Source organism: Taudactylus pleione, unplaced genomic scaffold, assembly GCF_031769625.1.
Source record: "Taudactylus pleione unplaced genomic scaffold, aTauple2 ptg000859l, whole genome shotgun sequence".
NCBI classification, from domain to species: Eukaryota; Metazoa; Chordata; class Amphibia; order Anura; family Myobatrachidae; genus Taudactylus; species Taudactylus pleione.
This window is the reverse complement of record NW_028285261.1, coordinates 645,694-717,782: the sequence shown is the minus strand read 5'-3', so window position 1 is coordinate 717,782 and position 72,089 is coordinate 645,694. Positions and strand designations below refer to the sequence as shown.

General features: G+C 43.8%; 1 protein-coding gene and 1 long non-coding RNA gene across 2 annotated transcripts; both read right to left on the bottom strand.

Annotated features, from left to right (window-relative positions):
- Nucleotides 1-16,376: 16,376 nt before the first annotated feature.
- On the bottom strand, nt 16,377-41,427 carry LOC148474273 (uncharacterized). Its single transcript, XM_088458845.1, has 2 exons — nt 40,726-41,427; nt 16,377-22,119 (listed from the first exon to the last, which is right to left on the bottom strand). The coding sequence occupies exons 1-2, from the start codon at nt 41,381-41,383 to the stop codon at nt 16,469-16,471; spliced, it is 6,309 nt and encodes a 2,102-aa protein (XP_088314971.1). The 5' UTR covers nt 41,384-41,427; the 3' UTR covers nt 16,377-16,468.
- Nucleotides 41,428-42,225: 798 nt separating this feature from the next.
- Nucleotides 42,226-66,487, bottom strand: LOC148474272 (uncharacterized). Its single transcript, XR_015872908.1, has 3 exons — nt 66,429-66,487; nt 43,660-43,746; nt 42,226-42,301 (listed from the first exon to the last, which is right to left on the bottom strand). It is a non-coding gene; the product is annotated as an uncharacterized LOC148474272 (long non-coding RNA).
- Between the last annotated feature and the right edge of the window lie 5,602 nt (nt 66,488-72,089).

The window sequence follows — 72,089 nt, the reverse complement described above, 5'->3', positions numbered from 1 at the left end:
TAAAAACGCCCCCTGGCCGCTCGCACCATACGTCATGTCCGCTATTTATTAGATTAATCGAGTACATCGAACAGGATATGAACTGCTCGCTATTCTTGTGGTTGGTTTTTTCAACCGCTATTTTGCGAGCAGTTCTGAGTTAAAAAAAAACAAGTGACGTGGTCAATGACGCTGCTATATTAATTATGCACACCTATAAAACGCCTGGTTTGACCTTTAAGCACGCCTGCGTTCTGATCTCCACTCCCCGTTTTCAAGCACCTTCCCCCGTTACCACCCACATACGCCTCATTCTGTCACTCAAAATAGCAGGCACTCGCTATATTGCGTACAAACGATTTTCGCCCACACTGACTGGTTCGCGCATGCGTACTAAAAACCGTACGCATGCGCAGATGTGTGAACATCGCTCGGAAGGAGCGTACTGCCGCTAGCGAGTGGCTCTGAATGAGGGCCTTAGCTTTTAATATGTTTGCTATTAAAATAATGAAATAATGTGACAAACATCTATACGTGAACACTGAAAAAACAAAACAAACACAACATGTAATCTGGGCCACAGTAGGTCCAGTTATGACTGATAAGAGATAGGGAAGAAAAGTTTTATATATATCCGATCTCTAAATCCCAATATGGGTCAGACACAAAAATTATGACTTCGTGGTCAAAAAGGCAAAAATATGTATATATTGAAGATTATTTATATAAGGAAATATAAAGTATATCTGCCCTTCAGTGTAATAGTCGGTGACTACCTAGCTAACGCCATGTAAATAGGGGTAGTTCCAAAATTGCTGTCTATACTGATAAATTTCATACATGAAGCATCATCATATGGGAACAAGTGTATAATACCACAATAAATTAAATATAATGTGCGAGCAGAATAATTAAAAAATTTACCACATGAATTGTAGTTATTCTACTGGGCACAGTGTATATACATATAAAAAACTACACACACACACATACATATACATATGTGTATATAGATAGTACTTTCTGATTTATAATATCCATGATCTTATGGGGGGTATCCACTTAGCGATATACAAATTAGAGCACGATTGCGACATTGCAATCATACTGTCGTTTGTATAGCTAGTGATGTGCCTAGACTGAACGTTCACTCGTTCAGTCCCGGCACATCCCTCATCCCCACACATGCTGAACCTGAGGTGATCGTCAGGTTGACCTGCATATATGGGCGATGTCGGATGTCGGAAGTGACCCGCGGACACGCGCATCTCGGGTCGCTTCCGTCCAAAACATGCATGCGCGATTTGCAAGCGATTGCACGATAACGACATCGTTATCATACAATCGCTTGTTTAAATCACTAAGTGGAAATTGGATAAGGACAATTTCATTCTAAGTGTGATAGAAAGCAGGATAGTGTAAAGGAGGAAAGGCTCTCCACTATTGTATGGGAAAAATGGCTGCTGCAGAGTGTCTTGTATAAGTATAGGACATTGGGCCTCATTCAGAGGCTGTCACAAGAAGCGATCGCCCTCTCTTAATGAGGGTGGCTGCTTAATTTTTTAAAGTGTGGCCTCCTGGTTGTTAGCTAAGCTGTGGGTTACCACCCACAGCTTAACGACCGACCAGGTTGATGGTCATGATGGTGATCACCATCGCGACCATCGGGGCTTGCGATGAGAACCTAAGGTTGGGTCTCGGCAACCGCAAGCCCCAGGGATGTCAGTGCGGCCACCCACAAAATGGTAGGCGTTCCTTAAGGAACGCATCCGCTTTGGAAACCACCCTCCTGGTCCACCTACAAAATGGGGCAAGCTGTTGATCAACATCGACAGCCACCCCTTTTATAGTGAGCTCCAGAGCGAGAGAGTTTCTCTTTCACTCCGGCGCTTGCACACGCGCAGTGCAGCCGCTGCACATGTGCAGGGCTGCCCATCGACCCGGTTGCGAGCACATTGGTGCTTGTGACCAGGTCTGAATGAGATCCACTGTGTGAGCGGATTCCACCCTATACATGGGGATAAAAATAATAGGACACAGGCATCTGCTGTTGGACAGGGCGTTCAGAGGGCGAATCTGATGACAATGCAGTGTAGACTTACTGTCCTGCGCCCCGCACAATGAGAGTACCTATAGCAGATAACAGTGTGAGGAATAGGACACAATGGTGTAAAAGAAATAAAAAGAAAAAATGTGGGAAGGGTTAATATTCCTCAGAATGCTGCTTCCTATGGTATGTGTGTGATACACAGTGAACCATAGGTGAGCGGTTCTGGGGATTCCCTAGTCATCAAGAAGATTACAGGAGAGAGGGACATCCATGCAGAAAGCTAGCCCTGCTGTGCCCTGATGTAATGAACAGTGCAGATCAGGAGACAGGGTGCGCTCTGCACTCTGTTCCCAGAAGGAGATACCTGTTGTGGTTGCTGTTCGTAGTAGTCTGCTGACAGGGAGTGCCCCTGGTGGTTGTAAGGGGTTCCCTGAAGTGCCCAAACACGTGTTTCACCAGAGGGGGCTTTCTCAATGGATGGCCTGCAAAGGATAAGGCTGGATCCAGTTTTGAGCCAGCAGCAGCCAATGAAAATGCGGCTGTGATGACTGACATATTAAGAAGCCATACAGGAAGGGTCCTAGACCTATCCAATCGAAAGGATGTGGATTGATTGACATTTTATGTGAGCCAATCAGTATAATATCAGGTTGAGTCATCAGAATAGCTCTATAGGTAATTAGCATATGTAAACAAAAACGGACTAGGGCTTTTTTATCTAAGTAGTAACTTAAAGTATGAGTTTTTATTATGATTCCCTATAATAGGGAGCAACTAATATTATGTAAAGGGATAGTTCTGTATTTGTATACATATTTGTCACATCCACATGTGCATGTGTGTACAAATTGTTTTTGGGGAGGAGGTAGTCAGTAAAAACAATAGGTTTTTGGTGCATGAATTTAAAAGTAATGATTAATAATAATAGCAGTTAAGGATAATAAAATTTACATTGGAAAATTATATAAAATTATTATGAATTAAGATAATTATATGAAGAAACATCATAATCTCTCTATATATATTTTTATATGTATGCATGTGTATACACACATACATCTACATATGCATGTACAATCACATATTATGTGTCTTTGCGCCCACATATGCATACGTGTATGAGTGACTCTTTACTCTTTAATAGTTTCCCACACGTACCAGTTTTACACATTCATTCTCTCAAGTTATATTCATCTATTCTTTAGGTTTTTTTTTTAGTTTTTATATGTACCTTGAACCATTCTGTCCTTTTCCCCTGTTCTAATCAAGGCAAAATTATATTTTTATTTCACGTATATTAACATATTGGGATACATATGTGTGAGTATATATTCACACATGGATGCATGCATCTGCCCTCAATATTTTATTCACCTCTTTATGTAATATTTTATCCTTCCTCACGTACATTACACACGCCTATGCACACATAGATTGACACATGTATATAAGCATATATACAATATTTTTATGTATATATTTTTTAACCCCCATCTTTATTATCACACACAACTAATAGGAAGCACATTACAAAACACTATTTAAGTCACTATCAGCCCCTTCTTTTTATCACTTAACTTTATTCTATCCTTTATTTATTAATGAGTCACTCATACATGTATGCATGTGTGCGCAGAGACACATAACATGTGATTGTACATGCGTATGTAGATGTATGTTTGTATACACATACATACATATATAAATATATACAGGTTGAGTCTCCCATATCCAAAATGCTTGGGACCATGGGTATTTTGGATAACGGAATATTCCGTACTTTGGAATACATACATACCATAATGAAATATTTTGGGAATGGGACCCCAATATACACACAGAATGCATTTATGTATTATATACACCATATATACACAGCCTGCAGGTCATTTTATATAATATTTTTTATAATTTTGTGGCTCAAGAAAGTTTGTGTTCAGAAATGAAATTAATTTATGTTTCAATTCATATACACCTTATACACACAGCCTGAAGGTAATTTTATACAATATTTTTAATAAATTGTGCCTTAGACAAAGTTTGTGTACATTGAACCATCAAAAATCAAAGGTTTCATTATCCGTGTCATGCCAAAATTATTCCGTATTTCAGAATATTTGGATATGGGAGACTCAACCTGTATAGAGATTATGATGTTTCTTCATATAATTATCTTATTTCATAATAATTTTATATAATTTTCCAATGTAAATTTTATTATCCTTAACTGCTATTATTTTTAATCATTACTTTAAATTCATGCACCAAAAACCTATTGTTTTTACTGACTACCTCCTCCCCCCAAAAAATTTGAATGCACATGTGGATGTGACAAATACAGAACTATCCCTTTACATAATATAAGTTGCTCCCTATTATAGGGAATCATAATAAAAACTCATACTTTAAGTTACTACTTAGATAAAAAAGCCCTAGTCCGTTTTTTGTTTACATATGCTAATTACCTATAGAGCTACTCTGATGACTCAACCTGATATTATACTGATTGGCTCACGTAAAATGTCAATCAATCCACATCCTTTCGATTGGATAGGTCTAGGACCCTTCCTGTATGGCTTCTTAATATGTCAGCCATCAGAGCCACATTCTCATTGGCCGCTGGTGGCTCAAAACTGGATCCAGCCTTATCCTCTGCAGGCCACCCATTGAGAAAGCCCCCTCTGGCGAAACACATGTTTGGGCACTTCAGGGAACCCCTTACAACCACCAGGGGCACTCCCTGTTGGCAGACTACCATGAGCAGCAACCACAAAAGGTATCTCCTTCTGGGAACAGAGTGCAGAGTGCACCCTGTCTCCTGATCTGCACTGTTCATTACATCAGGGCACAGCAGGGCTAGCTCTCTGCATGGATGTCCCTTTCTCCTGTACTCTTCCTGATGACTAGAGAATCCCCAGAACCGCTCACCTATGGTTCACAATTATCTGATAAAGGTAGTGGGCGTATAAGGGGCGTATAATCTGAATATTGTAATAATGTATAAGTACTGTGTGACAATGTCAATCATTGTTATTCCTGCATTATAACCCTGGGAGAATATGTCCCAGTTAAGGGCTTGATCTAATTATTTAATTAATTAATAAAATGACAAATTCTTAAGTATACTGGTTTGGAGAATATTACTTATTATGGAACAACACCTGTTAAAGGTAACATAAACAGTTGGAGGCACTGCTGAGATTCGAACTCAGGATCTCCTGTTTATCATACAGGAGATCCTGAGTTCGAATCTCAGCAGTGCCTCCAACTGTTTATGTTACCTTTAACAGGTGTTGTTCCATAATAAGTAATATTCTCCAAACCAGTATACTTAAGAATGTCATTTTATTAATTAATTAAATAATTAGACAGTTGGAGGCACTTGCTGTTCCTTTACGACATCCATCATCTACCTGTGCACCTGTCAGGTTTCCTCACTACCTCAACAATGAGAGAGGAGTGGCTGTACCTGCTGTCTGGCCAGCAGCTGGGACATCCAATCTCCAAAATCTTCGTGAGTATCAAAATTAATTATATATATACATTATGTGTATATATATGTATGTTTCTGTGCTCTGAGATGTTATGTAATGAGAGGAAATGGTGTACCACGTGATGAAGGTGGTTTAGCTAAAGTTGAACTCAGACATGACTTTATATTGTGTGTTGTTGCATTTAAGTAATATTGCTAAAAATAGAGATAACTGTATTAAGATGCTTTAATAATTTAGGCTGTGAACTGATCACTCACAGTCAAAGGTTTATTTAATATTTGTGTAGTGAAGAATGTATGAATTATGAGTGTATGAAATGTGGAGATGTACCTGTTTTTCGACAGACAGATGTGTCGCAAGAGGTAATACAAATGTGTTTGTATTTGCTTGGAGAAAAACAGGTGATCATAGAAAGCTTGTTCTGACTATGTGCGTTTCTATGGTGAGTGTTAAAAATGATAAGAGATGATAAAATGTGTATTCCAGTGGATGGAAATAAAAAAAAAGTGCAGCGTAAAGTGTTAATTTGTAATGTTTGCATTTAATTTAGAATTACTTATACTAATTATGGAGAGATCAGTCCGCGCGCGTGCGTAAAGTATGTCTTTAAATCTCTACACTGTTTTAAACAAATGTATGTTGTTGGGAACACAATGGCAGACTGCAGCTGCTATTGCTATTTCTATAATTGTGTCAGTAATGTTTAAAAATATTCTTGAAAACAATCTTTAAAATAGTGTTTAGTATCTGGGAAACAAAAAGCTCTCATTGAATCTGAAGAAAAGTACAGGCAGAGTTTACGTTATTGTTTGCCAAGAAAAGTGCTTATAAGTTCAGAATGTCCCAGACAAAAGACAGAGTTTACAAAAGCAAGAGAACTACAAAGGCTTATATATTTAAGACATTATCATTGTTACATAAACCAATAGAGAAAGTTTGGAAACAGCTAATTTTTACAGAAATGTGATTTTGGAGATAAATAGTGTTGATGTTATTACTGACCATAAGCCAAATGTTTAATGCTACGTTATACCAGACTAAATAAGAATAAGACAGTTGCAGCTAATCATAAAGGATTCCACATGATTACATGCTTAAGGGACTTTTTAAGGCTATATTGAATGATGCATAATGTAATAGGGCAGCATTTTAATATCTAGAGTGGGAAGAACGATACTTTAACATAATTGCCAACTTAACAAGGAGAGGACAGACGCAGATCTTGTGCAGAACAGAGATGTTGGGTTGCAAAATATTTGGATATAAGTGAAGAGATGTATGTTGGGTTTGGTTTGGTTAATAGCGTCCTTCGTGAGTGTAAGTATTTTAAATTGAATATGGTAGAAGACCGGCAGCCAATAGAGAGACTGACAGAGTAGATTAGCAGACACTGAACATTTGGTGAGAAAGTTCAACTTTGCAGCTATATTCAAAATGCCGTATAGTGCGGAAAACCAATAATGAGACTATTACAATTGTCTATGAGGAAATAATGACTCCATGTGTTAGATATGTTGCAGTGTCTTGTGCAAGATATGGTTGAATTTTGGCTTTGTTTTTTGGATGTATGTAACAGGATTTAGAGACAGTTGAATGTGAGAAACATTAGACAGTTTGTAGTCAAGGATGACACCAAGGCAGCGAGCTTGTGAAGTGGGGGTGATTGTCGAGTTATCAGTTGTCAATAGTTAAAGAAATATCAATATGGTGACTATTATTGGCTGGTAGATATATAATTAATTCTGCTGTGGATATATTAATTTTGAGGTGGCAAGATGACATTCCAAGATGTAATGGTGGAGAGATATACAGTGACACAGATGAGCGCAGTTAGTGACAAATCTGGGGAGAATAGGAAAATTTGAGTATTGTCTGCATACAGATGATATTAAAAATCAAAGGAGCAGATTAGTTTGCAAAGAATGAAGGTAAAATCGGAAATGTGCACAGTAAAAGAATGATTATATAAGTAGGATGTCAATCAAGAAGGGATGTGTCTTGAAAACCTAAGGATTATAGTGTTTGCATAAGAAGAGAATGCTGTTTCTGTGGAGTATTAGGAATGAGATGAGAAGACTGTAGATACTTCATCTATATTAGAGGGGTCTAATAAACATGATCCTTTATACTTCCTATGTTCAGAGCAGGATTGTAAACCTTTGTAATGACAAACTGTTTAACTCGTTCTTTCAATATTTTCAGAGTGAGAAACTGTCTGTCTGTGTAACTTTGTGCATCAGTGTGAATTTAACTCTCTCTCTGTGTATGTACCCCTCCCAAATCGAGAAGCTGCACGGAGGAGAAGAAAAAAAATATAAATAAGCTTTGTTTCAGACAAATACTTTAACTATCTCAGAGCATGAAACTGCATCTGTATTCTTGCATCATAGGTTTCTTTTGTACCTCAGCTAGGGTACTAATAAAAGAAGGTTATGAAACATACTTTTTAGTATATACGCAGTATCTACATAATGTTTTAATAAAGCAAAAGGATATATTCTGAAAAAGTTTACAAACATTTTACAATATTTTCAAAATAATCTGAAATTTTTTATGATCTTACAGATGACGCAGTCCTTATCCAACAGTGATCTATGGTTATATTCAAAGTTATTTTAAACTTCATTAAGAGCTGCTAACAAACAATTATGTTTCTTTTGCAGAAGCAAGTTAAAAGTTTATTGGGACAAAATCCAACTGTATAGTGATAATTTTAAATATACACAACGTTGTTTTCCACCATCTCGAAGACATTTATATCCTTAAAGGGTGGCAGTTATTGTAAAGTGTTGAATTGCATCTATTTGTGTTACATACTTTTATGCAGATATTTAATAATGCTCAACTTACACATGTTCCTATAGTCAGATTTTCTCAATGGGAGATAATATCTTAGACTCATATCAATCTTACATATGTCATAATTTCAATTGTGCTACATTGATCTTCTTTATCCTCAACATGGGGGAATATGGTGGATTATGGTTAATGGTGAGGAAAAAGGAAGACAATGAACATGTTTGCAATAATGAAATATAAAAATATTTTTCAGTAATGGGAAGTTTCATTAGATAATCCTGACTTAGTTCTCTTTACTGATGATAACTGTTACAGACGGATACATAATGTTTTTTTGGTTACAGGGAATGCATTAAAGCAACTACCACATTCAACGTAGTTAGCTGAATGTAATGTACAGTATTGATTATAGCATTTGGAAGCATAGGGGTAACAGCATAGCTTCTGGGAACTACAATGTTACATGTCCAAACAGTTAAGGAACTGAAAGAAGCGATATGTTTACTAATAATAACTTGTAGTAATTAAGTGTTGGGTACAAACTAAAGAGATTGATATTATTGTCATGGGTAACATATTAGCTTACAGGGTAGTATGAAAGGTAATTTTAAGTACATATGATGAATCCGTTATAGAAACTCAGTTGATGTTGTTTAAGAATATCACATTTGATCAATTAAGACAATATCAGAAAAATACTTCTCACAATGAAGTCAATGTCTGGAAATTAGAGCATTGGGCCTGATTCAGACCCACTCGCAAGCGGCTGTCCGCTCGCAAGTTGGTCGATGTTGTGCACTGTGCATGCGCACGACGGCGGGAGCTCCGTCGTGCGCATGCGCCAGACGCGACGAGCGAAGGAAAGTCCTTCACTTGTTGTGTCTGATCAAAGGGGGCGTGCTGTCGATGTTGATTGACAGCACGCCCCCTTTGATGGGCGTGCTGGGGGCGTGCCTCCCTGATGGGGGTGTTCCCAAGGGAACGCTTACCATCAGAAGCCGGCCCACTGACATCACTAGTGATGTCAGTGGGAGTGATTTTGGCTCTGATAGAGCCAAAATCACTCCGGGCCTTGCGGTTGAAAACCTCAATCGCAGGCTCCGGCTCGCAGTTCGATGGTCGCGATGGTCACGACCATCGCGGCCATCAAACTGCACGCTCGTATAGGCTGTGGGTGGTGACCCACAGCTATACGAGAGTCCAGGAGGACGCTCCAGAATTATGGAGGGCGGCCCTCATTCAGAGCGTGCACTCTGCTCAGAGCGTACGGCTCTGAATGAGGGCCATTGTTACAAGAGAAGATGATAATGGGTATTTTAGTAGAATTTAAATTATTACAAGCCTTATAGAGGTTGTTCATGGGTTAGTACATTTAAGAGCAGATAATATGAATCACATTGTACAATCTTACTGGTATGCTCGAGCCAGAGATAAAGTGAAAATGTGAATGTTTATGTAATTCAGATGATAAATAATGAAGAGAAAATGATACCTACTAAAACATTTTCAAAGTACTATTGATAATTGATTTTATTCAGTTACCAATTAAGAAAAAAATGGATTGAAGTATGTCGATGAGAATGATTTGGAGTATGTCGATTAGAAAGGAATGGGGCATGTCATTTTAGAGGATTAAAGTATGTTCTTATTAAGGTTTCAGGATGTTGTAAAATATAGTGTTAGCATGTTCTTGGAGTTTTCTGGATTTATAGCTCCATAATGCTAAGAGAAGAGATTTTGGAGGAATTTGTATGTAAGGTATAGTTTGCTTACTGTAAGTGTTATTGAAAGTTACAAGGATAGTTTTTCAAATAAGTGAAAAGATGGTAATAAAATGAAAGTTACACACAATGGTGTTATAAAAAACAAATGAGTTAAACTTACAAAAGAGACAGGAATGGCATTGTCTGAAGGCCTACATTTGGTGCTTCATAGTAATAGAATCACACCTGAGCCTTATCTCACTCTCTCCTTATTATTAATTTTTTTGAACTACAATCAAGATGTGTTACTAAACCAAAGACTGATTTGAGATTACAACATGATTTGACTGTTCAATATTTTATACAATTGTCTAAGCAGCTACAACAAGAAGATTTTTGGGGAAGCTCAACGGGATATTCAACTAACATCAGCATTTGGTCCAGCAGATGAAATACAGTCTGGAGACTATGATGGTATGATGAGAAGTTTGTTACATTCTGGTTCCCTTACAGATCAATGGGATGGTCCTTGGCATGGCAAAGTGATGCTGACAACAGATACAGCTATAAAGATTGCTGAAAAGGACACCTGGATCCATGGCTCACATTTAAAAAAGGTCAGAGAGAGATCAGAGCTTAAAGGGGACTTATTCTCAGACTCAAGTGCTGATATAGAGACTTAGCTATAAAGACTGTGATATAAGACTATGAGAACTCTTCAATCAAGATGGAGATTATTGCTCACAATAGACTATGATATAGACTGATGACAACGGAAGCATAATTTTTCTTAGCTGCGTGATGGAAACAATCGTGTTTATTGCAACATTGAGACTTATTTTTATTTTGGAGAGAGGGCGAGCAAGGGTTCATGGTCTGGTATGACTACACATCCAGTAGTGTGGATGATGGGGTTATTCTAATAAATCCTTTCCTTCCTCTTTTCTAAGCAGGGAAAATGATCGGTATCAGAAGTCTGATTTATCATCTATTGAAAAGTGCATTTGCATTTACTGTACTAAACCAGAAGAAAGGTGTATACTATGGTGTATGGCTATTATTCAAAAGAGTATCCAATTCTACAAAAATATTCATTGATGAGTAAAGTATTAAATGGAACCATTCTTGAGTTGAAATATACTGAAAATACTAAGATAATTAACATAAAAACATGTGAGAATTGTGAAATAAGTTGTAAACAGGAAAAGGGGTTACTGATAACTATAACTTAACAAATCCACTAATAATTATGTTATTCTCATATGTAAGTGAACGTATTCCATTTTGTTTTAATAAGAAAGTATATGAAATGAAACAGACTACACCTCAGATCTGAATAACTACAGGAATATTTACTAATCCAACACAAGTAGAAAATGATGAGTCATAATATTATAATAAAATCTTTACTGTGTACAAACCTTAAATTCCTTGCTATAATGAACAATGTAAGGAAGATTTTAAAAGGACTAAATGCTTATTATGTACAATGTATTTTTACAATGAGGCATTTGATTATACACTGCTAGGGATTAGTTCCAATATTGAGTGTTCCAAATGGTGATACAGATCATATAGTTCAGACATGTTAGTAATGCTAATTACTACCATATTTGGGTTTGATGTTATTTTCTTGTTACCAGATAATCTTTATTACCTATGAGGAAAGTATGCTTGCAAATTATTGCCAATTAATTCAAAAGATATTTCATTTTTAGGCAAACTGATACTACAATTTTATGTTATAACTCATAATAATTTGTTCTTCTTTTGCAGGATGCCAGACGTTTTACAAGAGATATTGATCCAGTGAATAAAAAATAAATTTCTCTGATTGATACTTCAGTGAGACATCATGTTGGAAACAACTTTGCTAACATCCTTACGTGTGATAATTGGGGATATTTATATAATCAACATAAAATTATTGAACTGGACAAATTTATTGACAATGATACTGGACTTTATATGATAAGACATTCATATATGTTGGACATTTATTAAAATATTCCAGAATGAACTGTTACTACAACACCGTCATAATTGATTGCTTAATTGTACAGACTGGAGGATATTATCGAACTTTTATACAAATCTTGAAATTCAATGTTGAAGTTATTTGACTAATAATACTACAGATGAAGAAACCATTATTATCAATTACATAAATGAGACTTATACTATAAAAGAAGAATTTCTATGTATACATTGTGATAGAGACTCTAAAGTGATTTATGATGATCATGATTAGATACTAATTGTTGATTTTCAGGTTTACAAATGTTTTTTTAACATATTTTATGTACAGACAAAGTTTATTCTTGAAATCTTAATCCGGATTTTCTTTGTAGTTGGCCTATGTTGTATTCAGATGGCTACTTAAAAAAATGAAAACATACAAGAGATGGAGATGAGATATAGCACATGTAATTAATGTGCTTATCGAAGGGTGGAGCTGTCGAAGACTAAGTTACATAATTCCATATTTACATATGCTTTATGCTGTATAATGAAGCAGTACATGAGATTTAATAGGGCATTGGTACTTCCATTTTGTTTCTCTCTCCAAACTCAGATTTAAATGGAAACTAGTGTATGTCTTTAAGGCCACTCCCTAGGGAAACTGTTTATCTAACAAAGTGAACAAAATCATGCCCATATATGTTTGCTTGTGCTGGGGAAACTATTTTGACTAAATATGGGATGCAACACTCCATGAGTATCACTCAAAAGGAATTCAGTTTCGATTCTGATTGTCAAGGAGGAGTTAGCAAGAGCAGGCTTTGTCTATTATCTGATAATGGTAGTGGGCATATAAGGGGCGTATAATCTGAATATTGTAATAATGTATAAGTACTGTGTGACAATGTCAATCATTGTTATTCCTGCATTATAACCCTGGGAGAATATGTCCCAGTTAAGGGCTTGATCTAATTATTTAATTAATTAATAAAATGAAAAATTCTTAAGTATACTGGTTTGGAGAATATTACTTATTATGGAACAACACCTGTTAAAGGTAACATAAACACCTAAGATCACAGATATTATATATCAGGAAGTACTATCTATATACACATGTGTATATGTGTGTGTGTGTGTGTGTATAGTTTTTTATGTGTATATACATACACTGTGCCCAGGAGAATAACTACAATTCATGTGGTCAATTTTTTTATTTTTCTACTCGCACATTATATTTCATTTATTGTGGTATTATACATTTGTTCCCATATGATGATGCTCCATGTATGAAATTTATCAATTTAGATAGCAATTTGGAGAACAACTGTAATTTATGTGGTCTATGTATTTTTTTGCTCGCATGTTATTTTGAAAAATCATTTATTGTGGTATTATACATTTGTTCCAATATGATGATGCTTCATGTGTGAAATTTATCAGTATAGACAGCAATTTTGGAACTACCTGTATTTACAGGGAGTTAGCTAGGTAGCCATTGACTTTTACATTGAAGGGCAGATATCCTTTATATTTCCTTATATAAATCCCCTTTAATATATACATACAATTATATATAATCATGTTTTATTCATTTTACTGTACTCCAGTTTTTAGAACATGGCCAGTCAGGGCTATTTATTACCACAGCAGCCAATCAGATGATGCCTCTCATTGTCTATCTTAGTACACACAGGTAAAAGCTGATTGGTTGTTTTAGTTTAACTGTAGATTTGCAACATGGGCAAATAAATAAAACATTTTTATTCTGTTAGCAATTGTAGAATAATGGTCATATCATTCATACTATTATGGATAGAGCAAAACTTTATTGTATGATAATTAACAATCAATAAATTTACATTATCATTTATCTTATATGCACAAGGTATAATAAAACACATACTATGTCACACTTGTGTCATTAGGGGAGAATGTTAGATATAGAATTAAATAGATAACATTCCTTTTTGGCATCAAAGAATGGTTATATAGCTGTAATGATGGCATTTGTGAGATACAGTATGTAATTGTATTTGTTATAAATCCAGAGATAAGACAGAGAGACTTGTGGGGTTCGGGCTCATGATGTCAGTTCTCATGTGGTAGGTTCTTGTGGGGTTGCTACTTTTGGGGCTGGGGCTCATGGGGTTGCCTTTGTACGGTTGGTCCTTATGTGGTTGGAGCTCATTGTGTTGGTCCTTGTGGGGTGGTTCTTTTGGATTTGGTTCTCATGGGGTTGGTTCTTGAGGAGTTGGTCCTTGTGATGTTGGTTCTAATGGGGTTTGTTCATGTGGCAATTGTCATTGCGAGTTTGGTCCTTGTGGGGTTGGTGCTTTTGGTGTTGGTTGTTGTGGGGTTGGTTCTCGGTGGTTTGGGGCTCATGGTGTCAATCCTCATGGGGATGGTCCTTGTGAGGTTAGTCCTTGTGGGGTTGGTCCTTGTGGGGTTGGTCCTTTTAAGGTTGGCGCTCATGGTGTTGTTTCATGTGTAGTTGGTCCTTGTGGGGTTGTGGCTTGTGGTGTTGGTTCTTGTGGAGTTAGTCCTTGTGGGGTTGGGCCTTGTGGGGATGGGGCTCATGGTGTTTGTTCTTGTGGAATTGGTCCTTGTGGGGTTGGTTCTTGTGGTGTTGGTCCTTGTGGGGTAGGATCTCATGGAGTTGGTCCTTGTGGGGTAGGATCTCATGGAGTTGGTCCTTGTGGGTTTGGTTCTCATGGAGTTGGTCCTTGTGGGGTTGGTCCATTTGGGGTTGGGGCTCATGGGGTTGGTCCTTGTGAGGGTGGGGATTCTGGTGTTGGCCTTTGTGGAGTTGTAGCTCATGTTGCTGATTCTTGTGGGGTTGGGGCCCAAGCTGAGGTTCTTGGGTTAGGACTCATGGTGTTGGTCTTGTGGGGTTAGTCCTTGGGCAGTTGGGGCTTGTACTGTTGGTTCTTATGGGGTTGGTTCTTGTGGGGTGGGTTCATGTGGGGTAGGGACTTATGTGGTTAATTCTTGTAGGGTTGGGGCTCATGGGGTTGGTCCTTGTAAGGTTGGGGCTCATGGTGTTAGTTCTTATAGTGTAGGTTCTTGTGGGGTTGCTCCTTTTGGGGTTGGGGCTCATGGTGTTGATCCTTGTAGGGTTGGTCCTTGTGTGGTTGGGGCTTGCGGTGTTGGTCCTTGTGGGTTTTGGTCTTGTGGGGTTGATCATTTTGGAGTTGGGGCTAGTGGTTTTAGTTCTTGTGGAGTAGTTTCTTATGGGGTTTCTACTTTTAGGGTTGGGGTTCATGGTATTGGTCCTTGTGGTGTTGGATCTGGTCCTTGTGGTGTTTGGGCCGACCACACCTGTTAGTTCTTGTGGGGTTGGTTCTTGTGGAGCTGGTTCCCATGTGGTTTGTTCATGTGGGGTTGGTCCTTGTGGGGTTGGTGCTTAAGGGGTTCGTGCTTGAGGGATAGGATCTCATGTAGTTGGTCCTTGTGGGGTAGTTCTGACAGAATTGGTCCTTGTGGGTTTGGTTGATGTGGGGTTGGGGCTTGTGGTGTTGGTTCTTGAGATGTTTGTTAATGTGGGGATTGTTCTTGTGCAGTTCGGGATCATGGGGTTGTTTCCTGTGGTGTAAGTTCTTGTGAGGTTAGGGATTGTGAGATTTGTTCTTGTGGGATTGATCCTTGTGTTGGTTCTCGTGGGGCTTGTCCTTTTGGGTGTGGTCCTTGTGGGGTTAGTTCTTGTGGGGAAGGGGCTTGTGGATTTGATCCTTTTGGTGTTGTTTCTTTTGGGGTTGGTTTATCTGGGGTTGTGGCTCATGGTGTTGGTTCTTGTGAGGTTATTACTTGTGGTGTTGGGGTTCGTGGGGTTGGTCCTTGTGGAGTTGGTCTTTGTGAGGTTGGGGATTATGGTGTTGGCTCTCATGGGGATGGTTCCTGTGGGGTAGGTTCTTGTGATGTAGGAGATTGTGGGGGTTGGTTCTTGTGGGGGTTGGTCTTTGTGGGGGAAGAAGCTCATGGGGTTGATCCTTGTGAATTAGGGGCATGCGGAGTAGGTCCAAATGGGGTTGGTTCTCATAAGGTTGGCTCCTGTGGGGCTGGGGCTCATGGTGTTGGTTCTTGTGGTGTTGGTTCTTGTGGTGTTGATCTTTGTGGAGTTGGGCCTTGTGTGGTTGGGCCTTGTGTGGTTGGGCCTTGTGTGGTTGGGCCTCGTGTGGTTGGGCCTCGTGTGGTTGGGCCTCGTGTGATTGGGCCTCGTGTGGTTGGGCCTCGTGTGGTTGGGCCTCCTGTAGTCAGGCCTTCTTTGATTGGACCTTTTGTGATTGGTGCTTCTGTGGTTGGGCCTCGTGTAGTTGGGCTTTCTGTGTTTAGACCTTGTGTGGTTCGGTCTTGTATGGTTAGGCTTTGTGTTGTTGGGCCTTGTGTGGTTGGACCACCTGTAGTTGGGCCTTCTTTGATTGGACCTTCTGTGTGGTTGGGCCTCCTGTAGTCGGACCTTCTGTGGTTGGACCTTGTGTGGTTCAATACTGTGTGGTTGGGCCTTGTGTGGTTGGGCCTCGTGTGGTTGGGCCACGTGTGGTTGGGCCTTGTGTGGTTTGACCTCCTGTAGTTGGGCCTTCTGTGGTTGGGCCTGGTGTGGTTGGGGCTTCTGTGGTTGGCCCTTCTGTGGTTGGCCCTTCTGTGGTTGGCCCTTCTGTGGTTTGGCCTCCTGTGGTTGGACCTTCTGTGTTTGGGGCTTCTGTGGTTGGGGCTTCTGTGGTTGGGGCTTCTGTGGTTGGGCCAGGTGTGGTTGGGCCAGGTGTGGTTGGGCCTGGTGTGGTCGGGCCTGGTGTGGTTGGGCCTGGTGTGGTTGGGCCTGGGGTCGTTGGGCCTTCTGTGGTTGGCCCTTCTGTGGTTGGCCCTTCTGTGGTTGGGCCTCCTGTGGTTGGGCCTCCTGTGGTTGGACCTTCTGTGGTTGGGGCTTCTGTGGTTGGGGCTTCTGTGGTTGGGGCTTCTGTGGTTGGGGCTTCTGTGGTTGGGGCTTCTGAGGTTGGGGCTTCTGTGGTTGGGGCTTCTGTGGTTGGGCCTGGTGTGGTCGGGCCTGGTGTGGTCGGGCCTGGTGTGGTTGGGCCTGGTGTGGTCGGGCCTGGTGTGGTCGGGCCAGGTGTGGTCGGGCCTGGTGTGGTTAGGCCTGGTGTGGTTGGGCCTGGTGTGGTTGGGCCAGGTGTGGTTGGGCCAGGTGTGGTTGGGCCAGGTGTGGTTGGGCCTTGTGTGGTTGGGCCTTGTGTGGTTGGGCCTTGTGTGGTTGGACCTTCTGTGGTTGGGGCTTCTGTGGTTGGGCCAGGTGTGGTCGGGCCTGGTGTGGTCGGCCCTGGTGTGGTCGGCCCTGGTGTGGTCGGCCCTGGTGTGGTCGGCCCTGGTGTGGTCGGCCCTGGTGTGGTTGGACCAGGTGTGGTTGGACCAGGTGTGGTTGGGCCTCGTGTGGTTGGGCCTCGTGTGGTTGGGCCAGGTGTGGTTGGGCCAGGTGTGGTCGGCCCTGGTGTGGTCGGCCCTGGTGTGATCGGCCCTGGTGTGGTCGGCCCTTCTGTGGTCGGCCCTTCTGTGGTCGGCCCAGGTGTGGTCGGGCCAGGTGTGGTCGGGCCAGGTGTGGTTGGGCCTCGTGTGGTTGGGCCAGGTGTGGTTGGGCCAGGTGTGGTTGGGCCTGGTGTGGTTGGGCCTTGTGTGGTTGGGCCTTGTGTGGTTGGGCCTTGTGTGGTTGGGCCTTGTGTGGTTGGGCCAGGTGTGGTTGGGCCAGGTGTGGTCGGTCCTGGTGTGGTCGGCCCTTCTGTGGTCGGCCCAGGTGTGGTTGGGCCAGGTGTGGTTGGGCCTCGTGTGGTTGGGCCAGGTGTGGTTGGGCCAGGTGTGGTCGGCCCTTCTGTGGTCAGCCCAGGTGTGGTTGGGCCTTGGGTGGTTGGGGCTTCTGTGCTTGGCCCTTCTGTGGTTGGGCCTCCTGTGGTTGGACCTTCTGTGGTTGGGGCTTCTGTGGTTGGGGCTTCTGTGGTTGGGGCTTCTGTGGTTGGGCCTGGTGTGGTTGGGCCTGGTGTGGTTGGGCCTGGTGTGGTTGGGCCTGGTGTGGTTGGGCCTGGTGTGGTTGGGCCTTGTGTGGTTGGGCCAGGTGTGGTTGGGCCAGGTGTGGTCGGCCCTTCTGTGGTCGGCCCTTCTGTGGTCGGCCCAGGTGTGGTCGGGCCAGGTGTGGTCGGGCCAGGTGTGGTTGGGCCTCGTGTGGTTGGGCCAGGTGTGGTTGGGCCAGGTGTGGTTGGGCCTGGTGTGGTTGGGCCTTGTGTGGTTGGGCCTTGTGTGGTTGGGCCTTGTGTGGTTGGGCCAGGTGTGGTTGGGCCAGGTGTGGTCGGTCCTGGTGTGGTCGGCCCTTCTGTGGTCGGCCCAGGTGTGGTTGGGCCAGGTGTGGTTGGGCCTCGTGTGGTTGGGCCAGGTGTGGTTGGGCCAGGTGTGGTCGGCCCTTCTGTGGTCAGCCCAGGTGTGGTTGGGCCTTGGGTGGTTGGGGCTTCTGTGCTTGGCCCTTCTGTGGTTGGGCCTCCTGTGGTTGGACCTTCTGTGGTTGGGGCTTCTGTGGTTGGGGCTTCTGTGGTTGGGGCTTCTGTGGTTGGGCCTGGTGTGGTTGGGCCTGGTGTGGTTGGGCCTGGTGTGGTTGGGCCTGGTGTGGTTGGGCCTGGTGTGGTTGGGCCTTGTGTGGTTGGGCCAGGTGTGGTTGGGCCAGGTGTGGTCGGCCCTTCTGTGGTCGGCCCAGGTGTGGTTGGGCCTTCTGTGGTTGGGCCTGGGGTGGTTGGGGCTTCTGTGGTTGGCCCTTCTGTGGTTGGTCCTTCTGTGGTTGGGCCTCCTGTGGTTGGACCTTCTGTGGTTGGGGCTTCTGTGGTTTGGGCTTCTGTGGTTGGGGCTTCTGTGGTTGGGGCTTCTGTGGTTGGGCCTGGTGTGGTTGGGCCTGGTGTGGTTGGGCCTGGTGTGGTTGGGCCTGGTGTGGTCGGGCCAGGTGTGGTCGGGCCAGGTGTGGTCGGGCCAGGTGTGGTCGGGCCAGGTGTGGTTGGGCCTTGTGTGGTTGGGCCTTCTGTGGTTGGGCCTTCTGTGGTTGGACCTTCTGTGGTTGGGGCTTCTGTGGTTGGGCCAGGTGTGGTTGGGCCTGGTGTGGTCGGGCCTGGTGTGGTCGGCCCTGGTGTGGTCGGCCCTGGTGTGGTCGGCCCTGGTGTGGTTGGACCAGGTGTGGTTGGGCCAGGTGTGGTTGGGCCTCGTGTGGTTGGGCCTCGTGTGGTTGGGCCAGGTGTGGTTGGGCCAGGTGTGGTCGGCCCTGGTGTGGTCGGCCCTGGTGTGGTCGGCCCTTCTGTGGTCGGCCCTTCTGTGGTCAGCCCAGGTGTGGTTGGGCCAGGTGTGGTTGGGCCTCGTGTGGTTGGGCCAGGTGTGGTTGGGCCAGGTGTGGTTGGGCCAGGTGTGGTCGGCCCTTCTGTGGTCGGCCCAGGTGTGGTTGGGCCTTCTGTGGTTGGGCCTGGGGTGGTTGGGGCTTCTGTGGTTGGCCCTTCTGTGGTTGGTCCTTCTGTGGTTGGGCCTCCTGTGGTTGGACCTTCTGTGGTTGGGGCTTCTGTGGTTGGGGCTTCTGTGGTTGGGGCTTCTGTGGTTGGGGCTTCTGTGGTTGGGCCTGGTGTGGTTGGGCCTGGTGTGGTTGGGCCTGGTGTGGTTGGGCCTGGTGTGGTTGGGCCTTGTGTGGTTGGGCCTTGTGTGGTTGGGCCAGGTGTGGTTGGGCCAGGTGTGGTCGGCCCTTCTGTGGTCGGCCCAGGTGTGGTTGGGCCTTCTGTGGTTGGGCCTGGGGTGGTTGGGGCTTCTGTGGTTGGCCCTTCTGTGGTTGGTCCTTCTGTGGTTGGGCCTCCTGTGGTTGGACCTTCTGTGGTTGGGGCTTCTGTGGTTGGGGCTTCTGTGGTTGGGGCTTCTGTGGTTGGGGCTTCTGTGGTTGGGGCTTCTGTGGTTGGGCCTGGTGTGGTTGGGCCTGGTGTGGTTGGGCCTGGTGTGGTCGGGCCTGGTGTGGTCGGGCCAGGTGTGGTTGGGCCAGGTGTGGTTGGGCCAGGTGTGGTTGGGCCTTGTGTGGTTGGGCCTTGTGTGGTTGGGCCTTGTGTGGTTGGGCCTTGTGTGGTTGGGCCTTGTGTGGTTGGGCCTTGTGTGGTTGGGCCTTGTGTGGTTGGTCCTTGTGTGGTCTGGCCTTCTGTGGTTGGGCCTTCTGTGGTCGGGCCTCGTGTGGTCGGGCCTTCTGTGGTTGGGCCTGGGGTGGTTGTGGCTTCCTTGGTTGGGCCTTCTGTGGTTGGGCCTTCTGTGGTTGGGCCTTTTGTGGTCGGGCCTACTGTGGTTGGGCCTACTGTGGTTGGGCCTACTGTGGTTGGGCCTACTGTGGTTGGGCCTTCTGTGGGTGGGCCTTCTGTGGATGGGCCTGGGGTGGTTGTGGCTTCTTTGGTTGGGCCTTCTTTGGTTGGGCCTTCTGTGGTTGGGCCTTCTGTGGTTGGGCCTTTTGTGGTCGGGCCTTCTATGGTTGGACCTTCTGTGGTTGGACCTTCTGTGGTTGGGCCTCGTGTGGTCCGGCCTTCTGTGGTCGGGCCTTCTGTGGTCGGGCCTTCTGTGGTTGGGCCTTCTGTGGTTGGGCCTTCTGTGGTTGGGCCTGGGGTGGTTGGGCCTGGGGTGGTTGGGCCTGGGGTGGTTGTGGCTTCTTTGGTTGGGCTTTCTGTGGTTCGGCCTTTTGTGGTCGGGCCTTCTGTGGTCGGGCCTTGTGTGGTTGGACCTTGTGTGGTTGGGCCTTCTGTGGTTGGGCCTGGGGTGGTTGTGGCTTCTTTGGTTGGGCCTTCTGTGGTTGGTCCTTCTGTGGTCGGGCCTTCTGTGGTCGGGCCTCGTGTGGTTGGGCCTTCTGTGGTTGGGCCTTCTGTGGTTGGGACTTCTGTGGTTGGGCCTCGTGTGGTTGGGCCTCGTGTGGTCGGGCCTTCTGTGGTCAGGCCTTGTGTGGTCGGACCTTGTGTGGTCGGGCCTCGTGTGGTCGGGCCTCGTGTGGTCGGACCTTGTGTGGTCGGGCCTCGTGTGGTCGGGCCTCTTGTGGTCGGGCCTCGTGTGGTTGGGCCTACTGTGGTTGGACCTCGTGTGGTTGGGCCTTCTGTGGTTGGGCCTCGTGTGGTTGGGCCTCGGGTGGTCGGGCCTGGGGTGGTTGTGGCTTCTTTGGTCGGGCCTTCTGTGGTTGGGCCTCGTGTGGTTGGGCCTTGTGTGGTCGGGCCTGGGGTGGTTGTGGCTTCTTTGGTCGGGCCTTCTGTGGTCGGGCCTTCTGTGGTTGGGCCTCGTGTGGTCGGGCCTCGTGTGGACGGGCCTCGTGTGGTCGGGCCTCGTGTGGTTGGGGCTTTTGTGGTTGGGGCTTTTGTGGTTGGGGCTTCTGTGGTTGGGCCTGGTGTGGTTGGAGCTTTTGTGGTTGGGCCTCGTGTGATTGGGTCTTGTGTGGTTGGGCCTTGTGGTGTTGTTGGGGCTTTTGTAGTTGGGCCTTGTGTGGTTGGTGCTTTTGTGGTTGGGCCTCGTGTGGTTGATGCTTTTGTGGTTGGGCCTTGTGTGGTTGGTGCTTTTGTGGTTGGGCCTTGTGTGGTTGGTGCTTTTGTGGTTGGGCCTCGTGTGGTTGGTGCTTTTGTGGTTGGGCCTCGTGTGGTTGGTGCTTTTGTGGTTGGGCCTCGTGTGGTTGGTGCTTTTGTGGTTGGGCCTTGTGTGGTTGGTGCTTTTGTGGTTGGGCCTCGTGTGGTTGGGCCTCGTGTGGTTGGGACTGTTGGGGTTGTGGTTGTTGGGGTTGTTGTGGTTGGGGCTTCTGTAGTTGGGGTTGTTGTGGTTGTGGATTGAGTGGTTGGGGTTGTTGTGGTTGGGGTTGTTGTGGTGGTAGTGGTTGTTGTGGTTGGGGTGGTTGTGGTTGGGGTGGTAGTGGTTGGGGTGGTTGTTGTCGGGGTGGTTGTGGTCGGGGTGGTTGTGGTCGGTGTGGTTGTGGTCGGTGTGGTTGTGGTCGGTGTGGTTGTGGTCGGTGTTGTTGTGGTTGGGGTTGTTGTGGTTGGGGTTGTTGTGGTTGTTGTGGTTGGGGTGGTTGTGGTTGGGGTTGTTGTGGTTGGGGTTGTTGTGGTTGGTGCTGCAGTTGGGATATTGATTACAGGATCTGAAATAATAAAGAGAAATATCAGTTATTACCCCTCATGCTAAATATTTATCATTGTTTCTGCAGCACAGTATAGGCAATATACATGTAACATTAAAACTAGAAGTTGATTATCTATGACATTAGTTTGATGCTTTCATTATCAATAGAATAATTAATTTTATTCTATTTACTCCCAGGGTCACCTCTTATTGCAATGTGCAGTTCACAACATTAGTGAGTAAAAAGACTGTGACCTAGTTGGGGAGGTAGGATGTGAGACTGCCAGCCTTGACAAAGCTGTTGTTGACAGTAAAAGCATGCATGGTAGTGGGTCCACGATGCCCTACATTAAGATCACTTGTAATCTGTATTGAAATACTATCTGTGCATAAAATGTAATGGCTCTGACTGAAGTATACCACAGAGCTGGGATAATATAAATGACAAATTCCTGAATAGCTACTGGTATATCATTTAGCAGCCAGAACCGTCTGAATCACAGCACAAATTACAGCACCAATTACAGTATTAAACTGTGTCAATAGATTTATGAAACAGTCAGAAGCTCACAAGCTTATAAAATCTATCATATAAGCCTCATAGCAAGTGAGAAATTTACTCACTCTGGGGCTCGCTACAAACGGAGAGGCTGTCGATGTTGATCGACAGCTCGCACCGTTTTGTAGGTTGGTAGGGGGGGTGACTGGACAAATGGAGGCGTTCCTGAAGGAACGCCTTCCGTTTGTGGGTGGCCCTACTGACATTACTAGTGATGTCAGTAGTGAGATTCCTGCTCTATTAGAGCATGAAGCTCACTGGGGCTTGCGGCAGTGAGACCCTACCACAAGGGTCTTGTTGCAAGCCTGATGGTCGCGACCATCATGACCATCACCTGGCCACTTGCAAAAGTGACCACCCACAGCTCAGCGAGTAGCCAGGAGGCCGGCATAAAAAAAAGCGTCCGCCCTCATTGCGAGCGAGCGCTCGCTTTTTTGCGAGTGGCTCTGAATGAGGTCCCACGCTTTTTAATTATGTGTAGTTCACATTATCATATTTTTTTCTTTATTTTATGTTTTCACTAACACGTGTATTGAATATTAAGTCTCACCCAGACATATTTCACGGTTTTATCCCTCTTGTTTTGGGATAATTTTATATAATATTTAATAAAAGTTATATTTTATTGAACTCATTCTTTCTGTGTGCCTTATAATGCAACCCCTTTCCTTCTTTAAATTCCAGGGTGTGAGACTGGACAGATCCATTACACACTTAGCTCTCCCTAATGCAGAGTACGGTATTGTCTACCCGCAGTGCTCGACCTATGCCCATCTAGACCACTTTCCAGGGTCTAAACATCCATTCCAGTGCTGGAGATTTATTACATTTTCCCATGCAGATGATGGGACAGAATTTGAAGAAACTTGACACCATGACGAATCCTGCCTTGTGTCAGTGGCTCAGGCTTGTGGTGATGATGTATTGGTGTGGGGTATTTTTCTTGGCACACAGTATCCTACCGCCCCTGAACCCCCAAAAACTGTTTTCCCAGCAATATACATAAACCACACTTACATACTTTTGACTAAGTCTTCAGAACAATATTCCCTGTTACCCTGGTTGGCCACTCTGCCGCTGACTGCTGGTATTTAGTGACCCTGACACAAATCTGAAGGCATCTAGTAAGCAGTAGAATTAGTAGAAAGGGGCAAGTTACCATGAATACTGGGCTGCAGGCTGGGCCGGATTAAAGGGGGTCAACAGGGACGGTTGCCTTGGGGCTCCCACACACAGAAGGGCCCCCACATGGGTCTGTGTCAACCTGCTGAGAACAGGTGTCCAGTGGTACCTGTTCCCAATAGGCGATCAGCTGCTGCAGCTCTAAATTCTAATGCATGCAGCAGCACAGCCAGTGCAGCTCTCGTCCTGAGTCCCCTCATTGACTGACTACTCACCTGACCTGAGTGAGCCCAATAGAGCTGCTCCCTCCCTAGTCCCCTTATCAGCGTTATGGACATGATGTGTAGCTTATGAAGTGACTAGGAAAGGAACAGCTCTACCGGGCTCACTCAGGTCAGGTGAGTAATCAGCTGCAGGAATGGAGAAGTAGGCTCCATGTTGCTTGAAGTATGAAGGGGTTAGGCTCCATATGGCTTGGGAATGGAAGGAAGAGGAGGAAGGTATCCTCTGTGTGACTTGTGGGGGCCCTTAACTTGGCTGCAGGGGTTTTATAATGGGTGCAAAGTGGGAAGGGAATTTGTATGAAATCCCAACAAGTATGCTAACCCTACCATAACCATAACTTTTTGGTGCTTAACCATAACCTCCCACCCTAGTTCCTGATGCTAACAACCTCCCCCACATTCTAAGCCTAACCCTCCCTCCTTAGTGCCTGACCCTAACCATCGTCCTAGTGCTTAACCCTAACTCCTAAAACTAACCCTCCTCAAACTCACATCATTCTACTGACACTATTTCCCAAAGTCCCACTAATGCCAACTCACATCATTCTACTGACACTATTTCCCAAAGTCCCACTAATGCCAAGTCACATCATTCTACTAACACTAATTCCCAATGTCCCACTAACACCAACTCACATCATTCTACTGACACTAATTCCCAATGTCCCACTAACACCAACTCACATCATTCTACTGACACTAATTCCCAATGTCCCACTAACACCAACTCACATCATTCTACTGACACTAATTCCCAATGTCCCACTAACACCAACTCACATCATTCTACTGACACTAATTCCCAATGTCCCACTAACACCAACTCACATCATTCTACTGACACTAATTCCCAATGTCCCACTAACACCAACTCACATCATTCTACTGACACTATTTCCCAAAGTCCCACTAATGCCAACTCACATCATTCTACTGACACTATTTCCCAAAGTCCCACTAATGCCAAGTCACATCATTCTACTAACACTAATTCCCAATGTCCAACTAACACCAACTCACATCATTCTACTGACACTAATTCCCAATGTCCCACTAACATCAACTCACATCATTCTACTGACACTAATTCCCAATGTTCCACTAACACCAACTCACATCATTCTACTGACACTACAGATGTGTAATCATATAGCTTTCATTTTTTCTTCATTTGGCACAAGATGCCATCATGGCTACAATGCACCACGACTAGTTGCAATTAGATAGTTCCCAATAATTCCACTGATTCCAATTCCCAATGTCCCACTAACTTCAGCTCACAAGATTCCACTGATGCCAATTCCCAATGTCCCACAAACTCCAACTCACATCTTTTTATTGACGCCAATTCCCAATGTCCCACTAACAACTTACACAGTTCCACTGATGCCAATTCCCAATGTCCCACTAACGTCTGCTCACATAATTTTTCTGACACCAATTCACAATGTGCCACTAACACTACCTCACATAATCCACTGATGCCAATTCCCAATGTCCCACTGCATAGTCCCACTAATGCCAATCACCAATGTCTCACTAACAATAACTCACATAATTCCATGATGCCAATTCACCAACTCAAATAGTTCTACTGACACTAATTCCCAATGTCCCACTAATGCCAACTCACATAATTCCACTGATGCCAATTCCCAATGTCCCATTAACACTAACTCACATCATTCTACTAACATTAATTCCCAATATCACACTAACACCAACTCACATCATTCTAGTGACACTAATTACCAATGTCCCACTAACACCAACTCACATCATTCTACTGACACTAATTCCCAATGTCCTACTAACGTGAACTCATATCATTCTACTGATACTAATTCCCAATGCCCCACTACCACCAACTCACATAATTTCACTAATGCCAATTCCCAATGTCCCACTAATGCCAACTCACATCATTCTACTGACACTAATTCCCAATTACACCAATTAACATAGTTCTACTGACGCTAATTCCCAATGTCCCACTAACGTCAACTCACATAATTCAAAAGGATGCCAATTCGCAATGTCCACTAACTCCAACTCACATAGTTTCACTGAAGCCAATTCCCAATATCCCACTAACTAAAACTCACAAAATTCCATTGATGCCAATTTCCAATGTTCCAGTAACATCAACTCACAAAATTTCTCTGAAGCCAATTTACAATGTCCCACTAACACCAACTCATATAAATCACTGATGCCAATTCCCAATGTCCCACTAACAACTCACATAATTCCACTGATGCCAATTCCCAATGTCCCATCAACACTAACTCACATCATTCTACTGACAATAGTTCCCAATGTCACACTAACACCAATTCACATCATTCTACCTACACTAATTCCCAATGTCACACTAACACCAACTCACATCATTCTACTGACACTACTTCACAATATCCCACTAACATCACATAATTCTGACACTTATTCCTGATGTCCCACTAACACCAACTAACATAGTTCTACTGACGGTAATTCCCAATGTCCCACTAACACCAACTCGCATAATTCCAATGAAGCCACATTCCATTGTCCACTAACTCCAAATCACATAATTTCACTGATGCCAATTCCCAATGTCCACTAACTCCAACTCACATCATTATGCTGACACTAATTCCCAATGTCCCACTAACGCCAACTCACATAATTCCACTGAAACTAATTCCCAATGTCTCACTAAAACTAACTCACATAAATCCACTGATGCCAATTACTAATATCCCACTAACACCAACTCACATAATTCCACTGATGCCAATTCCCAATGTCCCACTTACACCAACTCACATAATTCCACTGATGCCAATTCCCAATGTCCCACTAACACCAACTCACATAATTCCACTGATGCCAATTAACAATGTCCCACTAACAAAAATTAACCTAGTTCTACTGACTCTAATTCCCAATGTCCCAAAAACACCAACTCACATAATTCCACTGATGCCAATTCCTAATGTTCACTACCTCCAATTCACATAATTTGACTGATGCCAATTCCCAATATACCACTAACTAAAACTCACAAAATTCCACTGATGCCAATTTCTAATATTCCAGTAACGCCAACTCACAAAATTCCTCTGACGCCAATTTACAATGTCCCAGTACCGCCAATTCCCAATGTCCCACTAACAACTCACATAATTCCACTGATGCCCATTCCCAGTGTCCCACTAACAACTCACATAGTTCCACTGATGCCAATTCCCAATGTCTCACTAACACCAACTCACAAAATTACACTTATGACAATTCCCCATGTACCACTAATGCCAACTCACATAATTCCACTGATGCCAATTCCCAATGTCTCATTAACACTATCTCACATAATTCTACTGACACTAATTCCCAATGTCCCACTAACTCCAACTCACATCATTCTACTGACACTATTTTCCAATGTCCCACTAACACCAACTCTCATAATTTCAGTAATGCCAATTCCCAGTGTCCCACTAACACCAACTAACATAGTTCTACTGATGGTAATTCCCAATGTCCCACAATCTCAAACTCACATAATTCCACTGATGCCAATTCCTAATGTCGGACTAACTCCAACTCACATTTTTCCACTGATGCCAATTTCAATGTCCCACTAACACCAACTCTTATAATTCCAATAACACTAATTCACAATGTCCCACTAATTCCAACTCACATAGTTCCACTGATGTCAATTCCCAATTTCTCACTAAAACCAACTCACAAAATTCAATTAAAGACAATTCATAATGTCCCACTAATGCCAGCACACATAATTCCTCTGATGCCAATTCCCAGTGTCCCATTAACACTAATTCATATCATTCTACTGACTCTAATTCCCAATGTCCCACTAACACCAACTCACATCATTTTACTAACACTAATTCCCAATGTCCCACTAACACCAACTCAAATCATTTTACTAACACTAATTCCCAATATCACACTTACACCAACTTACATCATTCCACTGACACTAATTCTCAATGTCGCACTAACACCAGCTCACATCATTCTACTGACACTAATTCCCAATGTCCCACTAACACCAACACACATCATTCTACTGACACTAATTCCCAATGTCCCACTAACGCCAACTCATACCATTCTACTGACAGTATTTCCCAATGTTACACTAGCACCAACTCACATCATTCTACTGACACTAATTCCCAATGTGGCACTAGCACCAACTCACATCATTCTACTGACACTATTTCCCAATGTCCCACTAACACTAACTCACATCATTCTACATACACTAATTCCCAATGTCCAACTAACACCAACTCAAATAATTCTGACACTTATTCCCGATGTCCCACTAACACCAACTCACATAATTTCATTGATGCCAATTCCCAATGTCCCACTAACACCAACTAACATAGTTCCACTGACGGTAATGCCCAATGTCCCACTAACTCCAACTCACATAATTCCACTGACGCCAATTCCCAATATCCCATTAATACCAACTCACATAATTCTACTTACACTAATTCCCAATGTCCCACTAATGCCAACTCACATAATTCCACTGATGCCAATTCCCAATGTCTCATTAACACTATCTCACATAATTCTACTGACACTAATTCCCAATGTCCCACTAACTCCAACTCACATCATTCTACTGACACTATTTTCCAATGTCCCACTAACACCAACTCTCATAAATTCAGTAATGCCAATTCCCAGTGTCCCACTAACACCAACTAACATTGTTCTACTGATGGTAATTCCCAATGTCCCACAATCTCAAACTCACATAATTCCACTGATGCCAATTCCTAATGTCCCACTAACACCAACTCACATAATTTCACTAACACCAACTCTTATAATTCCAATAACACTAATTCACAATGTCCCACTAATTCCAACTCACATAGTTCCACTGATGTCAATTCCCAATTTCTCACTAAAACCAACTCACAAAATTCCATTAAAGCCAATTCATAATGTCCCACTAATGCCAGCTCACATAATTCCTCTCACACCAATTCACAAAGTGCCACTAACGCCAACTCACATAATCCACTGATGCCAATTCCCATTGTCCCACTAACAACTCACATAACTCCACTGATGCCAATTCCCAATGTCTCAGTAACACCAACTCACATAATTCTACTGACAATAATTCACAATGTCCCACTAATGCCAACTCACATAATTCCACTGATGCCAAATCCCAGTGTCCCACTAATACCAACTCACATCATTCTACTGACGCCAATTCCCAATGTTCCACTAACTACAACTCACATAATTCCACTGACGCCAATTCCCAATGTCCCACTAAATCCAACTCACATCATTCTACTGATGCAATTCTCAATGACCCACTAACGCCAACTCACATAATTCCACTGATGCCAATTCCCAATGTCTCATTAACACTATCACATAATTCTACTGACACTAATTCCCAATGTCCCACTAACTCCAACTCAAATCATTCTACTGACGCCAATTCCGAATGTTCCACTAACTACAACTACAACTCACATAATTCCACTGATGCCAATTCGCAATGTCCCACTAATACCTACTCACATAATTCCTCTGACACCAATTCACAATGTGCCACTAACACCAACTCACATAATCCACTGACGCCAATTTCCAATGTCTCACTAACCACAACTCACATAATTCCACTGATGCCAATGTATCACTAACACTAACTCACATAGTTCCACTGACCCCAATTTACAATGTTCTATTACCAACAGCTCACATAATTCCACTGATGCCAATTCCCAATGTCACACTGATGCCAATTTACATAATTCCACTAATTCAACATTTCTGTTGTTGGGACATCCCATCCTAGGGGATAATGGGTCATGTGTGGGGTGATGAGTAAAAGTGGGGGATCTGTTAGAATGCAGTGGCTGTGGATGATTAGACCCACAGCAGCCACCAGCACCATCTAAATAAAAGAAAGAGACATCCTTTGTTATTTAGTTTGTTGGACTCCGCGGCACCCTTCAGAGGTCGGCGTCCTAGTCATCTGCCTAATGGTATCGCTCGCTGGCCCTGACAGCACATTTGGGAGATTTGCTGCATGAATGTGTAGCCAGCACTTCTGCATTATCTGTGTGAGACCATCATGTCACCATGGCCTAGAGTCTCTGAGGAACATCTCCACACCTATATGCAGGCTACAAAGCATTCAGGATATCCTGGGGGGCAAATAGAGATCCTACCCGGTACTAGAAAGTTCCACCTAATAAAGTGTCCACTGAGTATAAAGACATGGACGCTAAGCCGCGGATGCACACTATAGGCGATTGTCACCCATCTGCGCATGCATCGCAGTGTACGTACCAGTCACTGCGATCGGGAAACGTGCGCTAGACACAGACTTAGTGCTACTTTGAGTGGCAGATAGTGCAGTTTGTGGGTGGTAACAGGGGAAGCTGCTTGTGAATAGGGGATCGGTGGTGTGAATGCAGGCTTGTCTGGGAGCCAAAATGTCATTTAATGGGTGACTATAACTAGCATGGAGGCGTCATTGTACACGTCACTTGGTTGTATTTCAGCCTGCAGTGATCGCAGCGCTAGCAGAGGGGTATGGTCTACCCATGCTTGCCTACCCTCCCGATTTCTGCGGGAGCCTCCCGAATTAAGATGGGAGCTCCCGCTACCCCGCTTTCCCCACTGCCCTGCTGGAAATCCTACCTGCGCATGCGCGATGGGGCTCAGGCTTGTATACAGGAGGACACAGGGGCAGGGAGTCTGTCTGCTATGGAGCCCGGAGATGCCTCCCAGGTCCGCCCCCTGCGCAGCTGACAGTCACATGGGCCACACACTGACTGCTGGGAGAGACTGATACTCTCAGCATTCCCTGGCCAGCCCAGACTTCCCAGCCATAATGGAGGACAGACAGCTGGGGAAGGAGCCTACGCTGAGCTGACTGAGGGGCTGTGTGACTGAGGGGCTGTGTGACTGAGGGGCCGTGTGACTGAGGGGCCGTGTGACTGAGGAGCTGTGTGACTGAGCAGAGCTCACTGTAGCTCCAGCAAGAACCATGAATGTCAGTGGTGCTGCAGGAGAGGACAGGTGAGGGGATGAGAGAGAGAGTGAGTGTGTGGTGTGGGGGTCTATTAATGTGTGTGTGTGTCAGTGGGGGGACCATTAATGTGAGTCTGTGGGGGGTTCTAGTGTGTGTGTGGTGGTGGGGGTCCTATTACTGTGTGTGTGTATGTGTGGTGGTGGGGGTTCTATTACTGTGTGTGTGTGCGTGTGTGGTGGTGGGGGTTCTATTACTGTGTGTGTGTGTGTGTGGTGGTGGGGGTCCTATTACTGTGTGTGTGTGTGGTGGGGGTCCTATTACTGTGTGTGTGGTGGTGGGGGTCCTATTACTGTGTGTGGGGGTGGGGGTCCTATTACTGTGTGTGTGTGTGGTGGTGGGGGTTCTATTACTGTGTGTGTGTGGTGGTGGGAGTCCTATTACTGTGTGTGTGTGGTGGTGAGGATCCTATTACTGTGTGTGTGTGTGGTGGTGGGAGTCCTATTACTGTGTGTGTGTGTGGTGGTGGGGGTCCTATTACTGTGTGTGTGTGTGTGGTGGTGGGGGTCCTATTACTGTGTGTGTGTGTGGTGGTGGGGGTCCTATTACTGTGTGTGTGTGTGGTGGTGGGGGTCCTATTACTGTGTGTGGGGGTGGGGGTCCTATTACTGTATGTGTGTGGTGGTGGGGGTCCCATTACTGTGTGTGTGTGGTGGTGGGGGTCCTATTACTGTGTGTGTGTTGTGGTGGTGGGGGTCCTATTACTGTGTGTGTGTGTGGTGGGGTGGGGGTCCTATTACTGTGTGTGTGTGGTGGTGGTGGGAGTCCTATTACTGTGTGTGTGTGGTGGTGGTGGGGGTCCTATTACTGTGTGTGTGTGTGGTGGGGGTGGGGGTCCTATTACTGTGTGTGTGTGGTGGTGGCGGGAGTCCTATTACTGTGTGTGTGTGTGTGGTGGTGGGGGTCCTATTACTGTGTGTGTGTGTGTGTGTGTGGTGGGGGTCCTATTACTGTGTGTGTGTGTGGGGGGGTCCTATTACTGTGTGTGTGTGGTGGTGGGGGTCCTATTACTGTGTGTGTGTGTGGTGCTGGGGGTCCTATTACTGTGTGTGTGGTGCTGGGGGTCCTATTACTGTGTGTGTGTGTGTGTGGTGGCGGGGTCCTATTACTGTGTGTGTGTGTGGTGGTGGGGGTCCTATTACTGTGTGTGTGGTGGTGGGGGTCCTATTACTGTGTGTGTGTGTGATGGTGGGGGTCCTATTACCATGTGTGTGTGTGCGCATGGTAATAAATACGCCAATAGATGGATCTAGACATGCCTTTTGGGCGGTACTGGCCACGCCCTCCAACGCCACGCGTGTCGCTTGCTACTTCCGTAAATGATCTCCCTCAAACTACTTTTCAAAAGTAGGCAAGTATGGGTCTACCTCAAGCGCTGCGTGCAGCTCCGATGGCGCTCGATGTTACTGATTAATCATACACTTCCTGGAGATGACGTCTGCTAAGTAAGGAAAGTGGGCGTCTTTACAGCGGTGTGCGCTCACTCTGTAGTCGCTCTCTAAGACATAGAGGGCATCCTTACACCAGACAGTGTGATCGGGGAATTTGCATACCCCGCCCCTTTGGCAACGAGAGTGCGCAGCTTAGCGTCCAGGTCTGACTCGACCCCAGAGTCAAAACAATTCATAAGACCATACAGTATGTATATATTAGAGATGTATACTGGACCATTTTTGCAGGTTTTGGTTATAATTCATCAGCAGGTTTTGGTTTTGCCAGAACACTGTGACTGGTTTTGGTTTGGAATTTTTTTTTCCAAAAATTGACAAAAAAAACATAAAATCACGTAATTTTAGCCTTTTTTTTGTTCCTAGAGTATTATTAACCTCAATAATATTAATTTCCAATTGTTTACAGTTCATTTTGATCACATCACAGCTCACAATATAGTTTTCATCCATTTTAGGCCAAAAGGATCCATGTGTAATATATATGGCATTTGCACTATTACCTCACACACATGTGTACTATATATGGTGCTTTCTCTATTACCCCACACACCTGTGTACTATATATGGTGCTTTCTCTATTACCCCACACACCTGTGTACTATATATGGTGCTTTCTCTATTACCCCACACACCTGTGTACTATGTATGGTGCTTTCTCTATTACCCCACACACCTGTGTACTATGTATGGTGCTTTCTCTATTACCCCACACACCTGTGTACTATATATGGTGCTTTCTCTATTACCCCACATACCAGTGTACTATATATGGTGCTTTCTCTATTACCCCACACACCTGTGTACTATATATGGTGCTTTCTCTATTACCCCACACACCTCTGTACTATAAATGATGCTTTCCCTATTACCCCACACATCTGTGTACTATATATGGTGCTTTCTCTATTACCCCACACACCTCTGTACTATATATGGTGCTTTCTCTATTACCCCACACACCTGTGTACTATGTATGGTGCTTTCTCTATTACCCCGCACACCTGTGTACTATATATGGTGCTTTCTCTATTACCCCACATACCTGTGTACTATGTATGGTGCTTTCTCTATTACCTCACACACCTGTGTACTGTAAATGGCATTTTCACTATTATCCCACACACCTGTGTACTATATATGGCATTTGCACTATTATCCCACACACCTGTGTACTACATATGGTGCTTTCTCTTTTACCCAACATACCTGTGTACTATATATGGTGCTTTCTCTATTACCCCATACACCTGTATACTATATATGGTGCTTTCTCTTTTACCTCACACACCTGTGTACTATATTTTTTTACTTTCTCTATTACCCCACATACCTGTGTACTATATATAGTGCTTTCTCTATTACCCCACATTCCTGTGTACTATATATAGTGCTTTCTCTATTACCCCACACACCTGTGTACTATATATGGTGCTACCTCTATTACCCCACATAGCTGTGTACTATATATGGTGCTTTGTATATTACCCCACACAGCTGTGTACTATATATGGTGCTATCTCTATTACCCCACACACCTGTGTACTATATATGGTGCTTTCTCTATTACCCCATATACCTGTGTACTATATATGGTGCTTTCTCTATTACCTCACATACCTATGTACTATATATGGTGCTATCTCTATTACCCCACAAACCTGTGTACTATATATGGTGCTTTCTCTATTACCCCACATACCTGTGTACTATATATGGTGCTATCTCTATTACCTCACACACCTGTGTACTATATATGGTGCTTTGTCTATTACCTCACATACCTGTGTACTATATATGGTGCTCTCTCTATTACCCCACACACCTGTGTACTATATATGATGCTTTCTCTATAACCCCACATACCTGTGTACTATATATGGTGCTATCTCTATTACCTCACACACCTGTGTACTATATATGGTGCTTTCTCTATTACCCCACCTACATGTGTACTATATATGGTGCTTTCTCTATTACCCCACACACCTGTGTACTATATATAGTGCTTTCTCTATTACCCCACCTACCTGTGTAATATATATGGTGCTTTCTCTATTACCCCACACACCTGTGTACTATATAGAGTGCTTTCTCTATTACCCCACCTACCTGTGTACTATATATAGTGCTTTCTCTATTACCCCACCTACCTGTGTACTATATATGGTGCTTTCTCTATTACACCACATACCTGTGTACTATATATGATGCTTTCTCTATTACCCCACATACCTGTGTACTATATATAGTGCTTTCTCTATTACCCCACCTACCTGTGTACTATATATGGTGCTTTCTCTATTACACCACACACCTGTGTACTATATATAGTGCTTTCTCTATTACCCCACACACCTGTGTACTATATATGGTGCTACCTCTATTACCCAACATAGCTGTGTACTATATATGGTGCTTTGTATATTACCCCACACAGCTGTGTACTATATATGGTGCTATCTCTATTACCCCACACACCTGTGTACTATATATGGTGCTTTCTCTATTACCCCATATACCTGTGTACTATATATGGTGCTTTCTCTATTACCTCACATACCTATGTACTATATATGGTGCTATCTCTATTACCCCACAAACCTGTGTACTATATATGGTGCTTTCTCTATTACCCCACATACCTGTGTACTATATATGGTGCTATCTCTATTACCTCACACACCTGTGTACTATATATGGTGCTTTGTCTATTACCTCACATACCTGTGTACTATATATGGTGCTCTCTCTATTACCCCACACACCTGTGTACTATATATGATGCTTTCTCTATAACCCCACATACCTGTGTACTATATATGGTGCTATCTCTATTACCTCACACACCTGTGTACTATATATGGTGCTTTCTCTATTACCCCACCTACATGTGTACTATATATGGTGCTTTCTCTATTACCCCACACACCTGTGTACTATATATAGTGCTTTCTCTATTACCCCACCTACCTGTGTACTATATATGGTGCTTTCTCTATTACCCCACACACCTGTGTACTATATAGAGTGCTTTCTCTATTACCCCACCTACCTGTGTACTATATATAGTGCTTTCTCTATTACCCCACCTACCTGTGTACTATATATGGTGCTTTCTCTATTACACCACACACCTGTGTACTATATATGGTGCTTTCTCTATTACCCCACACACCTGTGTACTATATATGATGCTTTCTCTATTACCCCACACACCTGTGTACTATATATGGTGCTATCTCTATTACCCTACACACCTGTGTATATTATATGGTGCTTTCTCTATTACCCCACACACCTGTGTACTATATGTGGTGCTTTCTCTATTACCCCACATACCTGTGTACTATATATGGTGCTTTCTCTATTACCTCACATACCTGTGTACTATATATGGTGCTTTCTCTATTACCACACATACCTGTGTACTATATATGGTGCTTTCTCTATTACCACACATACCTGTGTACTATATTCCTATTACTTGCCCATACTTCCCAGCTGCCTTCACCGGTAGAAAATAAGGAGGTAGTAAATAATTAAGTTTGAATCAAAAATCTGCAAGATTTATTTCTATCTGTTGTTTAGATTCTATACTATATTTTATTTATATAATTTGCTATATTAAAATAGCGTTGTACCTTTTCCCCGGTGTGGTTACTGTGGCTGCTAAAAGGGGTTACTATATACTACTTGCCTCTCTGTCATGGTGTGTCCTTGCTACGGATGAGAAGACACTGGTACATGTATAACTTACCTGTGTACTGTATAACACCCCCTGTGCTCTCACCTGTGTACTGTATAACACCCACTTTGCTCTCACCTGTGTACTGTATAACACCCCAGTTCTCTCACCTTTTTACTGTATTACACCCCAGTTCTCTCACCTTTGTACTGTATAACACCCCAGTTCTCTCACCTGTGTACTGTATAACACCCCAGTTCTCTCACCGGTGTAATTTATATTGTGACCTTACATGCCCTTATATATGTGCCCTTACATGTGTACTGTATAAAAACTAGGGATGAGCGGGTTCGGTTCCCTGAGAACCGAACCCACCCGAACTTCGGGGATCCGGGGCGATCCGAGCCCAAGCTCGGATCTCCCTGTCTGCCCCGGATCCCTCTCCCGAGGCAAAACCTCGAGATCTGCTGTCGGATCTCGAGGTTTTGCCTCGAGCGGCCATTTAAAAAAAAATGCCTTTGCCTTTAATGGGCAAAGTGCTGATTGGCTGACAGAGCCGTCTGTCACGGCTCTCAGCCAATCAGCATTATGGTGCTCATTTGCATGTAGCACGGACTCGTGAGATCCGTGCTACATGCATCTGTGTGATTGACAGTGACACAGAGCACAGATGGGTCAGTGAGACCCGTCTGTGCTGCTGTGGTAAATAAAAAAAAAAAAACCTGTGTAAAAAGAGAAAAAAATGGCGTGCCCCCCCCCCAAAAAAAGAGCAACCAGCCCCGGGCATTAGTGACCCAGTGCTGGGTGTGCTTAAATACAGGGGACAAACGACATAGGGGTCCCCTGTACTTAAACACAACCAGCACCGGGCTAGTCAGAACCAGAGCTGGTTGCCAAAATACGGGGGACAAACGACGTAGGGGTCCCCCGTATTCTGCGCAACCAGCTCTGGGCTCTGATCCGGTCCTGGTTCTGGAAATACAGGGGAAAAAAATGAGTAGGGTTCCCCTGTATGTTCCAGAACCAGCACTGGACTTTTTCTAGCGGGGGGCTGATGCCACAGCCAGGGGAGCCCTTTCACCGGGCCCCCCAGCCGCAGCATCAGCCCTGACCGCTAGTCAGCCCAGGCCGGGGATCCCTGGAGAGCTGGGGACCCCCCCAATAAAGGGGTCACCCTCTCCAGGGCACCCCAGGCCCAGGCTGATAGCCCGGGGCTATCCCCGCCACCCCTGGTGGCGGTGGGTGGCGGGTTGATTGTGTGGTGTGGTGTAAATAAAGAATATCAAACATTGTCTTTACAAGTAGAACTGCAAGTCCCAGCAAGCCTGCCCCGCATGCTGGTACTTGGAGAACCACAAGTACCAGCATGCAGGGCATTAAGGGCCCACTAGTACCTGTAGTTCACCTGTAAAAAAATGTTTAAAAAAAACACAGGACACACACACCGTGACAGTATAAGTTTATTAAACATACATACACACACACACACACACACACACATGTACACATACTCACCTATGTAACCCTGTAGCATCGGTCCACTTGTCCGGTAAAGTATCCATAGGGGACCTGTGAAAAAAAACATACTCACCATCTCCTATGCGAGGTTCTGTCCTCTTCGTTCCAAAGTAGGCATCCCCGGACTTGGCAAAAAAAAAAAAAACGAAAACGCGATCCACGAACTTAGTACCGTTCTATAGAACGGTACTTCCCGAATGAGAGCTTAGCGGCGGGGTATCACCATGGAAACCCCGCTGCTAAGCGTTCATTGGCTGAGAGAGGCCATCTCCCGTCTCTCAGCCAATGAACGGCTCCCTCCATTGTAGTCAATGCTGGGAGCCGCAAGGTTATTAAAGTTTACCCTGCGGTTCCCACCATTGACTACAATGGAGGGAGCCGTTCATTGGCTGAGAGACGGGAGATGGCCTCTCTCAGCCAATGAACGCTTAGCAGCGGGGTTTCCATGGTGATACCCCGCCGCTAAGCTCTCATTCGGGAAGTACCGTTCTATAGAACGGTACTAAGTTCGTGGATCGCGTTTTCGTTTTTTTTTTTTTGCCAAGTCCGGGGATGCCTACTTTGGAACGAAGAGGACAGAACCTCGCATAGGAGATGGTGAGTATGTTTTTTTTCACAGGTCCCCTATGGATACTTTACCGGACAAGTGGACCGATGCTACAGGGTTACATAGGTGAGTATGTGTACATGTGTGTGTGTGTGTGTGTATGTATGTTTAATAAACTTATACTGTCACGGTGTGTGTGTCCTGTGTTTTTTTAAACATTTTTTTTACAGGTGAACTACAGGTACTAGTGGGCCCTTAATGCCCTGCATGCTGGTACTTGTGGTTCTCCAAGTACCAGCATGCGGGGCAGGCTAGCTGGGACTTGCAGTTCTACTTGTAAAGACAATGTTTGATATTCTTTATTTACACCACACCACACAATCAACCCGCCACCCACCGCCACCAGGGGTGGCGGGGATAGCCCCGGGCTATCAGCCTGGGCCTGGGGTGCCCTGGAGAGGGTGACCCCTTTATTGGGGGGGTCCCCAGCTCTCCAGGGATCCCCGGCCTGGGCTGACTAGCGGTCAGGGTTGATGCTGCGGCTGGGGGGCCCGGTGAAAGGGCTCCCCTGGCTGTGGCATCAGCCCCCCGCTAGAAAAAGTCCAGTGCTGGTTCTGGAACATACAGGGGAACCCTACTCATTTTTTGTCCCCTATATTTCCAGAACCAGGACCGGATCAGAGCCCAGAGCTGGTTGCGCAGAATACAGGGGACCCCTACGTCGTTTGTCCCCCGTATTTTGGCAACCAGCGCTGGTTCTGACTAGCCCGGTGCTGGTTGTGCTTAAGTACAGGGGACCCCTACGTCGTTTGTCCCCTGTATTTAAGCACACCCAGCACTGGGTTACTAATGCCCGGGGCTGGTTGCTCTTTTTTGGGGGGGTGCACGCCATTTTTTTCTTTTTTTACACAGGTTTTTTTTTTTTTTTTTACCACAGCAGCACAGACGGGTCTCACGGACCTGTCATTGCTCTGTGCCAATCACACAGATGCATGTAGCACGGATCTCCCGGGTTCGTGCTACATGCAAATGGGCACCATAACGCTGATTGGCTTCCTGTCTGCCACTGCAGTGCCACTCCTAGATGGGCCACGTGTTTGTGCCGCCCCCTTGTGTCGCTTAGCATAGTCATCCAGCTTCCTCGGTACAACCTTTTGGCCTAAAAACAATATTGTGAGGTGTGAGGTGTTCAGAATAGAGTGGAAATGAGTGGAAATTAATGTTATTGGGGTTATTAATAGCGTAGGAACAAAAAAAGGCCCATTTATGTGATTTTAGCGTTTTTTTTTTATTTTTTAAGAAAAAATCCAGATCCAAAACACAAAACCCAGAACCCAAAACACGGAAGGGTGGTTTTGGCAAAACCAATCCAGATCCAAAACACGAAGAAAGATCCAGATCCAAAACCAAAACACAAAACACGAAAAGTGTCCGGTGCACACCCCTAATAAAAACCCCTGTGCTCTAACTTGTTTACTGTATAACACCACAGTTCTCTCACCTATGTACTGTACAACACCCCTTGTGCTCTCACCTGTGTACTGTATAACACCTCAGTGCTCTCACCTGTGTAGTGTATAACACCCCACCCCTGTGCTCTCACCTGTGTACTGTATAACACCCCTTGTGCTCTCACCTGTGTACTGTATAACACCCCCAGTGCTCTCACCCGTGTACTGTATAACACCCCCAGTGCTCTCACCCGTGTACTGTATAACACCCCCAGTGCTCTCACCCGTGTACTGTATAACACCCCCAGTGCTCTCACCCGTGTACTGTATAACACCCCCAGTGCTCTCACCCGTGTACTGTATAACACCCCCAGTGCTCTCACCTGTGTACTGTATAACACCCCACCCCTGTGCTCTTACCTGTGTACTGTATAACTCTCTCACCTGTGTACTGTATAACACTCCTTGCGCTATGACCTATGTAATGTTTAACACCCCAGTTCTCTCACCTGTGTACTGTATAACCCCACAGTTCTCTCAGCTGTGTACTGTATAACGCCCCCTGTGCTCTCACCTGTGTACTGTATAACACCCCCTGTGCTCTCACCTGTGTACTGTATAACACCCCCAGTGCTCTCACATGTGTAATGTATAACACCCCCTGTGCTCTCACCTGTGTACTGTATAACACCCCCTGTGCTCTCACCTGTGTACTGTATAACGCCCCCTGTGCTCTCACATGTGTAATGTATAACACCCTCACTGCTCTCACCTGTGTACTGTATAACACCCCCTGTGCTCTCACCTGTGTACTGTATAACACCCCCTGTGCTCTCACCTGTGTACTGTATAACACCCCCTGTGCTATCACCTGTGTACTGTATAACACCCCTTTTCTCTCACCTGTGCAGAAGACGTCATACTTGATCATCCCTGAGAACTTGTAGACATAGAATCCTCCTGGACAGGCTTTTACCGCAATGCTCCCTGCAGTGACACTCCCATACTGTGAGTTGCTGATTAGAGGAACCACCTTTATCCCATCTCCGATATACGGGTGTTTTTCTGCCAGAGAAAATGGTTCCACGGACCCACATTTCAGAGGCCCAACTGGTCCTTCTTTAATGCTGACTGTTTTTCCAACATATCGGTACCAGCCGACTTTATATCGGTCTGTGAGGAAGCTGCCACTGGATGCGATGGTGGACAGTTGGTTGGCTCCATTTAGTACCTGGGGGCTTACACAGGGGTCAGCACACTTAGCAGCACCATTGATATTCAGGCAGTCCTGGTCATTGGGACAGTCACGGCCAGAGCACAGGGCCTCACTGTTACTGAAACACAAGTAAACCCCATTCTTATTCACACAGGCATCTGTTGCGGAGCATTTGTTCAGCACTGGATCAGCACATTCATTAATGTCCACGCAGAGCTTCTTCTGTATGTCCCACGTATATCCGGGGGGGCAGCACTGGGTCTTGGCGCAGAACATCATTCCTGTGCAGCTTTGTCCATTTCCAACATAGCCAGTCTTGCAGGAGCAGATGGCGTAGCCGGTCATCACATCACATACAGAGTTATACTGATAACAGTTACTGCAGGTTTTCACATCTATTTAAAACAGAAAAGAAGCCGTGAATGGATCTGTAACTCACACAGACTGGGGTCAGCCCGACTTAAGGTCCCGAGAATACAGCTTATTCATCTAGTGGGGGCTAATGGCACCATTTCACCAGGGCAGATTGAGGGATAAAATGAGGGATATTTACTAACATTGCAGAAATCACAGCAAGTGAGTTATTATTTCAAATGATAAAACCAATGATTATTTGGTATTGAACTAAAATTGTCCCATTGTTTTTCATCACAACAGATGGGACGGTGTAATTATGTCATAGGCGGCATCAGCTGTAGCATCGCCTCAGAAAGATGAGCGCAAAAATGCAACTAAACAAAGGGGAAATGATTTTCTCAGTAGACTAGAAGGAGACAGGGTTACACGGTGACACACAGCGTTATTAGCACACGGCCCATAGTCTGCACTAAGAGGAGATATCTGCAGGTAACAGGACCAGATACTTACATGACTTGAAAGCTGAAAAATAGAAAAGAGAAAATGAGGATTAATTGTACTGTAACAAAATAAAGTTTATCATGCGCAGCACTTTGTAAGATCATCATCATCTGAGATTGCTTTAGATTGCAAGCTCTTGTGCGCAGGTTTTTTATTTCTTTATTGTTTATATTCAATGTTTTTTAAAAAGGTTATTACTATTTCCCTTATAACCCCTTATATACAGTGCACCTGATACTATTTATACTCACTCTGTGCCTGACACAGGTTAGAGCTATTTCCCTTATTACCCCCTTATGTACAGTGCACCTGATACTATTTATACTCACTCTGTGCCTGACACAGGTTATAGCAAAGCATTAGACAGAGGCCTCCCAGCAAGGTCTGTATTATCCCCATGGTGCCCTATAGAGAAATGAGAGAACAGGTGACATTTATATAGACATATCCTGTTGTACAAAGGAGTAAATGTGGCTGTTGTGGTAGGAGGAAAGTACTATATAGAAATACTCTACTTCCGAGGGCACTTGGCAGTACCTACCTTGAAAGATCTAGCAGGTTACATGGGCTGGATTTAGTACAATGTATGATGGGCCTGTTTCTAGGGTCATCAGAGTCAGAAAAAGACAGCATGGGTCTGGATCTAGTATAAAGTATGATGAGTTTATATCTAGGATCATCAGAGTCACAAGTCGACCCTATGAGGCAGAATTTGGTACAATGTATGATGGGTCTACGTCTTGGGTCATCAGCATCTGGAGAAGACCTCATGGGCTTGATCTAGTATAATGTATGATGGGCTTGTGTCTAGGGTCATCTGCATCTGGAGAAGACCTCATGGGGCTTGATCTAGTATAATGTATGATGTGCTTGTGTCTAGGGTCATCAGTGTCTGAAGAAGAAACTATGGGGCTTGATCTAATATCATGTATGATGGGCTTGTGTCTAGGGTCATCAGCGTCTGGAGAAGACCCCATAGGGATGGATTTAGCACAATGTATGATCGGCCTGTATCTAGGGTCATCAGGGTCAGAAGAAGACCCCATGGAGCTGGGACTAGTATAATGTATGATGGGCCTGTGTTTGTGGTCATCAGAGTTGGGAGACGACCCCATTGGGCTGTATTTTGTACAATATATGATGGGCCTGTGTCTAGGGTCATCATAGTTGCGAGAAGACCCCATGGGTCTGAATTTAGTACAATGTATGATGGGCCTGTGTCTAGGGTCATCAGAGTCAAAAGACCCCATGGGGCTGGATTTTGTACAATGTATGATGGGCCTGTGTCTAGAGTCATTAGAGTTGGAAGATTATCCATGGGGCTTTATTTAGTACAATGTATGATGGGCCTGTGTCTAGGGTCATTAGAGTTGGAAGATTATCCATGGGGCTTTATTTAGTACAATGTATGATGGGCCTGTGTCTAGGGTCATTAGAGTTGGAAGATTATCCATGGGGATTTATTTAGTACAATGTATGATGGGACTGTGTCTAGGGTTATCAGAGTCTGGAGAAGACCTTTTGGGCTCTATACAGCAAACTGGTTTGGGACATTTCCCACCTCTATTTGCAAAAAAACAATATAAAAATGGGGTATATAATCTGGGCCCTCAGTGTCCACAGGCCCTAGGCAGCAGCCCAGGTTACATCATGGATGTGAGGCATTAGTAATGGGATTTCTGTCATGTTATTGGGATATACTCTATAAAAGAGAGGACAATAGTGGTTGGGGCAAGGTTTGGGGCATTGTAGAGTGTACCTACCTATTCCAAGTATGTACGCCTGGTCCTCGATAATCCTAACTGGGACTATGATAGGGAATTGACAGAAGCACTCAGAGATTGGGGAATCTGCCAGACAGGAACATAAAGAACATTAACCATTTGCATCACTGAATCCCTCCTGTACATTGTACATTTATTGTATAGCCTGAGACACTTCAGAGAAGTAATTAGTGTGTTATGTGAAGTATACAGTGAGTATAATGTGTAGGGAAGTTCCTGGGCTGTAGAGTCCCCATTCAAAGGCCCCACTGTTAGCAGTTTGATTTAAAAATGCAATGTGGTCCGTATTTTATTGTTGCCACGGTGCTGCTCTCTGCATTATTAGGCGGTCACTGTGATCAGGGCCGTAGTTAGGGTAGTGCAGCCAATGCCATCGCACAGGGCACCACAGGTCAGGCGGTGCTGTTTGGGCCTGTCAAATTTCTGTTTATTATCATTCTTGCTTGTAGCTTCCTCTTATTTCATCCCCAGCATCTCCTGGCCTCCCCTATCTCTTCCCTGGCCCTTCTCCCTGAGGCCATGGCCCTCTCTCAGGTGCACTATATTATGTCCTTATTTATCCCCAGCATCTCCTGGCCTCCCCTATCTCTTCCCTGGCCCTTCCCCATGAGGCCATGGCCCTCTCTCAGGTGCACTATATTATGTCTTATTTATCCCCAGCATCTCCTGGCCTCCCCTATCTCTTCCCTGGCCCTTCCCCATGAGGCCATGGCCCTCTCTCAGGTGCACTATATTATGTCCCTATTTATCCCCAGCATCTCCTGGCCTCCCCTATCTCTTCCCTGGCTCTTCCCCATGAGGCCATGGCCCTCTCTCAGGTGCACTATATTATGTCCCTATTTATCCCCAGCTTCTCCTGGCCTCTCCTATCTCTTCCCTGGCCCTTCCCCATGAGGCCATGGCCCTCTCTCAGGTGCACTATATTATGTCTTATTTATCCCCAGCATCTCCTGGCCTCCCCTATCTCTTCCCTGGCCCTTCCCCATGAGGCCATGGCCCTCTCTCAGGTGCACTATATTATGTCCCTATTTATCCCCAGCATCTCCTGGCCTCCCTTATCTCTTCCCTGGCCCTTCCCCATGAGGCCATGGCCCTCTCTCAGGTGCACTATATTATGTCCCTATTTATCCCCAGCATCTCCTGGCCTCTCCTATCTCTTCCCTGGCCCTTCCCCATGAGGCCATGGCCCTCTCTCAGGTGCACTATGTTATGTCCCTATTTATTCCCAGCATCTCCTGGCCTCCCCTATCTCTTCCCTGGCCCTTCCCCATGAGGCCATGGCCCTTTTTTGGGTGCATTATGTCACTTTGAAATATGAGGGGCGCCAATGCTGTTTCTGACACAGGGCACCAAAAAGTCTAGTTACGGCTCTGACTGTGATATTGCCTGAATTCGCAATTTTTTTGTGGCAACTAAAGATAACGAGAGATGTGCAATATCATCATATGATTACCATCTTTATTGATCAGTAATATTCTTGGTAATTTCTGTTCCTTATTGTTGCTAAAAGGGGGATGTGCAGTATTGCGGTTGCTTTACACATGTAATATCATCATAGACAATCTGATTACGCATACTGTTTGTTCTGTCACTTGTTGCGGCAGCTATAACAGGGAGACGTGCTATATTGTTATTTGATCACCACTTTTTATAAGCTTTACTTCAATATTTTCTCTCCTCTGCTGCTACTACTAGAAATGTGCAATATTAGTTCTCGTTGAGACCTAATTAAATCTCTCTCACTACCTCATTAAAGGGACATGTGTAATGCCAGATGACCACTGTTAATACACAATTCCCGACCAATACAGGTCAATTTATATACATACTGAATACACCGCTAGGATCTATGCAATGTTAGATTATTATATTATAATCTTATGTAATATGTCTTCTGATTAGCATATTATCACCTGCTAATTTTATGCATTTGTTTTTTGTGGTAATCATGTATACTATTATTATTTGAATACCATCTTCACCAATCAGTATTATTTTGGTCAATTCTGCTCCTTATTGCTGCTACTATCAGGGAAACATGAAATTCTGGGCCTGATTCAGAGCCGGACGCTCTTTGAGAGCGCTCGCTCTGAATGAGGGCGTCCCTGTTTTTTTTTTTAAAGATGGCCTCCTGGCCACTCGCTAAGCTGTGGGTGACCACCCACAGCTTTAACGAATGGCCAGGTGATGGTCGCGATGGTCACAACCATTGCGACCATCAGGGTTTGCGTCGAGACCATTGTGGTTGGGTCTCGTTCCCGCAAGCCCCAGTGAGCTTTCGGCAGGTGTTCCTTCGGGAACGCATCTGTTTGGCCAGCCTACCCCCTACCCGCCCCCAAAATGGGGCAAGCTGTCAATCACAATCGACAGCTGCCCCGCTTTGGTGCGAGACCCACTGCGATGGAGCACCCTGGTCCTCAGCATCAGCACACCATCTACTGCCACACAGGGAGCTGGCTAGTCTGGTCCCCCTGTGTACCAGCTACTCTGGACAGCCCAGCTTCCTTGCTGCACTGGGGGCTGGCTACCCCGGTTTCCCAATGTGTGGCCACTCCATACAGCTGCCGTTTAAGGCTGGGCACTGGGACCCCCAGCGGTTACCCCACACAGCCTTCTTATGCAGAGGGGTATTGGGAGCTAGTGCTCCTCACCCCCAGTGTGCAGCTACCCTGCCCTACAGTATCGCACAGGGGCCCAGCTTGCCCGGTCTCCCTCCGTGCGGTGCTCAGCCCTGCAATCTGGGACACTTCTTTACATAATGTTTCCAAATCTTTTTTAACTAAAACTAGCAAATGTCTCTATACAACTTCCCTTTGATTCTACAGGGTAAAAGTTTGATTTCTTTCTCAAATTCTTATGGCCATTAAAATGTACTTTGGTTTGCTCATCTATATTTGTTTCGGAGTACACACTGGAGGGGGGGCAACTCAGGTAAAATAGAGCCAGTTTGTACAGGGACCTCCAAATTGCTTCTTTTTCCTGCCAGTACAGGTACGGACTGTCTGACATGCCTACTTGGATTCTGTCACTGATGTAATCCTTTAACAGACAGACGCACGCTTGTCGCTGCTGCTTTGAGGATTCAAGTGCGGCTACAGCCCACACAATTCACAAAGACAGAAAAAAAAAAAAATATTTTTATTGTTTGTGTAGCACACTTTGAGGGTTACACCACCCTTTAACAGACAGACGCACGCTTGTCGCTGCTGCTTTGAGGATGCAAGTGCGGCTACATCGCACACAAGTCACAAACACATTAAAAAATAGTTTTTTATTTTTTGGAGCACTTTGAGAGTTACACCACCCTTTAACAGACAGACGCACGCTTGTCGCTGCTGCTTTAAGGATGCAGGTGCGGCTACAGCCCACACATTTCACAAAGACCGAAAAAAAAAGAACAATATTTTAATTGTTTCTGTAGAACACTTTGAGGTGTCACCACCCTTTAACAGACAGACGCACGCTTGTCGCTGCTGCTTTAAGGATGCAGGTGCGGCTACATCCCACACAAGTCACAAACACATTAAAAAATAGTTTTTTATTTTTTGGAGCACTTTGAGAGTTACACCACCCTTTAACAGACAGACGCACGCTTGTCGCTGCTGCTTTAAGGATGCAGGTGCGGCTACAGCCCACACATTTCACAAAGACCGAAAAAAAAAGAACAATATTTTAATTGTTTCTGTAGAACACTTTGAGGTGTCACCACCCTTTAACAGACAGACGCACGCTTGTCGCTGCTGCTTTAAGGATGCAGGTGCGGCTACAGCCCACACAATTCACAAAGACAGAAAAAAGAAGAATATTTTTATTGTTTGTGTAGCACACTTTGAGGGTGTCACCACCCTTTAACAGACAGACGCACGCTTGTCGCTGCTGCTTTGAGGATGCAAGTGCGGCTACATCGCACACAAGTCACAAACACATTAAAAAATAGTTTTTTATTTTTTGGAGCACTTTGAGAGTTACACCACCCTTTAACAGACAGACGCACGCTTGTCGCTGCTGCTTTAAGGATGCAGGTGCGGCTACAGCCCACACAATTCACAAAGACAGAAAAAAAAAGAACAATATTTTAATTGTTTGTGTAGCACACTTTGAGGGTGTCACCACCCTTTAACAGACAGATGCACGCTTGTCGCTGCTGCTTTGAGGATGCAGGTGGAATCTAGACGGGATTTGGATGACTGCTGTCGTACTTCATCCTCATCGCTAGGGACTGTTGGAGGGTCAATTGTTTAGTAAAAGTAGTGATGTTCCTACTTCCTCTCTGGGATGATGAACAACTCCCAGCAGCAGCAACAGCACTAGGAGGAAGTGGTTCTTGATCTTTCCCTATTTTATTTTTATCGGAGAAAGTTTGGTCCTCCATTTATGTTATATTGATATATATACGTGCGGCTAAAGCGCACACAAACACAGAAAATATTTTTTTATTTTTGCTGGAGAGTAGTGCACTTTGTGGGTTACACCACCCTTTAAGAAATGAGCCAGCCGGCTCTTTACTTATGGGACACAGGCGCACGCTTGGCGCTGCTCCTTTGTTGATGCACGTGCAGCCACAGTGCACACAAGTCGCAAATACAGAAAATATATATTTTTTTGGTTTGGAGTGTACTTTGGGGGTTACAGAACCCTTTAACGGTCAAGCCAGCCGGCCCTTTACTTATGACACCGGCGCACGCTTGGCACTACTTTGTTGATGCACGTGCGGCTACTGCACACACAAGTCACAAACACAGAAAATATATATTTTTTTGGTTTGGAGTGTACTTTGGGGGTTACAGAACCCTTTAACGGTCAAGCCAGCCGGCCCTTTACTTATGACACAGGCGCACGCTTGGCACTACTTTGTTGATGCACGTGCGGCTACTGCGCACACAATTCACAAACACAGAAAATAATTTTTTTTTTGGTTTGGACTGGAGTGTACTTTCGGGGGATACAGCACCCTTTAACGGTCTAGCCAGCCGGCCCTTTACTTATGACACAGGCGCACGCTTGGCACTACTTTGTTGATGCACGTGCGGCTACTGCGCACACAATTCACAAACACAGAAAATAATTTTTTTTTTGGTTTGGACTGGAGTGTACTTTCGGGGGTTACAGCACCCTTAACGGTCAAGCCAGCCGGCCCTTTACTTATGACACAGGCGCACGCTTGGCACTACTTTGTTGATGAACGTGCGGCTACTGCGCACACAATTCACAAACACAGAAAATATTTTTTTTTTTGGTTTGGACTGGAGTGTACTTTGGGGGTTACAGCACCCTTTAATGGTCAAGCCAGCCGGCCCTTTACTTATGACACAGGCGCACGCTTGGCACTACTTTGTTGATGCATATGCGGCTACTGCGCACACAATTCACAAACACAGAAAATAATTTTTTTTTTGGTTTGGACTGGAGTGTACTTTCGGGGGTTACAGCACCCTTAACGGTCAAGCCAGCCAGCCCTTTACTTATGACACAGGCGCACGCTTGGCACTACTTTGTTGATGCACGTGCGGCTACTGCGCACACAATTCACAAACACAGAAAATCATTTTTTTTTTGGTTTGGACTGGAGTGTACTTTCGGGGGTTACAGCACCCTTAACGGTCAAGCCAGCCGGCCCTTTACTTATGACACAGGCGCACGCTTGGCACTACTTTGTTGATGCACGTGCGGCTACTGCGCACACAATTCACAAACACAGAAAATAATTTTTTTTTTGGTTTGGACTGGAGTGTACTTTCGGGGGTTACAGCACCCTTAACGGTCAAGCCAGCCGGCCCTTTACTTATGACACAGGCGCACGCTTGGCACTACTTTGTTGATGCACGTGCGGCTACTGCGCACACAATTCACAAACACAGAAAATATATTATTTTTTTAGCACTTGGGGGGAGCACCCCTGATGGACAGAGCACCCCCTGGACAACACTTCAGCACCCCTTTAGGACTGGGACACTGCACAGGACTTTGGAGTGGACACAGCCCCTATGGAGAACTGACTGCACAACACAGTCCAGCCAGCCCTTATGGACTTTGAAGTAGTGGACACAGCCCCTATTAACAACAGCAGCACAGCACAACACAGCCAGCCCCTATGGACTTTGAAGTAGTGGACAACAGCAGCACTACACTACACTACACTACACAGCCCTAACTCCCACCCTCCCTCTTCACTGTCCACAGCCGAGTGAGAAAATGGCACCGACGTGTGTACCTTATATAGGATCCAAAACCCGCGAGACTCGGAAGGCGGGAAGATGACGTTTTGCCTCGATTTCAGATCCGAGTCAGGCGGGAAAAGTCGAGCCTGACTCGGATCGGACTCGGATCGGGGGGGCTCGGGGGGGTTCAGATTTCAGAAATCCGAACCCGCTCACCCCTAATTTATATATATTATTATGTGCACCTGAGATTTGTCTGTTTCTGTGCCTGCAATTAGTCTCATCAGGTAGCACCTCCCATTATATATATATTCAGGGTGTGTAGTCCAGAAATCTTTCCGATATGTAACAAATTTATGAACATCTATAAAAGGGTTTCGGTTCCACATTGGGTGCAAACGATAATCCTTGTTACAGTAATTTAATCTCATTTGTGGTAAGCTCATGGTCTGATAAATTAAATACACCTGTAACGGGAGTTAATTCTTTTTTTAAATTTTTGTTCTTTTTTTCTCCCTCTCTTTCCTCGCTGTCCACCAAATGGTTCTCCTGTAAATCTCTCCTGTCTCTCCAATTTTCCTTCCTCTGCCACGTTTAATTCACATTGCAACTCCAGCTCTTTGGTATCTGTGACGGTCTTGTGCCCCCACCCCTAGCATCTTACAACCTCACTACTCAGCCCGTCTCAAAATTGTGTACTTTTTACAGCCTGTTCCTGCTTTCCAGTGTATAATGGCAGGAAGGACATGTACTGTAAGCAGGAGAGGGCCCAGATAAGGCAGCTCACTCTGTGTATAAGGGCAGGAAGGACATGTACTGTAAGCAGGAGAGGGCCCAGATAAGGCAGATCACTCTGTGTATAAGGGCAGGAAGGACATGTACTGTAAGCAGGAGAGGGCCCAGATAAGGCAGATCACTCTGTGTATAAGGGCAGGAAGGACATGTACTGTAAGCAGGAGAGGGCCCAGATAAGGCAGATCACTCTGTGTATAAGGGCAGGAAGGACATGTACTGTAAGCAGGAGAGGGCCCAGATAAGGCAGATCACTCTGTGTATAAGGGCAGGAAGGACATGTACTGTAAGCAGGAGAGGGCCCAGATAAGGCAGATCACTCTGTGTATAAGGGCAGGAAGGACATATACTGTAAGCAGGAGAGGGCCCAGATAAGGCAGATCACTCTGTGTATAAGGGCAGGAAGGACATGTACTGTAAGCAGGAGAGGGCCCAGATAAGGCAGATCACTCTGTGTATAAGGGCAGGAAGGACATATACTGTAAGCAGGAGACAGCCCAGATAAGGCAGCTCACTCTGTGTATAAGGGCAGGAAGGACATATACTGTAAGCCGGAGAGGGCCTAGATAAGGCAGCTCACTCTGTGTATAAGGGCAGGAAGGACAGATAATCAGGAGAGGGCCCAGATGAGGCAGCTCACTCTGTGTATAAGGGCAGGAAGGACAGATACTGTAAGCAGGAGACGGCCCAGATAAGGCAGCTCACTCTGTGTATAAGGGCATTAAGGACAGATACTGTAAGCAGGAGACGGCCCAGATAAGGCAGCTCACTCTGTGTATAAGGGCAGGAAGGACAGATACTGTAAGCAGGAGACGGCCCAGATAAGGCAGCTCACTCTGTGTATAAGGGCAGGAAGGACAGATAATCAGGAGAGGGCCCAGATGAGATAGATCACTCTGTGTATAAGGGCAGGAAGGACAGATAATCAGGAGAGGGCCCAGATGAGGCAGCTCACTCTGTGTATAAGGGCAGGAAGGACAGATACTGTAAGCAGGAGACGGCCCAGATAAGGCAGCTCACTCTGTGTATAAGGGCATTAAGGACAGATACTGTAAGCAGGAGACGGCCCAGATAAGGCAGCTCACTCTGTGTATAAGGGCAGGAAGGACAGATACTGTAAGCAGGAGAGGGCACAGATAAGGCAGCTCACTCTGTGTATAAGGGCAGGAAGGACATATACTGTAAGCCGGGGAGGGTCCAGATAAGGCAGCTCACTCAGTGTATAAGGGCAGGAAGGACATATACTGTAAGCCGGGGAGGGTCCAGATAAGGCAGCTCACTCTGGGCCTGATTCAGAGCCGCTCATAAGTGGCTGCTCGTTCGCTCCGAGCGATGTTTGCCCAACTGCGCATGCGTACGGATCGTAATACGCATGCGCGAACCAGTCAGTGCGGCCGAAATTCGTTTGTTCGCTAAATAGCTAATGCCTGCTAATTTGAGTGACAGGAGGAGGCGTATGTGAGTGGTAACAGGGGAAGGTGCTTGAAAACGGGGAGTGGAGATCCGAACACAGGCGTATCCACAAGGGGAGAGCAGGGAATGATATGATTACTAACTGTACAGAGGATTTAAATCACCCAATAGCAGGGCTCAGGGGTGTCACCTAATCGTGGGAAAATGAGAGTTTTCATAATGGCAAGTAAAAGGGGTTTTTGAAGCAGTTCTGACCTGAAACCTGGGTGGAGTGGAGGTCCTAGCCTGAGTGGTGGAACACATGCTGGGCATAGTCAGGAGTCAGGAGATCCTACCAGCCTGCCATCCAGGGAGCCAACGCATACACTCCAACCGGAGTGGTCATGTGGTGTGCGACTGGTGTGCTAGCTGGAGCTAGGTGACTGGTTGGCACACCCTGCTTTGGCAAGCAGAGGACCATCAGGCTGGGAACCTCAAGTCAGGGATGAAGAAGCCGTTTCCAGGAGAAGCGTGGAGTCACACAGCAGCAATGGCGGGCTGGGCCGGGGAGCAGGGTGCCATGTGCCCCCCGGGCTGCAGCGTCATGCGGGCCGTGGGCAGTCTGTTTCACTGTGACACAGACTGCACCGCGTGTGTTGCGCTGACCGGACGGAGTTCGGTCAGTGCTACACAGCACAAACACACAGCCGCCAGAGCCGGCAGCTGTGTGTTTGCTTTAGCAGCTGATGAGAGTCAGACAGACTCTCATCGGCTGCTGCTCCCACTGCCAGAGCCGGACATCTTCCGGCTCCCGCAGTGGGTAATGGGAGTGCATGACGCGTCACTCCCATAATGCAAAGCGGCGGACGGAGGAGCTAATCTTGGCGGCGGGACTAGGAGCATGAGTGGGTGTCAGGTAAGTGTTTTTTTTTTTAATATTATGTGTATCTACTGCGGGGGGTCTGGCACTATAAGGAGGAGACCACTATTGGGGGCACTACAAAGGGGGGGACTACTACTACTGGGGGCACTACAAGGGGGGACTACTACTACTGGGGGCACTACAAGGGGGGACTACTACTACTGGGGGCACTACAAGTGGGGGGACTACTCCTACTGGGGGCACTACAAGGGGGGGACTACTACTAATGGGGGCACTACAAGGGGGGGACTACTACTACTGGGGGCACTACAAGGGGGGGACTACTACTACTGGGGGCACTACAAGGGGGGGACTACTACTAATGGGGGCACTACAAGTGGGGTGACTACTACTACTGGGGCACTACAAGGGGGGGACTACTACTACTGGGGCACTACAAGGGTGGGACTACTACTACTGGGGGCACTACAAGGGGGGACTACTACTGGGGGCACTACAAGGGGCGTACTACTACTGGGGGGGACTACTACTGGGGGGCACTATGAGGGGACTACTACTAAGGGCATTGCATAGGGGGGAGGGGATTACTACTACGGGCACTACATAGGGGGGAGGGGACTACCACTGGGGGCACTGCATTGAGGGACCACTGCTGGGGGCTCTATATAAAAGGCAATAGTGGGGGTACTGCATAGGGGAAAGACTTCAACTGGGGCCACTATTTAAGGGGCACTGCATAAGGGTTACCACTACTGGGGGCACTATATAAGGGGCTTACTACTGGGGGCACATAGGGGGATCACTACTGGGGGCACTACTCGAGGCCTGAATAAGGGTGTCCTCTCCTGTGGCACAGGGTGGCACTGCATATGGGCACTACGACAGGGGGCTGCCCCTAATCTTTATTTTTACCTTACATTAATCCCATATGGACCCGCCTCCTCCCTAGAACACTTGAGGGGGGGCGCCGTAGCACGCACGTTCTTTTGGGCACCCTGGCTACACGCTACTCTGCCAGGGCCGCCTGCATGCATTTGCTCCCCAGGCTAAAAGTTGCCAGCCAGCCCCTGCACAGCAGCCTCGCACAAGCCTGGTTTCCTTAGCCCAGTTGGGTAAGCCAGACAGAGTAACTGTCCACCTTTCTAACACTAAAGGGGCCTCTGCTATAGGGACATGTCTGGGTTCCCCAAAGTTTAGCTAATACTACTGGCATTTCTGTATATATTTGTATAATATTGTGTAGTTGCTGATGTTACATGTAGAAGTAGTGTATGTGTAAAATAAAGGGGTACTGTGCGAGAGAGAGCTATAACCTTTCTGCCTTTCTCAAGTCGGTAAACGGAGAGAGGGCGATAATAGCGCACACATAAACCTGGGATATTCACATTTGGTGGAAAGCGGTGGGATCGCACAGCCCGAAGGCGGGAGAGCTAGGGTTTCATATTGTGGTACGACCAGGCTCTGAATACACCATAGCCAGTAAATGGCCAGTATTAGCTCACTTTGGAGTGAACCAGAAACCATAATTCCTAGCAGAGGGTGCCCTGAGGTAGTGAAAGAGGAGCATGTGTGAGTACACAAAGCGGGGGAAAAGTTCCTTTTGAGTGTCAGCTTGTCCAGAGGGGACATACCCTGCAAGCGAGGGAACGGAGGAGTGTTCCAGGTCCCAGAAACAGAAGAGGGAGTCCCGCAAGTGACGCAGACCGAAGCCTTACTGCCGTGTGAGTGTCGGCTTCTCTGGAGGGGACATACCCAGCAAGCGAGGGAACGGAGGAGTGTGCCATGTCCCAGAAAATGGAGGATGCAGTAAGCGGTTGGTCCAGTAAAGTGAAGCAGACTGAAACCCTACTGTCACATCCCGTTTGGAAACATGGGCCCAAGGAGGAGAAATAAGTGTGCAAAGAGAAGCCAGAAGTGCCTTCAACCCTCCCAGGACAGTAAAACTTGTGGATGAGGAATCTTTGTGGTGTCAGCTGGCTGAGGAATGGGACCTGAGAAGTCCATCCACAAAGGTGCAGCCCTTTAGGGAGTATTGGGATGAAGTGTGTCAGTGGACTCGCTCATGGGCAGGAACCACTACAGAGGAGAAAATGGAAAACCTGATAGATGAGTTCATGCAGTGTAAAAGTGATGCTGCCAGGGCACTGAGACCCGAGCATTAGCTAGAATGGTTCCTGGGAAGGAACCAGTGAAGAGAACCCAGAGGGAAGAGGAGATGATTTTGCCACCTGGGTGGATGACCGATGGGTCCACTGCAGGGTTACAAGGTGGAGAGGCTGAAGAAATGCTGGTGGCCAAATCCAGCACATCTGGTGACGTTTCTCCCTTTTTTCCGAACATTCACGGAGCTTTTTAGGCAGAGAATTTCTCTATAACTCACATTCAGCAAGTCTTGTTTTTGTAGAGACCACTTAAAGTATTTTTCTTTGAACACCAGAGACATATATCTGCCACTTTCCTTGTGAGCGAGATGCATCATTCTGGTGTCCCTTGACACATTCTTTTAATTCTTCCATTTCTTGCTGAAGTACCACATACTTTTGATGCAATTCAACAATGTCTTGCTCTAATACTTCATTCTTTACAAGCAGTCCATCCTTCTCATACTTTGTAATACATTTGAATGTTTCAGCCTCCACAAGGTATACAGACACAGCTGCCAATTTCAGGTCTCTCTCTTTAACCACTTAACTGACATTTTTTTCTCTCCAAAAAACGCTCAGAAATTTTCTTTCATGATTGAATTAGGTTCAAGAACATCTTTTTAAAACTTATCCAACATGATTTTATTAATGTTTTTTAACATAGTATACCATAAAAATAAAAAATGTTTTGGTATACTGTAATGATGGTTATTGACAGGTGTAACACCAATGGTCAATGGCAATCATCGATTAAAAAAAATAATTTATTATTTAAGACCACAGCCACCAATGTTTCCTTAACATCAGTTTGGGGCTGCCATCGATGTGCAGCATCGGTGCTTGTCAGCGATGGCAAAACCACTTGGTTTTTATTGGTCATAAACCATCAATGGTCAGTTGCCATCCCAAATGTGCTTGTGTGTATGTGTGTGTGTATATATTAGGGGTGAGCGGGTTCGGATTTCTGAAATCCGAAAACCCCCGAGCCCCAACGATCCGAGTCAGATCTGAGTCAGGCTCGACTTTTCCCGCCTGACAGATCTGAAATCGAGGCAAAACATCATCATCCCGCCTTCCGGGTCTCACGGGTTTTGGATCCTATATAAGGTACCCGCGTCGGCGCCATTTTCTCACTCAGCTGTGGACAGTGAAGAGGGAGGGTGGGAGTTAGGGCTGGCTGGGCTGTGTAGTGTAGTGTAGTGCAGTGTAGTGTTGTGCTGTGCTGTGCTGTGCTGCTGTTGTCCATAGGGGCTGTGTCCACTACTTCAAAGTCCATAGGGGCTGGCTGGACTGTGTTGTGCAGTCAGTTGTCCATAGGGGCTGCGTCCACTCCAAAGTCCTGTGCAGTGTCCCAGTCCTAAAGAGGTGCTGTAGTGTTGTCCAGGGGGTGCTCTGTCCATCAGGAGTGCTCCCCCCAAGTGCTAAAAAAAATATTTTTTTTCTGTGTTTGTAAATTGTGTGCACTGTGGCTGCACGTGCATCAACAAAGGAGCAGTGCCAAGCGTGCGCCTGTGTCCCATAAGTAAAAGGCCAGCTGGCTTGTCCGTTAATGGGTGCTGTAACCCCCAAAGTCCACTCCAAACAAAATAAAAAAAATATTTTCTGTGTTTGTGAATTGTGTGTGCAGTAGCCGCACGTGCATCAACAAAGTAGTGCCAAGCGTGCGCCTGTGTCATAAGTAAAGGGCCGGCTGGCTTGTCCGTTAAAGGGTGCTGTAATCCCCAAAGTACACTCCAAACAAAATAAAAATATATTTTTTTGTGTTTGTGAATTGTGTGCGCAGTAGCCGCACGTGCATCAACAAAGTAGTGCCAAGCGTGCGCCTGTGTCATAAGTAAAGGGCCAGCTGGATTGACCGCTAAAGGGTGCTGTAACCCCCAAAGGGCACGCCAAACAAAATAAAAAAATATTTTCTGTGTTTGTGAGTTGTGTACACTGTAGCCGCACGTGCATCAACAAAGGAGCAGCGCCAAGCGTGCGCCTGTGTCCCATAAGTAAAGAGCCGACTGGCTCATTTCTTAAAGGGTGGTGTAACCCACAAAGTGCACTACTCTCCAGCAAAAATAAAAAAATATTTTCTGTGTTTGTGTGCCACTTTAGCCGCACGTATATATCAATATAACATAAATGGAGGACCAAACTTTCTCCGATAAAATAAAATAGGGAAAGATCAAGAACCACTTCCTCCTAGTGCTATTGCTGCTGCTGCTGGAAGTTGTTCATCATCCCAGAGAGGAAGTAGGAACATCACTACTTTTACTAAACAATTGACCCTCCAACAATCCTTAGCGAGGAGGATGAAGTACGACAACAATCATCCTGAAGCAAAACATATAACTGAGGCCTTGACTGCTATGTTGGTGTTAGACGTGCATCTGGTATCCGCCATTAGTGCAGTGGGATTTAGACAATTGATGGAGGTAGTGTGTCCCTGGTTCCAAATCCCGTCTAGATTCCACCTGCATCCTCAAATCAGCAGCAACAAGCGTGCGTCTGTCTGTTAAAGGGTGGTGACACCCTCAAAGTGTGCTCCAAAAAATAAAAAACTTTTTTTTTATATGTGTTTGTGACTTGTGTGCGATGTAGCCACACGTGCATCAACACAGTAGCAGCGCCAAGCGTGCACCTGAGTCATAAGTCGAGGGCCGGTTTGGACTTCTGGTCCGGACTGAAGGACGTGCCAACAATTTCTGACAAGTCTACTGTCACTGCATATGATACTGTCCTCAAAGCAGCAGCGACAAGCGTGCGTCTGTCTGTTAAAGGGTGGTGACACCCTCAAAGTGTGCTCCACAAACAATAAAAAAATTATTCTTTTTTTTTCTCTTTGTGAATTGTGTGGGCTGTAGCCGCACCTGCATCCTTAAAGCAGCAGAGACAAGCGTGCGTCTGTCTGTTAAAGGATTTCATCGTTGACAGCATCCAAGTAGGCATGTCAGGCAGTCCTTACATGTACTGGCAGGAAAAAGAGGGAATTTGGAGGTCCCTGTACAAACTGGCTCTATTTTACCTGAGTTGCCCCCCCTCCAGTGTGCACTCCGAAAGAGTGTTTAGTGCAGCCGGGAACCTTGTCAGCGAAAGGCGTAGGAGGTTGCTTCCACAAAATGTGGAGAAGATGATGTTCATTAAAATGAATTACAACTTTTCCAGGGAGACCAGCCTCCAGAAGGTACAGAGGGACCTGTGGTGGTGGATTCCAGTGGGGACGAGTTAATACTCTGTGAGGATGAGGATGTACACAACACTGAAGAGGGTGAGGAATTGGTGGATGAGGAGGATGAGGACGACATCTTGCCTCCGTAGAGCCAGTTTGTGCAGGGATAGATTAATTGCCAGCTTGTTTTGTGGGGGCCCAAATGAACCAATCATTTCAGCCACAGTTGTGTGGCAGACCCTGGCGCTGAAATGTTTGGTTTGTTAAAGTGTGCATGTCCTGTTTATACAACATAAGGATGGGTGGGAGGGCCCAAGGACAATTCCATCTTGCACCTCTTTTTTTTCTTTGCATTATGTACAGTTTGGGGCCTAGTTTTTCAAACTGCCATCCTGTCTGCCACTGCAGTGTCACTCCTAGATGGGTCACGTGTTTGTGCCGCCCACTCGTGTCGCTTAGCATAGTCATCCAGCTACCTCGGTGCAACCTTTTGGACATAAAAACACTATTGTGAGGTGTGATGTGTTCAGAATAAACTGGAAATGAGTGGAAATTAAGGTTTTTGAGGTTAATAATAGCATAGGAGCAGAAAAATCAACACATTCTGTGATTTTAGCTGTTTTTATACTTTTTAAAAAAAAAATACAGATCCAAAACACAAAACCCAGAACCCAAAACACCGAAGGGCGGTTTTGGCAAAACCAATCCAGATCCAAAACATGAAGAAAGATCCAAAACACGAAGAAAGATCCAGATCCAAAACCAAAACACAAAACACGAAAAGTGGACGGTGCACTCCCCTAGTGTGTGTGTGTGTGTGTGTGAGTGTGTGTATTATATATATATATATATATTTATTTATATATTAGGGGTGAGCGGGTTCGGTTTTACTCGGATCTTTTTATTGGCTATCGCCGAACACGTGTTTTGGATAGCGAATAAAATCGAGCCGAATTTGCGGTAAAGTGGCGATAAGAACCGAGTAAAACCGAACCCGCTCACCCCTAATATATATATATATACATACAGCAATTCTTTATTTGTGGAACTGTTGTTTCCCTCTGGTGAACTATATGCTTACCTCTACACATGAGTAATTATGTGTGATATCAGATTTTATACTTAATTTGTATATGTTTTGGGATGATTTTATAGATTGCACAGTTTACTTATTAAATATGTTATTTTTTTCTAAGGATACTTAGTCTTTTTTTTCTTAATATCCAATGGGGGTGATAATTATGACATGAATTGAACTACATTAGAAATATAGTATATGCAACATTTTGTCTATTTTTATAGCTTTTTATGGTATTATTTACTGGGGTGACTACCCAGACATCTGGCTGCAATATGTGTTTATACAATGTGTGTGCTTATTAAACACACACATAACTGCAACTATTTTTATGTCATGCACTCTATGATTTTTCTAAATTTAGTGTGTGCAGCTAGTCTGTATATTTATTTCTATTTCTCATATTTTTGGTGGCATTTTTACAACATTAACAACTGGATATAAATGCAACTACCTGTTCCACAAATGGCCTGACTGATGTTAAAAGATTTGACAGCAAGGATATTTCTAGGATTTTGTTTGCAGACACTAATACCTTTTGGCTTTTGATGTAGACAGCCCAGCAGAATTTTTTTCTGACCTCCTTAAATTAAAAAAATGGAGGGTTGAATTGAATCTACCCTGTCGCAGTGTATCAAAGAGAAAGTTATACCATGGGGGTTTTGTATACATAACTAACCGACAATTGGTAGATCAAATGTAAATTTCTGCAAAGAATGGTGTCAGATCCTTATTGAATGTTTCTATCAATTGATGATTTTGGTCATAGAGCAGGTCAATGTGGATTTAGAATTACTTGATAAGGAGATTGCTTTCTGTGAGAGTACTGGTTTGGATGTATTGAAAACAGATGTTGCAGTTGATTGGTTGTTCAAAATTGAGAGTAGTGTGAATTTGTTCCACTCTGATTTACTGGCCTTTAAAAAAATGTAATATAAAAGGGTTAAGGAGGACTATAAGGAGGCCTGTGTAAATGGATGGCTCTCAGTTGGTGAATCCAGATCCATCTGGAGAGGGGGGGAACAGGTTTCAGAGTAGTCGGGTTGAAATTTCCTTTTCCGACATTAGTACTTCAGCCAATGATTCTGATTACCCTCAGTCTAAACCTTTTTTAAAAGGGTCTGTGACCCGCAGTTAGCACAAAGATCTAAAAGGCCCTGCAGAAGGGGAAGGGACAGAGGATCTTGCAAGCGCAACAACGGGCTCCAGGAATTACAAAAAGAAACAGTAATCTTTCATTTATCACACATGATTTGTCCATAGCTGAGGTATCTGTATTATCAAAGGGGCTTTCATTTGTTAAGACATATAAACAACAAGCTTTTGATTTTAAGGTGAAACTTTTTCGTTTTCACCATTAACTTAAACTCAGAGATTATTTTGTAAAACATAAGAGTTTAACATCTAAACAATCTGATTTTAAACCGAAAAGCTCCTTTGATCCTCCAAATACCAATGTGTCTATAAAAACTTTCATCAGGTTGGTCAAACGCGATACTCTATCATATATGAATAATCAGAAAGTGTCATTTAGGAATATGTCTAGAGAAGAAAATCAGGCACTTGTCTCTTTAAGAAACAACACTCATATTGTGATTCATCCCTTAGACAAAGGAGGCAGTGTTGTGGTAGTAAATAGGTCTTTTATCTACTGGAAATTAAAAGACAATTGTCTGATGCACAATGTTACAAGAAGCTTGACTACGATCCTACTTATGTTTATAAGGGAGAGATTGATAGTGTTATTAAATTTGGATTATCGAATGGTTGGATTGATGCACCATTTCTTACACAGACACACTCTAGAATACCACTTATATATGTGTTGCTTAAGGTACACAAGACCCTGGTCAAACCGCCTGGCAGGCCAATTATTTCTTCATGTGGGTCTCTATGCCAACCAATCTTGCAATTTATTGATTGTTGGTTACAGCATGTGATTCAAAACATGACATTTTATTTAAAGGATACTACTGATTTTTTATCTAAGCTTGATAAACTTGATTCTATTCCTCCTGACTGTCTACATGTTACAATGGACATAACAAGGTTATGTACAAATATTGACCACACTGATGGTATTGAGTCTGTCAGGAGTTTGCTTGCCAACAGTCCACACTACAAGGGTCCTTGTGTTGAATTTTTGTTACTTTTGTTAGATATTGTTTTGCATAAAAATTATTTTTCATTTGAAAATAATTTTTACTTGCAATTAACAGGGACTGCGATGGGGTCTAATATGGCCCCATCTTATGCTAATTTATTACTGCACATGTATGATAACCAACACATTATGGCCCACCCTATTTTTTCTATGTTTATTTAATTTTTATGTTCTATACATTGATGACCTTTTCGTGGTGTGGACTGGAGGCATGCAACTCCTGACACAATTTACTGATGCTCTCAATTCTTTGGACACCAAAATTAGGTTCACTCTAGCATACAGTAGATTTACTATTAACTATCTAGATGTTTGAGAGACCAAAATAGGTGACAAATTATCCACTAGAATTTTCCGCAAGGAAACTGACAAAAATACCCATCTGTTGGCGTATAGTTTTCATCCTGCTACCTTAAAATGTGGACTTCCATTTTCACAACTACTACGAGTAGTGCACATTACCTCCAATAGAGACTCTCTACCACAAGCTCTACAAGAAATGGGGCAACATTTTATCCAGAGGGGGTACCAAGTTGATGAAATTATTGAGGCCATTGTAAAATGTATTTGTCTCAAACGTGAGTATACTCTAATTAATAAAGAGAAAGAAGCTGAAACCAATAGGATGCTCTTTTCCTCTACATACTCTATCGCATCAGAGAAGTAATTTCATGTCATTGGCATATTATACAATCTGATGACTCCATTGGCCACCTTTGCCATGAAATGCCACTCTTCTGCTATAAAAGGAGTGACAATATTAAAGATGTGGTAGCTAAAGCTGATATAGGACCCAAGTGCCATAGGTGTGTTAACTGTCAGTCTCTATTGCTTTGTGATTTTTTTATGGACTCTAGGACTGGTGTAAAATTTGACATAAAACATTGTTTGGACTGTAATAGTTGGTTTATAGTCTATATGATTTAATGCCTGTGCAATCTTATTTATGTGGGCAAGACTATCTAAGCCCTTAAAGAAAGGACTGCCTTACATCGTTCTTCCATCAAAAAGGATCTTGTGTCTGTGGATTTAAATACACAACCTGTCGCCAGGCATTTTGCATTATTTAAGACGTGGGGGTGATCGCAATAAATTGTTATTACAAAGAGAATGCTTTTGGATTAACTGTTTGAACACTGTTTTTCCCAATGGGCTCATATTGAGGGTCAATATCTTAATTGCTTTCTATAATGTATTCCCAGTGCTATTGTTTTGTTTTATTTTTTTTATTGTTGTTGCATCATGTATTTTGGTTGTATGTTGTATGTTTCATCTTTATTTTACATTTTGTGTATGTGTATTTTACTGCCTCAAGCTTTTGCCTGCCACTATTATGTGTTTAAATTCATCTATACCTTACCATGTTAAGGGTGATCTAATTATTTGGGGGTATTATGTCGGTTAAGGGACATCGTTTTGATATGTTGCCATACTATTTAGTATTTATATTTCCCCTCTTTATTAATAATTATGGTCCCCCAGCCTATTCAAACAGCGGCTGTGATTATTGCTGATTGCTATGGTAACAGGTGCCGCTCCCTCCACTGTGATGCTTTCCGGCTCTTAGGTAGCCGGTTGCTGGGGCAATAGGTGATGCTCCCTCGGCCTCTCTGGTAGACGGAGGCAGCGTGTGAGGCTGCTTCTGATTTGTTTTGATTGCAGAGTGGGACTAGCATGTGTGCACCACTTGCCTGATGGTGCACTTTTGCAGGTGAGTGTTATTTCTTGATTCTGGCAGGTATAAGTTTGAGGCTGGTTATCCCCTTCTGTGTCCATGAGGAAGGCGTGGAGTCACGCCGAAACAGCTGTCGGGCTGTGGATGTGCATTCCCCCCTCTGGTTTACTTCACTGACAGTTCTACCACCCTGGCACTTTCTTGCCACTTTTCCCATTATGGGTTACGTGAGTGAACGCACTGTTGTACATGTATTTTATGCTTTTTTCATAAAATAATTACTTTTTTGCATTCAACTACTGATGTGCTGGCTCCCTGTTTATAACTATATATATATATATATATATATATTATATAGAATATAGCTAACATGTTTATATTTATATGTAACACATATATACACACTAACACATACCGTATATACACATATATACTCATCATGGACACTAGTATCACTTCCAGATCGCATTGAGAATGTGATTATTGCTATATGATAAATAGACCCCTCTCTGTCACCTGGGGGACTCGGTAACGGACATTTAATACATCCACGAGAATACTGTTAATTATTAAAATGCTTCGAACTGAAGTTGCTGACATGATGCATTGTTACATTTAATATTGAACCTAACCTATAAAATTGCGCTCTTATAGGAATCCTGGTAAGGTGTTACCTCATTGACAGAACTTGTGCCACGGCACTAAATGCCAGACACCGCCATTCTCTATTAATTCAGGTGATACTATGAAGAATTACAGCGATAGTGGGACTGTTTGTATTTATTATGTTTTCGTATAGAGTTATGTATTATAAAAACCTTTTTAACATTAAGTTTTTTTTTTCCTTTGCTAAAATAAAATTAAATAAAAAGGATTTTCCAGGTGCCCCTCAGACGCAGTGTGACTGCCCATCATCTGCCCATCATTGTGTTTGTGAAAAGTGAAATATTTCCATCATTTTCAGTCTGTTTTATGTGTTAGGCCGGGTGTAGATCAGAACGATGGGCGGTTGAATTGATGGATTTCCCTTAGGCTAGAACAAACGATAGTGAGCGCACACACTGTACAATCCTATAAGTGACGGAACACTTTGACGCGTCGTTTGATCATATATGATTTATCATTGCTCCTGTACACACATCGTCCTGTTGGCACATACACAATGTGCACCACATCGTTCATAATATCTTCTGATTGACCGTGAGGCACAGCCAACAAGAGGATGTCATATATGATAAACGGGAACACACAATTGTGCATGCACACTACACTATACATGATTTGTTGTTCCAGTTTGAGAAATTTTGCTGATATCATTCTAGTGTGTACCCGGCCTTAGTCAGTAGAACGATAAATGTTTCTATAAAAAATATAAATATATATTTACGGGACTGCCTTACATCGTAATGTCGGGACTTGCTTCAGAATCCATCAGACACCCCCCCCCCCTATGACTAATTAGGCATTTAGAAGTTTACATTAGCATAATTGGGCCAATAATTATGTCATTTCTGGAGTGCAGCAATGGCCTTAAATTACCCCAAAATAAACTTTTTAGCCTTATAATGCACCCCAAATTTAATGAACGTTTTTCCTAAATGAAAAATAATTTTTTAAATCTCTATTACACATTATTTGTAAAGTGGCCTCTAATTACCCCAAAAACATTTTCTATTTTTTTTTTTGCATTTTCAATTTAATTCCTTTGTAATTAAATTAAATTCTACAGCTTTTCAAGGTAACTTTTTTATAAAAATGCACAAATCAGCCATTTGATACCTAAAAGCCTCCAGGACTTTCCTTTTGCCCAATTACAGTCTTCTGTATGATTCTGCTAATGAAGTTGTCACTTTTTTGGCACCCATAAAGGTCTTCCCACTTTTTAATGCTATTTTCCCTCTTTGCTTTTTGGACAAAATTTGCACACACTCACTGCGAGTAGTGAGAATTGGCATTGCTATTTCAATTGTGCTTATCTCTTTGGCGCACATGAAGGAGAAATGTGCGGATTTAATACAAAGTGTGCGATTCTAATGCCTTTTGAAAACTTGCCCTTAATTGAATTACCCCCAATATGTACAGTACATGGCTATGAGACAATAGGTACTGTACATGGCTATGAGACCATATATACAGTACGTGGCTATGACAGAATATATATAATATGTGGGCAGCACAGACGGTGTAGTGGTTAGCATTACTGCCTCACAGCACTGAGGTCATGGGTTCAATTCCCACCATGGCCCTAACTGTGTGGAGTTTGTATATTCTCCCTGTGCAAACCGTAGTTTCCTCCCGGTACTCCGGTTTCCTCCCACACTCCAAAAATATACTGGTAGGTTAATTGGCTCCCCACAAAGAAAAATACAAAATTGACCATAGTGTATATGTGCATGTCATAGGGAATATAGATTGTAAGCTCCACTGGGGCAGGGACAGATGTTAATGGTAAGATATTCTCTGTAAAGCGCTGTGAAATATGTGTGCACTATATAAATAACTGGTAATAAATAATAATAATAATAATAATAATGTGGCTATGACAGAATATACAGTATATAATACGTGGCTATGACATAATATATATATATATATATATATAATACGTGGCTATGACATAATATATATAATACGTGGCTATGACAGAATATATATATAATACATGGCTTTGACAGAATATATATAATACGTGGCTATGACAGAATATATATATATATATAACACATGGCTATGACAGAATATATATAATACGTGGCTATGACAGAATATATATATAATACATGGCTATGACAGAATATATATAATATGTGGCTTTGACAGAATATATATAATACGTGGCTATGACAGAATATATATATAATACATGGCTTTGACAGAATATATATAATACGTGGCTATGACAGAATATATATAATACGTGGCTATGACAGAATATATATATATAATACATGGCTATGACAGAATATATATATATAATACATGGCTATGACAGAATATATATAATACGTGGCTATGACAGAATATATATAATACGTGGCTATGACAGAATATATATAATACATGGCTATGACAGAATATATATAATACGTGGCTATGACAGAATATATATAATACGTGGCTATGACAGAATATATATAATACGTGGCTATCACTCAGCCATCACACAGCACTGTGGCTATATAAACAATGAATATTAATGATGTTACAATTGTTTGGCCTGTGGAGCTGCCCCTGGGTCCATATAAACCTCTTACAGGTGATATTACATTGTTACATCTATGTAAAGCAGAATAAAGGACATGTCCTACCTTAGTGTCCACCTCAAGAAGCTGCCACGAGCACCAGCCGGGTCCTAGGCTCTCTCACCAAAGCTGCAGAAAGTCACTAATACAACAATGTTACCCAGTGAGTTATAGGAACCGTCAGACGTCAAAAGGGCTGACCTGCTCATAGCCTGCAGACGTATGACAATGACAGTATGTTCCCTGTGTTCTGTGACATCCCTGTGTCTATCATGAGGATCAGATCATGATTGTACAATTTCCCTGCAGCGTTTACCCTGAGTTGTAGTTTGATAAAACGTTAGTTCTGGATAAATTATAAACCTCACTAGTCATGGAGAGCACTGACACTGAGACTGAGATTACTGACAATACTTTTACTCAGAGACGGATTAATCATACAAATATATATTTTGATAATACAGACTTATAGTACAACAAAATAAGAGAGTATACCAATAGCAGTAGGGAATACATCTAAGAGAAATGTGCGACACCTAGTACAGAATAACAGGATAGCAGTCAGCCAATACTTCATACATACATAACGGAACCCCCAACCCTCTTTCTGCGTTCTCTCCTCTGTTCTCCAACTGCTCCCCCTCCCTCTTTACAGCTCATAGTTATACCTTTATTTGTTTATACATCCAATTAATATTTGTACGTACTAAATCTTCACTGGTCATCTATGCCTTAGACATAATAGTGACATATTTTCTCATAAACTCCCTATGGTTGATATGTGCACTATACCTTACAGACTTAACAAATAAAATCTTATCTAAAAATAAAACATATGTACAACAGGAGTTGGAATTAAAATTAAAGGTAACATTTATTTGACATCAGATTATTAATAATTCATTAATAATTAATAAATAATTGAATTTGGGCTATAGAATTAGATAATTAGATGTTGCCCATTGAAATTGATAGTGAGCTTAAAGTTAGAATGGTGGCGGACATCAAAGAATGAACACTCCCACAAATCACACGCAGACCAAACACACGGACAACAGGAGTTGGATTTAAAATTAAAGGTAAATTTATTTGACATCAGATTATTGCTACTGACTATTATTACTAACCTTCACATCTGTATGCTAACTGGCTGTGACTGACTATTATTACTAACCTTCACATCTGTATGCTAACTGGCTGTGACTGACTATTATTACTGACCTTCACATCTGTATGCTAACTGGCTGTGTCTGACTATAATTACTTACCTTCATATCTGTATGCTTACCGGCTGTGACTGACTATTATTACTAATCCTTACATCTGTATGCTAACTGTCTCTGACTGACTATTATTACTAACCTTCACATCTGTATGCTAACTGTCTGTGACTGACTATTATTACTAATCATTACATCTGTATGCTAACTGGCTGTGACTGACTATTATTACTAATCATTACATCTGTATGCTAACTGGCTGTGACTTACTATTATTACTAACCCTTACATCTGTATGCTAACTGGCTGTGACTGACTATTATTACTAATCCTTACATCTGTATGCTAACTGGCTGTGACTGACTATTATTACTAACCTTCACATCTGTATGCTAACTGGCTGTGACTGACTATTATTACTAATCCTTACATCTGTATGCTAACTGTCTCTGACTGACTATTATTACTAACCTTCACATCTGTATGGTAACTGTCTCTGACTGACTATTATTACTAACCTTCACATCTGTATGCTAACTGGCTGTGTCTGACTATAATTACTTACCTTCATATCTGTATGCTTACCGGCTGTGACTGACTATTATTACTAATCCTTACATCTGTATGCTAACTGTCTCTGACTGACTATTATTACTAACCTTCACATCTGTATGCTAACTGGCTGTGACTTACTATTATTACTAACCCTTACATCTGTATGCTAACTGGCTGTGACTGACTAATATTACTAATCCTCACATCTGTATGCTAACTGTCTCTGACTGACTATTATTACTAACCTTCACATCTGTATGCTAACTGTCTCTGACTGACTATTATTACTAACCTTCACATCTGTATGGTAACTGTCTCTGACTGACTATTATTACTAACCTTCACATCTGTATGCTAAGTGGCTGTGACTGACTATTATTACTAACCTTCACATCTGTATGCTAACTGGCTGTGTATATTATTACTAACCTTCACATCTGTATGCTAACTGTCTCTCACTGACTATTATTACTAACCTTCACATCTGTATGCTAACTGGCTGTGACTGACTATTACTACTAACCTTCTCATCTGTATGCTAACTGGCTGTGACTGACTATTATTACTAACCTTCACATCTGTATGCTAACTGTCTCTGACTGACTATTATTACTAATCTTTACATCTGTATGCTAACTGTCTCTGACTGACTATTATTACTAACCTTCACATCTGTATGCTAACTGTCTCTGACTGACTATTATTACTAACCTTCACATCTGTATGCTAACTAGCTGTGACTGACTATTACTACTGACCTTCACATCTGTATGCTAACTGTCTCTGACTGACTATTAATACTGACCTTCACATCTGTATGCTAACTAGCTGTGACTGACTATTAATACTGACCTTCACATCTGTATGCTAACTAGCTGTGACTGACTATTACTACTAACCTTCACATCTGTATGCTAACTGGCTGTGACTGACTATTATTACTAACCTTCACATCTGTATGCTAACTGGCTGTGTCTGACTATTATTACTAATCCTTACATCTGTATGCTAAGTGGCTGTGACTGACTATTATTACTAACCTTCTCATCTGTATGCTAACTGGCTGTGACTGACTATTACTACTAACCTTCTCATCTGTATGCTAACTGTCTCTGACTGACTATTATTACTAACCTTCACATCTGTATGCTAACTGTCTCTGACTGACTATTAATACTGACCTTCACATCTGTATGCTAACTGGCTGTGACTGACTATTACTACTAACCTTCACATCTGTATGCTGTCTCTGACTGACAATTATTACTGACCTTCACATCTGTATGCTAACTGGCTGTGACTGACTATTATTACTAACCTTCACATCTGTATGCTAACTGGCTGTGACTGACTATTATTACTAACCTTCTCATCTGTATGCTAACTGGCTGTGACTGACTATAATTACTAATCTTTACATCTGTATGCTAACTGTCTCTGACTGACTATTATTACTAACCTTCACATCTGTATGCTAACTAGCTGTGACTGACTATTACTACTAACCTTCACATCTGTATGCTAACTGTCTCTGACTGACTATTAATACTGACCTTCACATCTGTATGCTAACTGGCTGTGACTGACTATTATTACTAACCTTCACATCTGTATGCTAACTAGCTGTGACTGACTATTACTACTAACCTTCACATCTGTATGCTAACTGGCTGTGACTGACTATTATTACTAACCTTCACATCTGTATGCTACCAGTCTGTGTCTGACTATTATTACTAATCCTTACATCTGTATGCTAAGTGGCTGTGACTGACTATTATTACTAACCTTCTCATCTGTATGCTAACTGTCTGTGACTGACTGTTATTACTAACCTTCACATCTGTATGCTAACTGTCTCTGACTGACTATTATTACTAACCTTCACATCTGTATGCTAACTGGCTGTGGCTGACTATTATTACTAACCTTCACATCTGTATGCTACCAGTCTGTGTCTGACTATTATTACTAATCCTTACATCTGTATGCTAAGTGGCTGTGACTGACTATTATTACTAACCTTCTCATCTGTATGCTAACTGTCTGTGACTGACTGTTATTACTAACCTTCACATCTGTATGCTAACTGTCTCTGACTGACTATTATTACTAACCTTCACATCTGTATGCTAACTGGCTGTGGCTGACTATTATTACTAACCTTCACATCTGTATGCTACCAGTCTGTGTCTGACTATTATTACTAATCCTTACATCTGTATGCTAAGTGGCTGTGACTGACTATTATTACTAACCTTCACATCTGTATGCTAACTGTCTCTGACTGACTATTATTACTAATCTCCACATCTGTATGCTAACTGTCTCTGACTGACTATTATTACTAACCTTCACATCTGTATGCTAAGTGTCTCTGACTGACTATTATTACTAACCTTCACATCTGTATGCTAAGTGGCTGTGACTATTATTACTAACCTTCACATCTGTATGCTAACTGGCTGTGACTGACTATTATTACTAACCTTCACATCTGTATGCTAACTGGCTGTGACTGACTATTACTACTAACCTTCACATCTGTATGCTAACTGGCTGTGACTGACTATTATTACTAACCTTCACATCTGTATGCTAACTGTCTCTGACTGACTATTATTACTAACCTTCACATCTGTATGCTAACTGGCTGTGACTGACTATTATTACAAACCTTCACATCTGTATGCTAACTGGCTGTGACTGACTATTATTACTAACCTTCACATCTCTATGCTAACTGTCTCTGACTGACTATTATTACAAACCTTCACATCTGTATGCTAACTGTCTCTGACTGACTATTATTACTAACCTTCACATCTGTATGCTAACTGTCTCTGACTGACTATTATTACTAACCTTCACATCTGTATGCTAACTAGCTGTGCCTGACTATTACTACTAACCTTCACATCTGTATGCTAACTGTCTCTGACTGACTATTATTACTAACCTTCACATCTGTATGCTAACTAGCTGTGACTGACTATTACTACTAACCTTCACATCTGTATGCTAACTGTCTCTGACTGACTATTAATACTGACCTTCACATCTGTATGCTAACTAGCTGTGACTGACTATTAATACTGACCTTCACATCTGTATGCTAACTAGCTGTGACTGACTATTACTACTAACCTTCACATCTGTATGCTAACTGGCTGTGACTGACTATTATTACTAACCTTCACATCTGTATGCTAACTGGCTGTGACTGACTATTATTACTAACCTTCTCATCTGTATGCTAACTGGCTGTGTCTGACTATTATTACTAATCCTTACATCTGTATGCTAACTGTCTCTGACTGACTATTATTACTAACCTTCACATCTGTATGCTAACTGTCTCTGACTGACTATTATTACTAACCTTCACATCTGTATGCTAACTGTCTCTGACTGACTATTACTACTAACCTTCACATCTGTATGCTAACTGTCTCTGACTGACTATTATTACTAACCTTCACATCTGTATGCTAACTGTCTCTGACTGACTATTATTACTAACCTTCACATCTGTATGCTAACTGTCTCTGACTGACTATTAATACTGACCTTCACATCTGTATGCTAACTGGCTGTGACTGACTATTACTACTAACCTTCACATCTGTATGCTAACTGTCTGTGACTGACTGTTATTACTAACCTTCACATCTGTATGCTAACTGGCTGTGACTGACTGTTATTACTAACCTTCACATCTGTATGCTAACTGGCTGTGACTGACTATTACTACTAACCTTCACATCTGTATGCTAACTGTCTCTGACTGACTATTATTACTAACCTTCACATCTGTATGCTAACTGTCTCTGACTGACTATTACTACTAACCTTCACATCTGTATGCTAACTGTCTCTGACTGACTATTATTACTAACCTTCACATCTGTATGCTAACTGTCTCTGACTGACTATTATTACTAACCTTCAC

Excerpts from the sequence above, each read along its gene's own strand:
- LOC148474273 (XM_088458845.1), bottom strand. The coding sequence starts at position 41,383 with ATGACCGGCTACGCCATCTGCTCCTGCAAGACTGGCTATGTTGGAAAT. Across the intron at positions 22,120-40,725 it reads GTATGACGTCTTCTGCACAG|ATCCTGTAATCAATATCCCA; the intron begins GTGAGAGAAAAG and ends TTATTATTTCAG.